This window comes from Lepidothrix coronata, unplaced genomic scaffold (assembly GCF_001604755.1).
Source record: "Lepidothrix coronata isolate B3197 unplaced genomic scaffold, Lepidothrix_coronata-1.0 Scaffold84, whole genome shotgun sequence".
In the NCBI taxonomy this organism is placed as follows: domain Eukaryota; kingdom Metazoa; phylum Chordata; class Aves; order Passeriformes; family Pipridae; genus Lepidothrix; species Lepidothrix coronata.
Window position 1 is genome coordinate 90,381 of NW_016690264.1, and position 69,907 is coordinate 160,287.

The 69,907-nt window shown below is 50.9% G+C and overlaps 2 protein-coding genes and 1 long non-coding RNA gene across 5 annotated transcripts; 1 reads left to right on the top strand and 2 right to left on the bottom strand.

Annotated features, from left to right (window-relative positions):
• Positions 1–3,299: 3,299 nt before the first annotated feature.
• RAB7A (RAB7A, member RAS oncogene family) lies at positions 3,300–23,858 on the bottom strand. Of its 2 annotated transcripts, none has more exons than XM_017820538.1 (6): positions 23,739–23,858; positions 7,662–7,722; positions 6,468–6,594; positions 5,481–5,699; positions 4,819–4,947; positions 3,300–4,651 (listed from the first exon to the last, which is right to left on the bottom strand). In XM_017820538.1, the coding sequence occupies exons 2-6, from the start codon at positions 7,712–7,714 to the stop codon at positions 4,556–4,558; spliced, it is 624 nt and encodes a 207-aa protein (XP_017676027.1). In that variant the 5' UTR covers positions 7,715–7,722; positions 23,739–23,858; the 3' UTR covers positions 3,300–4,555. The 2 variants fall into 2 exon arrangements, with proteins under 2 accessions (XP_017676027.1, XP_017676028.1); XM_017820539.1 differs by lacking the exon at positions 23,739–23,858 and adding an exon at positions 23,082–23,157.
• A 997-nt stretch (positions 23,859–24,855) lies between these two features.
• Positions 24,856–35,880, bottom strand: LOC108500057. Its single transcript, XR_001875750.1, has 8 exons — positions 34,602–35,880; positions 32,953–33,155; positions 32,072–32,198; positions 31,867–31,961; positions 29,429–29,503; positions 28,391–28,895; positions 25,539–25,618; positions 24,856–25,178 (listed from the first exon to the last, which is right to left on the bottom strand). It is a non-coding gene; the product is annotated as an uncharacterized LOC108500057 (long non-coding RNA).
• Positions 35,881–35,947: 67 nt separating this feature from the next.
• Positions 35,948–44,213, top strand: RPN1 (ribophorin I). 2 transcript variants are annotated; one of them, XM_017820536.1, is made up of 11 exons: positions 35,948–36,190; positions 37,010–37,074; positions 38,580–38,886; positions 39,396–39,605; positions 40,583–40,775; positions 41,102–41,201; positions 41,471–41,609; positions 41,775–41,894; positions 42,353–42,598; positions 43,621–43,834; positions 43,940–44,213. In XM_017820536.1, exons 1-10 carry the CDS (start codon positions 35,963–35,965, stop codon positions 43,801–43,803), a joined length of 1,791 nt encoding a protein of 596 aa, XP_017676025.1. In that variant the 5' UTR covers positions 35,948–35,962; the 3' UTR covers positions 43,804–43,834; positions 43,940–44,213. The 2 variants fall into 2 exon arrangements, with proteins under 2 accessions (XP_017676025.1, XP_017676024.1); XM_017820535.1 differs by having other exon boundaries at positions 43,621–44,213.
• The last annotated feature ends 25,694 nt before the right edge of the window (positions 44,214–69,907 follow it).

Below are 69,907 nucleotides of genomic sequence, written 5' to 3' on the forward strand. Positions count from 1 at the left end.
TTACAGAAAGAATAATCAGCCATTGGAATGGGCTGCCCAGGGAATTGGCGGATTCTCCGTCCCTGGAGATTTTTAAGATGAGACTGGATGTGGCATCAGTGCCATGGTCTAGTAACCACAGCAGTGTTGGATCAAGGGTTGGACTTGATGATCTCGGAGGTCTTTTCCAACCCGGCTGATTCTATGATTATATGTGTGTGTGTTCATGTATTGATCTTGACATATATTCTGACTACCTGTATGTGTGTATATGGAAAGCAAGCACAAGGGAGCCAGTCATTCCCCTCTCCCAACTCACACACAAGTACCCCCATATCCACCTCTACATCCAATTTATTTAAATATTTATTTATGAGTCTGCATTTTCTTTTATTTTCTGTCCCCACCTCCCTCCCCCTCCTCTTTCTCAAAGAACTACAAAAATAGCTAAACTACACCTGCATGTAAACGACCCTTTTCTATATAAACCAGACAGAAATATAGAAATAATACATAACTATATTAAAAAATCTAAATATATATAAAACACACACACATAAGCATGTGGAAGAAAAATGTGTGTAGACAAAGAGAAAAAGCACACATGCATAGACACAAAGCATATAAAATAATTTAAAATGTGTCTGTGTATGATCATCTCTGTCTCTCCATATAGGGGGTGATAGAAAATACATATTGCATATGTGTATATCTATATAATTAATATTTAAATGCTTTTATATAAAAATATAAATAAAATAGATATGAGGATAGCCATATGTCTGTGTGAGATAATTTTTTCTCGTTCTCTGAATATATAGGTATATGAAGAAAGAAATACTTTATGCTGCTGTGTGTACATGGGTAAGGCTGCAACCACGTGTGTCTCATAAATGGAAAACTGTAACCAAGCTCACTTGTGCTCTGTCTCTGAGCCTTGGGAAACGTGTCTGTGTAATACAGCAATACACACACACACACAACTCTCTCTGTGCTGTCTTGTTTGCACTTCCTTGCTGTTTTGCTCTCCAGCTCGCAGAAGACGTGTCCTGATAAATAAATACACACACATATTCCTGCCTGTGTGTGTTCTGAGAATGCAAACCTCGTACGTGCCAGTGTTTAGCTAAAAACATTTTGTGTACCCATAGAATCCTGAACGTGTTTTTGTGTTTATACCACACGCTTCCCTCCGAGCACCCCGGGGTGTGTGCCAGGCGGGGGTCCCTGCACACCTGGGTGTTGGGGCAGGGCAGGCTGGTGTGGTGTCAGCTGTTTGGGGCTCCAGGTGTGTGGGGATGGGGCTGGCACCTTGCCTGCCCGCAGTGGCTGCGGCAGGAGGGCTCCTGCTGTAGGGTCAGGGCAGGCTGCAGCATAGGACATGTCCAGCCCCAAAGCCCAGCCTGGTGGCACTGCCAAGGCACGCACTGAGCTCTCCCACCCTAGGCCTCGCAGGTCGGCGTCTCCGTGCTGCTTCCCACGTGCCAGCGACGGCAGTTGGCCTTTAATTCCTTTGACGCTGCTCCCCCCACGCAGCCCCTGCAGCACAGATGTGGTTGTGTGATTCCCCAACTTTCATATTTGCACCAGCATCTCACAAAACACAGCTGTCTCCCCAACGGCTCCAGCCCCTTGGCAGAGCAGCCGCAGCCGCCAGACTCGGCACCTGCCCTGCCGTGACCTCGCATGGCTTCCCCCACCCTGCAAACTCAGGGCTGGGTGTAGCTTTGCCTGTTGCACTTGGTGTGGACTGGGGATACAACCCTCACCCAGCCAAGCTCCTTCTTTTGGTCTCTCCCTCCTGCCCTCGAGCTGAGCTGCTTCCATGAACCAGTGAACAGCTCAGCCTCTTCCAGGGCCAGGTTTCTTCTGGGATTCACCCAGCAGCAAGTCACCCTTGCACACGTGGTCATTGCACCAGCAACTCCTCAGGCAAAAAGGTCAGCGGAGAAGTAAAAGCCACGAGGCCCCATTGATGCAGGGAGTGGTTTTAAGTGCATTGTTACCCTGCAGGGACACTGTCCAGCCAGCTTCTCCAGTCCCAGGATTCTCCAGACCACAGTGATGACGACCAATTCTTGCAGGAACATGAGTCCCCATCTGTGACACCATCAGCCCTGAGTGTAACAGCAGGGGAACAATTCCCACAGTGCTTGCCTCATGCACTGGTTTTTGTACACTTGTGTGTATTCCCATGTGGAAAAACATTGATCTGTAGGTGGCAAATGGAATCCTCCCCTCTCATTTAGAATCTGTAACATCCTGTGGCAAGGAGCTCCATAGCTGTCCTACCTCCTCTGGAGGACTCTCCCTTTGCCTTGGGTCAGTGCTAGTTTATTTGATTGGAAAGCCATTAAACACAGGGTCTCTTAGGGGTTCAGCCTCGGCTCCACCACCCAAGGCTAAAGCAGGCAGAGGTAGGTGAAGAGTTCAGACCATTCCCTTTGCCCAAAACTTCATGGTTATTGCTCCCCCTCCCCCAGCTTGGCCTTCTCCACATTAGAACTGTATCCAGAGAAAACAAAAGCAGAGCACTGCTTTAAATGGAGATGAGCAGAAGGTCCAAGTCTTTCAAAAGAAGCAGACAGAAGAGTCCCACTAGGCCATGTTGCAATCACAGAGTTATTCGAAATTGATGTGGACAGCAAAAGCCCAGTCAAGTGAGAAAAGTGTTATAGGACAAAGCCATAAAATAGGATATGGAGCACAAAGACTGTTAGAAGGCTCTTGAAATAACTGCCCTCATTTCTCTAAACTTTGTTTTCCATCTTCCTCTGGGTACAGGACTCAGCTCAGCATTCATGAGTGCAAGCAGAGGGTCATGCCCAGCCTTGAGAAATTAAAGGTTTAACCAAGGAAGGGCCTGGGAGGGTACACTCCAAGGTACCCCAGGACAGCCTTGGCTGCTGAGCTGGAAGGGCTTAGCCTGCTCTTCTCACTACCCCCCTCCCAGAGGAGGGCAGCAAGAGCTTTTACAGCACTGCCCTCCTTGCCCCCCTTCTACAGAGGCTTTCATGTCCTTGGGACAGGGCTGAAGGACTGTGCTCATGGAGGAGGGATCTTATCCAGCACCATTCCTGGCCCTGCAAGCAGCTTCCAGAGAAGCAGAGGGGTAACCCCTCCTAGTTCCCCAGCCAACCAAGCAAGCAGGGCCAGCTCACCCCACTCACAAAAACCAACCTGAAAGGTACAAACTTTATAGTAAGTAAGAAGCACAAATATCCTTCAATTAGCAGGCACTGGCTGGCTACAAATGGCAACTAGAGACAGAGGAAAGCAAGCATGTTAGTGAAGGAAAAAAAGAGAGTCAGAAACAGGAGTAAACAAGAAGGTTTGTTCTTGTTAAGTTTATTGGCATCATGTTTGTCTCTTTACATAAGAGCTCAGCCTACGTACTAGAATGTAGACCTCTGGAAAACAGGTAGAAGGGCTCCATTTAAGCAAGCTACGAACGCAAGAACAAATACCAGGAAGAAAGGAAGAGAGGAAAGGGACTAGATTGCCAAGTTTTTCCATACCAAAAATCCAGATTAGCAGTCAGTAAGAAGAAAGGGAAGATTCATAGTCCAGGTCATTCATCAAGAAACAGCTACCACACCCCAGGTAGGAGAGGAGCTCCTTCCACAGCACAAAGAGCCACAGGGACACCTCAGCTCTGGCTCCTCACGCTCGCTCCAGGATGTTAGGAGTTAAGCAGTAGGGGAGGTGAACAAATGAGGTCATTTCATAGCTGTATTTAATTTTAAATCCAATAATCCAGTGTGCATATCAATGCTGTTATGTGAATCTGAGAATTTAGATACAAGGAAGCCAGACAGATTTTTCCAGAAGATGAAGCCTTTTTGGCCTCAAAACAAGAAGGCTTACATAGTTCATCTCTACTGTACAGAATACTGCCTCTATCTGGACTCTGTGTTGCTAGCACACTGCAGGTCACAAGTGTCCTCCTCACTTTCTACACAACCTGTGTTTCAGTACTTGAACATGTAATTCAGGAATTTTACACTAATTTATACATTTTTAATTGGTTGCATATATTAACATGTACTATAAGATTTTTCCTAAAGAAGCATTACATAATACATGGATACTGTAAAAAGATCTGATTAGTTAAAAGTAACAAGCATTAACAGAGATACATACAAAACTCAACCTAGTCGGACTGAGTGCTGAGCTTGCAATGAACTATGGGTAATCAGCCTTTCCAGTTGCAGCCTTCACAGGGGAAAACACGAGACAGTTAAAAATGTATGTAACTTGTTACACAGATTACCTGTAAACAGTTTCTCTCCATTGGACACCCAGAATTAGATTCAGTTCCAAACATACATAAGAGTTTCCATTTTAAACTAAGAGAAAGGTCTGTTACCATGAAGTGTGATGTGGATGGTGTGGGAACGTGAGCTCTGAAGTGCAGGACTCAGACGCTCATGGGAGATGGGTGGATTTTGGCAGCTGGAGATGCAATTTTTTTTTTTTTAAATTTCATTTTAAACACAGAAGAGGGGCTGTGTGTTTGAAGGCCTAAGTGTGATATTCGTTTGTGAAGGACTGTGCTCAACCCCTCCCTCTCCCCTCAGCAGCTGCAGCTCTCCGCGGAAGCCTTTGCTCGGTCAGTCTTGTCTAGTTTGATGGGTTCGGGGAATTCATTGTAAAGCTCCACTTCGGTTTCCTGGTGGGAAAGAAGGAGGAGTCAGTGCCACAGCTCTGCAGGCAGCTCCGAGCATGCAAGGAGCCGTTCTTGGAAGGGAAAGGCTAAGGATGAGCCCCAGGCTGCCCACGGCAGGCGAGCTCTGCAGGCAGGACCAGCGCAGGGCCACCCACCGGCTCTCTCCCTACCTGTTTAAGTGCATTTCGTGCAATCGTCTGGAAAGCTTGTTCCACATTAATGGCCTCCTTGGCACTGGTTTCAAAGTAGGGGATGTTGTTTTTACTGTAGCACCAGGCTTGCGCCCGTTTTGTGGTGACCTGGGTGGACAGAGAGCAGCATCACCACCTTCTGCTGCACAGGAAGGGGTTTTATTTCCAGGACAAGGGCACAGACCCCTCATATCCAACCTGAGCAGCTCTGACCTCAAAGCCACAGCCCTGATACAGAACACAGGAGACCAGTGCCCACCACCAGACACACCCAGCCCCAGGGCAAGGAGCACTGTGGCTGAGGGAGATGAGACCACAGGGCACAGCCTGATCCAGCACCCACAGAGCACTGGCTTTCTCCTATAAGAGCTTCTCAGCACATCTGGGGGAGGAGAAGCAGCTCCTCTCCTTGCATCTCCCCAGGAAGCTGCTGCAATCCTTCCACCAGTGGGCAGGAGCATGCTGTGCCCAGGGGTCTGACCTCTCCAGGCAGGAGAAACCCTTCTCCAGTAGCAGACAACATCTGAGCCACAATCAGGCACCTCCCACTCCTGCTTCCCAGAGAGCCCTCCCACGTTCCCACAAGGTCTCCCACTTCAGCGATTTCTTAAGAGGAGGTTAGTTAAAGTCCCAGTACTCACTTGTCTGTTTTCTAGGTCAATCTTGTTTCCCAGCACAACAAAAGGAAAGTTCTCAGGATCCCTTGGACTGGCCTGAATGAGGAATTCGTCCCTCCAGCTGTCTAGGGTTTTGAATGTGTTGGGGGCTGTGACATCAAACACCAGCACACAGCAGTCTGCTCCCCTGTAGAAGGCAACTCCCAGAGACTGAAACCGCTCTTGGCCTGCTGTATCCCATATCTGGAGCAAAAGAGAGGGCAGATAAGCCAGCTCTACTCTGACAGTCAGTCCACAATTAGGACATTAATTCCAAAACTCCCCACCAGGCACATACTGTCCCCAGCCAGCAGCAACTTAAGGCTTGGGAATTTCTGTAGGCACTAACCATTAAGAGCCTGAAACACCTTCTAAAGATAGTTGACCCTTTTAGTGTTCAGCCTCAGCCAGGGATATATCCTTGTTCTGGGCAAGCAGGACTTGGGTATTAGGGTGAGCAGGTGACCTGCCTGCACTGCTTGGGGGCACCTGGGCTCCAACAGGGCTTTTGCTGCCTTGCAGTCTCACCATGGAGAGATGAAAGCTTCACCTAACCAGAGACATAAGCAGGCTGGCAGGTTAACACTACACCCACAGGACTTGGGGCAACACAAACAGTTGACTTGACTTAGGAGTCCTTTCCCAGCCTTTCCAGTTCTTAAACATCAGGGAAGTAAATCTTTCTAGCAAGATCTAGATTACAGTATCAAACCCTGCTTTTTAAACTGGGCCTGGCAAAGCTGATCTTAGCTGAGCCCAAACTAATCTTTGCCCTCTCTTGTTCAGCCCATGCACAAATTATTAGAGAAGCCCAGAAGCACCTATGGCCAAGGAAAGTTCAGTGCAAACGAGGTCCACACACAGTACACTGAGTCCTACACAGACTGGACTACACCAGAGCAGATGCTTCCACACAAGTGGGGTCTAGGTAGCCAGGCACCCCTTGCAGCAGGGAGCAGGGTCCCTCCTTACCTGCATTGTCACTAGCCTGTCATCCACCATCACCTCTTTTGTCAGGAAGTCTGCGCCTATCGTAGCCTTGTACTGGTTACTGAATTTCTTGTTCACATACTGGTTCATGAGTGATGTCTTTCCCACCCTGTACAGAAACACACACACACAAAAAAAAAAAGACTTGGTGGGCTGTTTCTACAACAACGTTTGAATTAACCACCCTCAACAGAACATCCCAGTGCCCAGTGCTTTCCACAGCCTCCTGGCCTTTCAACCAGGGAAAACACACCCACTGCTGCAAGAAGGGTTCACACCAATAGATGCTGGGCCACCATGCTGAGTAAGAGCATTAGCTACCAAAGGATACAAAGGATTACATCTTGAGAAACCTCGTTTCCCCGCCACTAATCTGATCCCTTGGCAAGGAGCAGGCATCACATTATGACCATGAAGGCAATTTTGGAAGACTGTGCCTCTGAGAAACCCATCAGAAACAGTATCTTCAGCTCTGCAGAAGGAGGTGGAGGAACAATCTCAGATCTCACACACACATCTGCTAGACACCCAGAGGTGGAGATCCTCCCCAGAGAGCCATCTTAGAGGCTCACATGCCCTCTCTGTGGCTGAGAAACACTCCCTGAACAACAGCTTGCTGGGCACAGTGGTATAAATAAGCCTTATGTCATAGGAATCAAGTTACAGCCTGCACAGCAAGTAACCTGTGACAGCAGAGCAGGCTCCTTGCTGACAGCACAGAGCAAAGCCTCTCACTCCAAGGGGCAGACTCCAGCCAGACCAGGGAAGCAAAGCAGATGGCTCAGTATAGGCTGTGTCTCTGACAGAGGCAGAATTTTAAGAAGCCACCTAAGATTGCTTACTAGTGATATTTTTTTTTCAGTTAAGTGAAATACTCATTCCAACAGCACATGTTCCTGCAGAAAGGCTATTAAGCTCTGCTACTGGAGTGGTTGGTCCATCACATTTCCCCCATTTAATATTGTGCCAGGACTTCAAGATATTAAACTGCAGGGACACATTCAGGACAGAGGACAGTAAAGAGTTCTTAAACCTGTAAGGTAACACAGCTATCTGAGGCTGTAAAATCTCTCCTCCCTGCACTGCTGGTTTCTTACAGTGCATCCAGGCTGCCACTAGTCAAGAGCACTGCTCTAGCCAGATACAGATTAGCAGCTTAAAGGCTCCTCCACTTACCCAGAGTCTCCAAGGATGATGACTTTCAGTAACACTTTCTTCCTAGAAGTCATCTTTCACACTAGAAAGGAAGAACAATTCCATCAGAAACCATTAGCATGATATTCCTCAAGGAAGAAAGCAGCGAGTTTGAAGTCTGAGAAACCTGACTCCCAGCAAGGAGCCAGCGACAGGCAGGGCCCAGCACTCCTGAAACCAGACTCCAATTCAAGGCTACACTAACCAGGTGTCTGCCCAGTTCACAGGTAGGGCCATGTCAGACCAGTAGGGGCAATTTAATACCAAGAGGTACATGAGCCAAGCACTTGTCCTTTACAGTACCAAGATCTTCCTGGATCCTATTTCCAGGCCATTTGGTGGATAAACTAGCCCAGGTCATCTCCCTTGCCTTGCAGGAGGCAGTGCAATAAATCATACCAGCTCCTTACACAGGCTAATTCTTACACAGGCCAGGAAGTGAGATGTAAGCAGACATGTCTAATGCCACACTCAAGCTTTTTTACGTTGTTGAGTAGTTTCCCAGCAAAAAATAAGAAAAAAGTATGACAGCTCTGTCTAGCAGCTGTGCTTTGTGAAAGTACTGAATCCCAATGACATGCTGTGGTTAAGCAGTTGCAACAGCCACACATGCCAGTTGAACAGGTGAATTACAAAGCAAACTGCCACCAGACTCCGTGGCTTTGCTGTGGGCACACAAAGCTGACTGCTGCCACCCCACCTTCCATGGAAGGACAAGGTTACAGTGACAAGCCTCAACATTCTGCCTACCGCTCAGTGAGATGAGTTGTTTGTTCAGTTGTACCCTGCCATGATTCCAGTCCACTTTACAGGCAGGTGGCTCCAAACAGGTCACTAATGGTCTGTCCAATTAGCAAGAGAACTGAGCTCCAGAGTTCCACACTTACTTGCTCCCAGGTCTCCTTCAGGGCACTGAAGCAGCTACAAGTACATCAGCTGCAGCAGGCCTGAATACACTTCTGAGTATGCTTTAGCACAGTGAGAGCAAGTTCCAGGTCTTGCCATTAGTGGCTGAGCACACCTTTCCTACTCCACACCTCTAGGAAGAGGGTGGGACAAACCACTCTTAGGTGCTCAGGCTTGATCAGATCACAGACCCTGGTTTGGTGGTGACTTGGTCCACAACACAAGGACTCCTTGGCTTTCCCAGAGGAGCCAGAAGATGCTGATAGATGTGCTATTTGACTTCAAAGACCCTTGACAACAGGCTTCAGGTGTTGAGCCCTTATGCGGGGACTTGGTTACCCTAAAATTTCCATCCTGCTACACCACATTCACTGCACCACACAACTCCTCCACATAACTCTTCGGGAGCTATTCCTGACTTTCACAGCTAAGGAAGCCTTCACTTCTACAACAAGGAATTTGTGTCTTCTAAGCAGCTGGGTCCTATGTGCTTCCTGGGATACACAACAGCCTAATCTGCTGAGGAACTGCACCCACTTCGGCCCACTATTACAGGAGGTAACATGCTCCAAGCTGTAAAAGCCTCTTACTAGATGCAGTCCAGTTGAAAAAGATCTTAATAATCTCAAGCTTTGAGGGTTAAAAGACATGAACTGTTTTAGCTTCTGCTATCCATGAAAGTTGCAGAAGGAGCACTCCTGCAGCCACTGTAGTAGCGGTGCACTTACAACTACACCTTGTTGGACTGCACTCACCTCACAGTCACAGAATCATTTAGGTTGGAAAAGACCTCTAAGAGCATTAACCCCAACCATTAACCCAGCACTGTCAAGCCACCACTAACCCATGTCCCTCAGTGCCACATCTACAGAGCTTTTAAGCACCCCCAGGAACAGTAATTCCACCACTGCCCTGGACAGCCTGTTTCAGTGCTTGACAGTGCTTTTGGTGAAGAAATTTTCCCTCATGTCCAATCTAAATCTCCCCTGCAGCAACATGAGGCCATTTCCTCTTGTCCCGTCACTTGTTAACTGGAAGAAGAGATCGACTCCCACCCGGCTACAATCTCTTTTCAAGGAGTTGTAGAGCCATAAGGTCCCCCCTGAGCCTCCTTTTCTCTAGACTAAACAACCTCAATTCCCTCAGGTGCTCCTTGTCAAATCTGTGCTCCAGCCCCTTCCCCAGCTCTGTTGCCCTCCTCTGGACAGCCCCCAGCACCTCAATGCATGATTTGCAGTGAGTGGCCCAAAACTGATCCCAAGATTCAAGATGTCCAAGACATACAGCAGGCTTTTCCTCACCCTTTGTCACTGTTGCTCTCCACATCTAGTAAAGTATGGGGATTCCCCTTAGCTGTCCTTTTGTTGCTAATGTACAGAAACACTTTTTATTGTCTTGTACAGTAGTAGCCAGATTAAGTTCTAGTTGGGTTTTTGCACTTTTGGCTTTCTCCCTGCATAACCTCATGACATCCTTGTAGCACTCATGCATCTGGTAATATATCTAGATGGGAAACACTGCTCAGGACATAACAGCCGGGGCTGTTGAGGGAGTAGGAGTGACAGGTCACCCACAGGGCTCATGCTACCCTTAGATGGGTGTTAACAGATACCAGAGAGTCTGTACAGGATAGTTTCTCCAAGTGTAAACACCTCTCTTTTCCAAGGGACTGCATTGCTCACTGATCCAACTGGCAGCCCAGCAATACAAGCCAAGACAGAATCAGCTGAAAGTTGTCAACAACACCAACATTTAGTCCTCCTTCTGCTCTTGCCAAGATCCACTCTCTGTGTCTTGTCTCCCCTACAGCCAGGGGGAGAACAGACCACAGAAGCTCCTTCAAGCAGCCTGCGCCTCCTGCGTCTGCAAAGCACATAACACAAGTGACATTTGCGCCAGCCAAGCCAGAGACTTCTGCAGCACAATCAGCCCAGGTGGAGCAAGGAGTGAGCAGAGCTTTGAAGCAGCCTAAAGACAGCTGTGTACACTGAACTGTCACGAAAAACATCTGTATAGGTTCAGGTCCAGTGCGAGTCACCTGATTTCCTCAGGACAGAGGAAAACAACTCATCCTGAAGTGCCTGTGCCAGAACCCAGCATGCTCCTGGGCACTGCTTCTAATTTTCCTCGGAGTGTTTTCAGTATCACTTGCCACTGGCTGCTGCAGCTCACTGCCTCCTGGTAGTCAAAGCAGCTTTGGACCAGCTAGCATTAGTTCTCTTGCTTAGGGAGAGATTTGCAGAGCCCTAAATTGCAACACTAAATCTCACTGGATGCTTATCACCCAAGTTCAACACAGCCTGAAGTCCCACTAAGAAGGGAGGGAAAACTGCTCTGTCAAGACTCATTACCTTGGAAGCAACTCAGCTGAGCAGCCACCTGCAGACATAGGAAGTCGGTCTGAGTCAGAGCTGACTCTGCCTCCCTGTCATAGCTGATGGGCTGCCCAGCAGTGAAGGGCTGTCACTGCCTCACCAGCACCGGTCAGGTGAGACACAGCTTCCATCCAGGTGATGCAACGGATGTGAGCCAGAGCACAGAAGGAGCTGCCTCAGCTTGGTATTTGGTTTGGGCCATATGACGGTGAGGAATTCCAGCCCCATCAGGGGCCAGCAGTGAACATTGCCCAGTTTTACACCCCTGTTCTACTAGGCTTGACTGATGCTGCCTTGAAACTCAGCCAGTTGATGGGCCAAGCCCTCTTATTAATCTTCTCATTGAAGGTATAAAAAGACCTAATACAAGAAGAGAACACATCTCCAGGTCCTGGAGAAAGTACCAGTGTTTGAGCTCCTGGAGCCTTCCTATAGAAGGAAACCCCTCTAAGCAGTATTGAGTGCTCTTTACAGCAGCATCTCTGCTAGTTCCCTCATCCTCACCATGCTCTGTGTAGCTGAGCAGGTCTCCAACAGCAGATTCAAAGCAGCTGTTTGTCTGTTTGTGCTGAACAGACGTCTGACTGGTCCTAGTGAGGTCCTCAGTTTAGATGGATTGAAGACATCCTCCTTACCTTAACAAGGGTTTCTTACGAAGCAACCTAAAAGGTCAAACCACTCCAAGGACAGGATATGTCTCCTCCAATGTTTGCTTACAGACACAAGTGTTTTTAACAAACTGAGGTACTCTAAGTGTAAGACACCAGTGCTCTCTGAAAGTCCTGTAATTGAAGTCTTACTACAGTCTTAACATGATGCAAAAGACTTAGATGACTTCAGCTCATACTAAGTCAACAGCAAACACATCTTTGTGGCAGAGAACGTTTCCACACATTACAGTTTAAGTAAGCTCAGAAATACCTCAGTCAATCCTGGTTACAGTTGCTGTGTCAATAGAATAAGGTGCAACCAACAAACCTTGAGCCAGGTTCAGTACTCAGATTTGCTCACATGAAGTCAGAGGCAATTTATGATATTCTCTTGTTAACACAGGCTGTTTCTCACATTACATGGCATTAGTCACTACTGCCTGTGTCCCAGAAATGGAGCCCACATACATGCTCTAAGCTACACAGATCTCATTTCTGATGAACCTTGCTAGTACAAAATCAGCTATGGAAGACCAAGAAGAAGCAGGTTTGAATACCTGAAGGAGCAGTTAGTTCAGATGAGGAGTTTCTCCAGTCATACCTGCAAGAAACACTAAATTACTGAGGTAATTTACTGAGGTAAGCTGAGATGTTGGCTGTGCAGGGTTTCCCCCATGCTCCTACAAAGAAGGAGCTTGGCTTGAGTTGAGCTGGGATCCCACTGACTCAGCACTAAGACTATTTTGCACTATATAATGCAGCTTGTCTGTCTTTATGGTATTTGATATAATTATTCTGGAGCAGCACCCTGTCAGAGGCACACACGCCCTTCAGAGGGCAGTGTGTGAGCTCACACGGGACTCTCATCCAGTCCCAGGAGCATTTCTGAACAAACACTTCCTTTTTCAGAGGTACCATGAAGAAAAACCTGTTTGTTAAGATTGATCCAAGACATCAGTTGTGTTTTACACTGTGTGAAGTCTCCTGCAACGAGATCACCTGCATGACTGCTCAGACCACAGCCTGCCAGCAGCACACCCAGCTAGCTCTGCTCAGGAGCCACCAGACACTTCACATCAGCCAGGAGACCAGTCAGCATCATTCCTCCTCCTGGCCTAACTGGTGTCAAAGGAATGACACAGCTGTCTCCAGTACAGGAGAGGAGTCCTTCCACTTGACTTTTGATGCCGATCCTCTAAGCAAACAAGCCATTAATAATATGCTGACCCTCATGAAATTAAGCTGGTACAGCACACTCTCTTCTGCAGTTCTGTTATAACCTTTGTAAGGCTCACCTGCAGGAGCAGCAAGGGAGAACCTATAACACCTGACCTGCAAGTGTCACTGTCTTACCTGATCCGAAAGGAAGAGCCAAAAAAACTGTCCTATGAAGCTTCATAGTGCTACAGCATCACAGATACAAGAGCAATAAAACCTATGCCAAGTCTAATTAGGTTTCCCTTGTTTCTTCAGAGTACATTGCAACTGTCCTTTTACTTGCTATATTAAGACAGCTGCTTTAACTCAAAGCAGAAATGGATGGTTAAGGATTCCTTGGAGATTTTTACACGTGTCAAGTCACAATGCAGGCATTTTAATATTAATCAGGCTGGTACAAGCAAAGAACAGTAGGAGCTTGCATTGACCAGACCTTAGATTAGCTACCCTTTAACAGAAGTAGGCCTTGCAGGAGGAACACTGTAGGTTGCTCATGCACAGTTTTAGAAATCATCCAGCCCTGGGGGGAATCTTACCTCCATGGAGCTTCCTAAGCAGCAGCATACACTTATCAGTTCAAGTCACAATCCTAACAAGAGATTGGAAGAACTGGGATGTTTGACCAGGAATTCTCTGGTCCTACATCTATCAGGTTGCCATCTGCACCTTCCACTAGAAGCCAGCTGAATGCTGAAGCGAGGCTGTTGGACTGCACCTCTTGCCTTGTGTCCTCTGCCAGGAATATTCAACACTGTGCCAAGAAGGCACAAAGCAGTGGGCAAGCAAGGATTGAGCAGAGCTAAACAGTGAGGCACCTACTGCTGCTCCCCTGACCCAGTAGACAGCACAAGAGTAAGCAGGTGTTCCACAAAAAGGCCTATTTGAAGCTGCTGAAGCACTGCAGGCCAGTTCTGGGTGCTGTGGCTGATAAGCAGAGCATTCACTTCTCCACTGTATCACAGGACCTTCAGCTAAAACACCCACCATGGACAAGGTGATCTGGATGGATCAGGTCTCCATTAGGGCACACATGACGGTGGGCTCACCACAGTGACCAGACTGAGCAGAAGACAGGCAAACCTGAATACTGGAAGAACCTTCTGCCCTGAAAAGCAGAAAAAGTGCCCTAAAATGCAGCTAAGTGCACTTTTGACACAGAAACAGCACCTCTACTCACTGTTCTCTTGCATGGGGGAGGCTGCAGAGCAGTATGTCTCTGTACTACACCAGAGAACTATTTTTAATCCCTCCCTCCCCCCCCCCGCAAGGGTTCTGCATTTCTTCAAGGAAACCGAAGCTGGAAAAATTATTCAGGACCAGCTCAGTCAGACTGAACCAGTTCCCTCTCAGAAGCAGCAAGTTCCCTAGCATGTTTGGGACCTCAAGGGGTTATTTCTGCTTAGATCTTCAGCCACTGAAATAAGATGGTCACTGAATGCTTATCCTGTTCTTAGATGATCAAGCACACCAACAGCCTGGCACACAACACTTGCCCTATGGTCACACTGTACCCTGCCATGGTTTAGTTAAGGCTTTGAGTAGACACAGGAATTTGCTCCAATTCAGCTACTCTGAAAATGCAAGGCCTCATCCTGAGGAAAGGCAGATAGTCTGTGATTGCCATTAGTTGACCAGGATCACAGTTCCTGGTTATAGTGTCCAAGTGGTCCAGACATCCTTTGAACTGAAGCCTCAGTCTGGAACTGGAGCAGGAGCCCAAGGTGGGGCTGAACAGCTTTACCAATTACAGTTTAACAACATCATCTTGTTTCCTACTAGCTGGTCACAAAGACATTGTGTCTACTACAAGTAACACAAGTACACAAAGCTACAAGTAACAGCATGAGCAGTTCAACACAAATACTTGAGACCATTAGATTATGAACCTTCAACATCTGACTTGCACTCTCCCGAGAGTGACACAACAGCCCAGGAGCAGGGCAGAAGTCCTGTCTTTTCAGCTGGGCAGAAGCTCAGCATTAGCCAGAGGTCAATCAGCAGGGCCTATTATCTCATATCAACATGGCTTAAGAGGTGTCAAGCTGCCTTCAAGGAAGAAACTAGAAATAAGGCTGCCTTTGGACTATTTTTTTTGACTGCTACAGAGCCTGCATATTTTCCTTACCACACTCAAGTGCTCTATAAGTGGAGCACATGCCCAGCATCCTCACACCAAGGACTACTACGGAAGCACAGAATTTATAACAGCAGGTTGAATCTTGCATTGACAGGGGCAGCAAAAGCAGGACAGTACTCTCTTCCACTTCCATGACAGGTCTACAAGTAGCTCAGCTTCCCCAGCTCACTGGAAGAATCCATTGAGGAAAGCCTCACACTTAGTGGGGACACATGCTGGCTAAAAAGGAAATTAAGAACATCTTATCATTCAGGTTGACAACTTGCAAGAACTGCTCTCTGTAAATGGGTTGTTTTTTAGGGCAATGGGCTCCTACAGTCCATACACTCAGGTGCTTCAGAGGTGCCCCCAGGCCTTGCTGATGTACCACAGAGCAGCAGTCAGCTCCAGTGAAGCCCACACCAAAAGCAGCCGGCAAGATATTCCTGTGACAGCTTCACCAAAGGGTACACTCTAGCTGCTGCTGTATCAGTAGCATCTCAAAACTTCCACCTCCTTCCTCCCCACACATTTATGATGCTGTTCTAACCAACATATTCCGTCCTGCTGGTACCCAGCCAAGAGCTCAAGCACAGCTCATCGTTCCCTGCTCAGGAGGAGCAGCTCAGCTGCCTGCTCCTTACTGCAGCTCCACCAAGAGCAGGCTTCTGTCCAGTTGGTACCTTTCCCAGCCAGCCCTGTGAGGCAGAAATTACCTCTGTTCAGGGAGCTGGGAGCATCAGCTACAAATTAATTTTTGATACCTTGTGTAAAACATTATATTGCAAGCTGTCAGGTGCAGGTATGCTGTCCAGTATATCCCACTCCCATCTGAGAGTCCTAAGCCAAAAGCTTCACTTGCTTGAAGAACAGCCTAGAGCTTTAGATGCCTGCTAACACACTAGCTCAGATCAAAATAGAATCTTAAAACATGTTTCACTGTCCCAGAGGAATTGGCTTTTTAGACTACAGCTGTCTGCAGTAAGTTTCCAACTCATTTTGAGGGTGGAGTTACAGCCTCCAGTGCTGGAGAAGCTGCTCTAGAACCAAACAAAGCTCAGGAACCAGCAGCAGCAGCAGTCACCAGCTGTAGCTCAGCCACACGGCTTCAAGTTCTGCTCATTGTCTGCTTCAAAATGAGCACCAAACTGGCGTGACACAGTGCTAAAAGCCAACTGACGTGGTCTGTGAGGCAGCTCCCAGGTGGAGATGACACGAGGCCTACTCACTCTGCTGCTGTTCATGGATAACATGCTTTTAAACCAGCTCAGTGTTAAAGAGAGAGAATGATGGGGCAACATGCATCTTGGGGAAATACGCAGGAAATCCAGCTGGGAAGCAGAAACTTTGGAACAGTTTTGAGCAGAATAGCCTCTTGGTGCAACCAAGGAAGCTCCAGAGCCAGTGCTGGGTAAGACACTCCTTTCAGTGGCAGTAAGGTTTTAGCTTGCCCCAAACATACCCTCAACACCCAGCTGAAGGCTCTATCATACATCCCTGATGTGGACAAGGACTTGGAGCTCACTGGAAGAGGACATGCCAATGGCCAGCTTGCCAAGGAGTCCAGGTGACACAGGGAAGGCAGAAGCAATGCCACCAGTAGGAGCCATGTCTGCACTGGAATCACAGGACTTGCACATGAGAAGGGGTCTGCTCTGCCTGAGGTCTCAGCTCAGCTATGGCTCCCTCAGGGCTGAGATTTGGAGAGCACTGCATTCCTCAGAGGCACTGATGCGTATGATCAGTCAGGCTCAAAGCCCAAGTTCTCGAAGCCAAGCTCTTCAGTCCAAGCCTCACTGATTCACAACCCTGTTACACCTCCTGGCATTTCTCCAGATCAGAGTTGTTTTATGCCTGCACAATATTTAAATGTTAGCTGTGGAACTAAACAAGTTTCTTGCTGCCATAATGAATTGTGACTCTACCCTAGAAAAGTCCAAACTATGTAGGACTAGCCCCAGTCCCTGGTGCCAAAAGCTGATCTCTACTGGTTTAGGTATCACAACAGCCATGTTCTCTTGAGGAGGTATCACGTTGATCTGGCTATGTGGTTTGAAAGTAGGAGCAAAACAAGTATGAAGATGCATTTCCTTACAGAACCATGGCAGATGTTTCTCTGTGTTCAATCAAACCACCAGTGCACTTAGGAGCACTGGGAAGGTCTGGAGGTAATTTCTTGCTGTCTACAGGAACACTACTTCACCCAGACTCTGCTTAGCCTAAAATCACAGGAGCACATGTAGGATCTCCCAGGTGATAAATGCCCTGAGTCAAAGGGAGGGAGGGAAGGGAATGCAGAAAATGTCCCCAGGGATGTAGCCAGCTATGCTGAGCAGTCACTCTAGGTGGAACACTTTGCTCCTCAGGAACCTGAAGATGATCACCATCTCCACAGGTGTAGCAGGTATTGGGAGACTGCAGCTGCGGCAGGACAGGAGTGCAGGAAGTTCCTCTTGGAGTCAATGCCACACAGTAAGAAGATCAGGACTCCCAGAGAGAAAGCCAGACCTGCTGAAGCAGCAGCCTTCAGCTTACAGGAAGACAGCTCTGTGAGAAAGCCACATCCACAAGCTTCACTGAAAGATGGATGTTTCCAGTCACGAAGTTTTAGTCCACCAGTTCCTCCAGCACCTAAAGGACCCTTACTCCACAGGATATCTTCCTCCCAGGAATGGGCAGACGTACAGAGCCCAGACTGATAGCAAGCATCTCAAGATCTTCAGCTACCCTTCTCCTGGAGGCTCAAAGTCATGTCATTCAAGGATCAATATTGCTGTGCCCCTATCTTCCCAGAGGAAGCAGTTCCCCTGTAAATCCTGCAGGCTTTCAGGTAGTTCCCAGCAGATTTTCCCCAAGGATGAAGCTGTTACAAGAACAGGCATGCTTGCTTTAACACCCCTCCCCCTTTATCAGAGCAAGCTCAACTTCCCCTATTCTGCCCTGGGGGAGACAATCTCAGGATGTGGGAGGAGAGTAGAGCACATTGCTGGCTGCTGGGAGACACTAGGCAACAAGCCATGTGTCTTGACTAAGGGCCTTGCCTACGCAAAGCACTGCACTACACCAGCACAGCTTCCATGTTGCTTTGCCTCTACCAGATCAGCCTCCTTGGTGGACAGCTTTCCCATCAGCAGGACAAATCTTAAACTGGAGCAGAGCTACAGTGCTCATACAGCCCAGTTTATACAGTCCTGTCTGTCAGCCTTTTGGCACAGAGCCACCCAACAGTTTCAGTAACCCCGACACGAATACCAAGGGCCCAGCACGGTTCTCACCTCCCCACTGACAATTCCCCCATTGCTTTCTGTAAACCAAGCACAGTGCCGGGGCAGCTGGCTTTTAATCTTCATTTCCAGAAGATAAGACTATCGAATTCACAATATTGCAAGTCAGCCACGCCACTCAGAAACAGTTGAGTTGTTAGATCTTTACCGTATCTGACAGTATTTTTCAAGTGCTCAGATTAATTTCTAGTTTTGACTACAGCCTCCTAAGTTTTCACACATTCTTGTCATGCTTTCGGTTTCAGAAACATAAATAGGAGGTGTTAGATAACTTTTGCAGTGGTAAGCAAAGCACAGGTCTTGGACCTTGGCAGTGGTAAACAATCCCTGGTTATCCACTCCTGGCTGTTAGCTGCCACAGTTCCTAGAGGCCTGGAAGGAAACAAGTGACTGGAAGGAGACTTTGACCAAGTCAAACAACGGCCCTCGGGAGGCCTGCCAGACCCTGTAACTTACACCTGACATTCAGATCCAAGAGTGAATATTGTCTCTCTTGCAGCATGAGAAGCTTAATAGAAAGGACAAATACTGATGGGAGATCCTACTGCCAGACAAGCAGATGTAGGGAAGTACAAGATCAACACTAATGGCAAAAACCTTACTCCTCCTTCCAGAAGGTCCTGTTCTCAGTAATGAATCTTCTAGAGAGGAAGCTTCCTCTAGGGACAGGTTGTAATCTAAGAACTACACCTTGATCTGCAAGCAGAACTCTTGATCCTACACACACTCAATACCTCTTACTATGCTAATACAGTCTGCAGAGCAGGATGGACAAGTATTTCAGTACCAGTCCCAGGATGAGAGTCTTAACAGGTAGTTTGCCATGACAGCTGAGTCAGTGCCTAACAAGGAATTCCTACTATGGATACTCAGTTTCACACTCATGCTTCATACCCTCATACCTCCTGCACAGATCCTGCATGAATGCTTTATCACTTCAGCTATTCTCTTGATGAAGCCCCACAAAGGGCCAATAAAAACCTCACTTGCATGGCAAGATTAAGACAGCTCTGATGGCAAATGGCATCTTCTTGTTAGACGGAGGGAGAGGTCAGGCCTAGGCATGTCTCAGAACCATCTCACTGCTCATGCCTGAGACACTGGCACCACTGTGTCAGTTTGGACTCCAGATATCATTATCCATGTCTGGGAGCTGAGTGACTCAGCCCACTTGAGGGAGACAAGCACTAAGCAGGTTACTTTCAAGAGGATTCTGCTTCCAGCTGGAAAGAGATCAAGGCCTCAGCACAGATTTGTTAGATAAACTGGTAGCCCCAGAAACCAAGGTCCAGGTACTCCAGGCAGGTTGGCTCCACAGGCAGCTCCAGCTGCTGGCCTTCACTTCTGTCCACCAAACTTCACTGGTCCAGCCTGTCTGTCAATTGACCAAAGTTACAGTATGAAGTGGCATAGAACAGACTCCAAAAAATACAAGGGTTTTTTAATTGACATTAAAAGGATCTACTCGATTTCATTTAGCAATTCCTGCTCCTGCAAGTACAGTTACACACAATTAGTCACCTTAAGTTGGCATTTTAAATGGCTGTGGAGAGGCATGAGCAAATCACTCACTACATCAGCACCTTTAAATTATACAAATAGGAATCTGTGCCACAAGCTTACGCTTCAATCCCATCTCAAAGGCAGTGCACCCCTCCTGAAGTTTCACTGCCCTGTGAAGACAGCCATGGCCTCAATAACAGGTTTCCCAGCAGAAGTCAAGGCTGTTCGAGATCAGCTGCAAATCAACACACTCCAGTGGCCTTGATGAGCTTGCTTCCCTCACCAGGGTCACTGACCATGAGATAGCAACAGCAGTGTTGACAAAGCTTCCCCCATGGACGGAGCGCTGGTTGCTGGCACCGGAGAGGAGGAGCAGCCTCGCAGGAACAGCGCTCACAGCAACAATGACATCACCACGGCAGATCTCCACCGAGCAGAAAATGCAGCAGCACGCTGGGCTCGGGAGCTGCATCCCCAGGAACAGAGAGCAAAAGCAACAAGCACGCTGGAAGGCAGAGACCAGCCATGTGACAGAGGGGTATCCCTTCACCACCTGCTATTTCTGAGCAGCACATGTGCAGTCACTGACCTTGGGCATTCATTCGCAAGTTTTATTCAAGGTGCATTTAAAGAGAAATAGGATCTTCAACACAGCCAGTAACTGCAGAACAGAACATGGTATATTAACTATTGTCATTCGATTAATTATCCACACCTAATTCAGTTCTGAGATGCACAGCTCCCGTTTGGACTGTTGCTGCAGAGTGTGACCCTTTTATCCTCACAATCTCCTCTCACAACTACTTCTGAAGGCAGACTGTTATACAGCAACTACAAAGGATCGTTTTAGGAAGCTGCAGGGGGAAGCCAACTCAACTCTAACTCATCAGGCAATTAAACTGCAATTATCAAGACAATGCTGTGCAAGTATGAAGCACTTTAGTATCTGAAGGACGCAAGATTGCTGTCAGACAAGCAGCACCCAGGCAGCTTGTGCCCAGCCAAGTTCAGCATCTAGGCGAAGTCTTATCTGGACTACCTTCTGTTGAGGCAACAAGCTTTAAACTACACTACAGCTCTGCAAGAAATTCGTAGGTCCATCAGGCCCTAGTAACAAGGGCTTAAGAGTAGGTCAGGTCACAGCTGAGAAGTCCAGAAGACATAATGGAACATTGCAGCGCACAAGGTGAGGGTTCTGTAGTTGTTTATCAAACGCCCAATTTACTTCAGTTACTGAAGAAATTGCTGTATTATAACAACAGGGACAGGAACCAGTAAGTACCTGTGAGCCCATATCAGCCACCAGTTTTAGAGAATGCAAACATCCAAGCATCCTATTTCATAGCTCTTATTCTCAAGCTAGGGTTTACCAGGCAGTCTCACGATGCAGCATTTAAAAAACACACCCTAATCAAGTATAGGCAATTTTGTTTACAGCCAAATGTTAAGTTCTGCATAAACTAGTCTCATTTTCACATAGAAGTCAGACCAAAATCTCATACATGTTAGAGACAGAGTTATTTATAGTTTTGCACAGATGGATTGATTGTAACTGTCATGTTTCCTCAAGGACAAGCTTTGCCAGAGATTTGCTCCAACAGGTAATTCACACGACCTTCCAACACAAGAGTCTTACAACAGGAGCTTTAAGAAGGTGCTGCAGAAATTGAATCTGAGAACCCTCCTGCCCTCAAGCACTCATTTTGGGTAGTAAACCAAACAAAGCAGTATATTCCCAAGTCACTTGAGAGCAGAGCTTGTACATTTTCCACTTTCAGTTAAGGATTCAGTGTCGTAACATGTCCGTGCTACTCAAAGAGTTTGATTCCCTGGCTTTAGCAGGAGGGTCAGGATGGCTGTAGTGCAGTGTCTGCTACACAGTTATTAAAATTCTTAGCTTGGCACCTTCAAGGTACAACTCCTGGGGTGCCACGTTCTCCATCTCTTCTCCCTGGTGACCAGTGACAGAACCCGAGGGAAGAGCATGAAGCTGTATCAGGGGGGCTTAGGTTGGATACTGGGAAAAGGTTCTTCACCCAGAGGGTGACTGGGCACTGGAACACGCTCCTCAGGAAAATGGTCACAGCACCAAGGCTACCAGAGCTCAAGAAGTGTTTGGACAACACTCTCAGGCACGTGGTGGGATTGCTAGGGTTGTCCTGTACAGGACTAAGAACTGGACTTGATGATCCTTGTGAGACTCTTCTAACTCAGGACATTCTGTGATTCTGTGCTGAACTATCATTAGGGTATTTGAGGACAGGGACCACTGCATGATATCACAGGGAAGAAGAAAGTTAAACATAGCTACTGCTGTGCATCTTATCAGTTATACTTCTCACTGCAGCCTGGGAGAGCAAGAAACCGCTACTGGATTTTAAAAGTTTTCCTTATTGAGGGGTCAGATTAACCCCATCTCACAGCTTTTCTACACCAGAAGTAAAGTATTAACAGCAACACAAAGGAAAAAAAAATAAGGCAGTGATTGAAAGTAACAGTATTAGAGCTGCTCTAATTCTGAGGACTCCAGCCAGGCATGGTGGGTCCACTCATTAGTGCATGGAGGGCCAGTCATGTGTTCAGTCAGCTGTTGGGAGTCACAAGGGGGAGGGGGAGAGACAAGTATACTTGTTCTTCCTGAGCAAGAGAGCCCTGATTATTTAACAGGGAATATTCAAATGACTCCACCCACTTTAACCTCAAATTCAGCTCCTGAGAGAGCAGAGTATGTTGACTCCAGCAGCCTGGCTCTACTGGAAGCACAGCCAGGATACAGCTCCCATCACACAATACTGGTACCACCACAGCCTTCAAGTCATAGCCAGCCAAATACCATGGCATAGCTGGTTATGTACCACTCCCCTAAAAAGAGAACTCTCCACTTCCCCAAGCCACAGTTCCCACACGGATATACAAAGTGTTAGGCACAGGCCAAAGCTAGCCAGCCAGTGGCAAGTGCTGAAAGCTTTAAGGCTTCCATATTGGCAAGTGTCAAACAAAGAACAGCTTGCTTACAGTTGGGAGGACTTTGTTCCGTCATGTGTTCTCAGTTTACATACAAAAACCTCATACACGCGTATCACAACAGCTCTGTCTATCAGCAAATATTTTTAGTTTTCAGGGAGAATTCCAGCTTCGACTCAAAAGGTTTGGAGACACTAGGCAAGACGTACTCATTTGGATGCTGAGGTTACCTCTCTTCGGATTAAGACAGCCCTTTCACTACTAAAATAATCCCTTTATTTACAGGGAGGGTAGTGCAGTTGTCCTCAGCACAACCATTAGGCATTTCCATAATTATTTGTCTATATATACCTGGAGACTAATAACGCAACTACCACTTAATTTACCTTCTTATACACTCACAGCCAAAAGCACTTCCAACATCCACTCCAATACTTCTCCGGACTGACTCAGGTTTACACGCACCAACAGCCACTTTCGCAATAACTGCCAGTCCCCTCGGCCGCCTGCTCGGTCACATTAATCGCTCCCAGGACCACCGGCTCATCCTAAAAGCGACACCCACCGACCCCCAGAGCAGCGTTTCACCGCCCCGGCCCAGCGCCCCCCCAAAGCCTCCCCAGGCTCCGCGAGGAGATACGGCAGCACCGCACGGCTCAGACAATGCGCTCCCTCCCCGGGAGGCACCGCTCGGGCCGCCGCGAGCCCATCAGGCAGAGGAGGCTCCACAAAGCGCTGGTGAAACGCGCATCCCGGGAGAGGCCCGCGGGGAGGGGCCGCTTCCCGGGGAGACCCCCCTGCATTGTCCCGGGGGCGCGCCAGGCCCAGCCCCGGGGAGTTCGGTGGTGGGGGGAGGCAAACGGGCCGGGCCGTGGTGCGGAGCCCGCCGGGAGCACCGAGACAGCGCCGAGACCGCGCCACCGCCCCGCCGGGGCCGGGCCGCCAGCGGCGCCCCCCGCCCGGGGCGGAGCCGCCCCTGCCCCCCCGTCGCCGGCGTAGCCGTGCAGGGCCCCCCCCGTGCCGCCCGGTCCCCGCGGGCTCACCTGGTGCTGCCGCCGCGGCCCGGCCCGATCGCTGCCCCCCGCCCGCCTCGTCCGCTTTAATGGGCCCCGCCGCCCCCCGCGCCCGCTTCCGCCTCCCCGCCGGCTTCCGATCACGGGGCCGCGCCGTCACCGCCGCCCGCCACACGTGACCGCGCGGCCCGCCCGCCATCTCGCGCCCTGTGCGGGGCGCGGGCCCCGCCGGAGCCCGTCGCTGTGCTTACTGCGAAATAAATGTTTATAGTGCTGTCCAGAGGGGGTGGGCGGGAAGGGACCTGCCTCCTCCGCGGCCTCCGATCGCACGAGGGCAGCGAACACCACGCCCCGGGCGGAGGGGAGCAGGAAGGGGCTGGGGAAACCTTCACGTTTTCCGAAATAAAAGATGGGGACACAAGGGCGCGAATCTGTCCTTTGGTCTTCTCTGGAAGGTGTTGAAGAAATAGCAGGCAACTGCCTGCCTCTGCGGTTAAATTAGTATGTGGGGGGAAAAGCGTCCTCAGTGAGGGCTATTAGAAATAAAGAGGTTATATTTTAGAATATATATATATATATTTAATCTCAGCTGCGGTCTGGAGTGGGATAGTAGCAACAGTATTTGTCAGGAAAGAAGATGAAAGTAAAAAGATGTCAATTGAAGACACATTGAGGTTGCTTATTCAGATCAATAGTGCAAGCAAGTAAAATGGGACTGTGTAAACTCTCCGGATCTTAGTCCATGGGGTAACAACAATCCTGGTGGTACAAGGTTAAATCCATATTTTCTACTCTGTTGACAGTGAGTTTGTTATTCACCAAATACTTGAATATTTTCATGCATTCATCCAGCTTGTGACTGTTGTGGGTTTAGGTAACCCATGAACTCAGGAGAGCAACCAAGGAAAAAGAAGCATTTTTAAAGCTAATGAAAGAGATAAAAGGACCAAAGCTACTTATAGCAACACTAAAAAGAAAATCACAGAATCATTAGGGTTGTAAGTGACCTCTGGAGATCATCCAGTCCAACCCCCTTGCTAAGGCAGGGTCACCTGGAGCAGGTGACACAGGAACATGTCCAGGTGGGCTTAGAACATCTCCAGAGAGGGAGACTCCATGACCTCCCTGGGCAGCTGTTCCAGTGCTCTGCCACCCTCAATGTACAGAAGTCCTTCCTCATGTTGAGGTGTAACTTCTTGTGTTGTAGTTTATGGCCATTGCTCATCATCCTGTTGCTGGGCACGACCAAAAAGAGTCCGGCACCATCCTCTTCGTACTCACTTTTGAGATATTTATATGCATTAATGAGATCCCCTCTCAGTCTTCTCTTCTCCAGACTAAACAGGCCCAGCTCCCATAGCCTCTCCTCATCAGAGAGATGCTCCAGACCCCAGAGAAGGGAACTTGAAACATCTAGTTTGTTAGTGCTTTTAAAGGTGTCCCATTAGATGCAAAATGCTGTAGAAGAACCTGGTACCAGTTAAAACATGGAGTGGACAAAAGAGGAAAAGCTTTGATTAGTGAAATGATGGAGAAAACCCTCCCAAACACACATGGTTTCTTTGGATGGGGAGGAGGGTACCCTCTCAGTTCAGCCCCAGGACTGGGCCCTGGGCACATCAGCAGCTGAGATTGTCCCAGTCCCTTGCGTTTAACAGGAGAACCACATGCTGGGTTGTTAAAAGCAGTAATTAATAGCAAATTACAGGGTGTTCCTCAGCTCTTTCCCTTTTTTCCTTTCTTTTTTACACAATATGAGAAGCAAACAAAAGCTGTGACTGAAATTTCCTGCTCTACCGCACAGCTATCCTGGCACCACCTATTACAGACCTTTGTTATGCAGAAGATAATTCACACCAAGTTCCTGTGCCCCTTGCTCTTGACGTCACCAACAGCTGTTTTCTGATCCCCTGTTGAAATGCACCATTTTCTTAAGCTGATGAGGCAATATCTTACCTGCCTTGAAGAACACATGAATCCTGGCTCTCGGGAGGATCAATGTCAACCCTGCTATCCAGGCTGGGTACTCATGTCTTGGCACGGATAAGCGTGACATTCACAGTGGCAGAGTGAAAGTAGAAAAACAGTGGTAACAGTGGCAAATGGAAGTATTGAGCTGTGGCTCCTGCAGGGACAGACACACACACACACCTCCCCACCTGCATAAACAGGTGGCCTTGCGGACACCAGAGCTTGGTGCCACCCAGCACACTGATTTTCACTATCCTTCAAAGGAAACTGTGTTTCCTCATCTAACCACTTATTTGAAAATATCAAAACTCAAATGAAAACCCATAAAAATGGATCAATTTGAATCCCTGTGCCAGTCGTTCCATATCACTAACACTGCTCTGAAGAAATCCATTCTCTATCCTTGAAGGACCTTCACACAGGTGAATGGATCTATAGTGACAGGTCTTTAGACATTTACCAGTGCAGAAACCTCAACCTATTTCATGGACTCGTTCCTCTAAACCAGGAAGTAAGAATGTCTCCTGCTTTTTCTTCCCTTTGTGTCATCTAATCTCTATTTACTAATCTTCCTGGTCCAATTAGAGGCAATAAAACATTATATGTCTTACACCACCTCTTTGCTTTTGTCCTTGGACCAAAAGGGCCCCTCCTTTTCCCTTCTCAGTCCATGAGATGACAGAGTGAACAGCAGTACAAAAACACCTGCTAGTTGCTGATTTTGGAAGGGCCTGCAGAGAGGCCTAGGGCAGCACATCACATCACTTTAGCTGTAGCATCTACAAATCCTTGACATGAGCTGTGAACGTCTGACATTCCCTATGGTGCTTAATGCATTCGCCCTCTTCTACAGACACAGTTACCTCACCTCTGGCCATCTCTGACATTAAAAGCTTTGGGAGCTATCATTCCCCTGATACTTCTCCAGCATGTTTCAGCTCTTCAGATGCAGTCCCTCCTCCCCATTGCTGGGCACAACCCTGGGACCCTTCTTTGTCTCTGTGCCCAGAAAGGTATGGCACCAGCCCACAGTCAGAAAACTGAATGTCCAGAGATCCCTGAGTGTAGCTGTCCTCTCTCAGTTGGATGTGCAATGCTTTCCCTCATCACCTTTGGCCTTCCATATCAGCTTCCTCAAATTATTATAATGATTTAGCTTGCTAAAATTATAAAAGGGAACTAAAATGCAGTAAACACGCAAGATCTTGCTTTGGTACACCAAGCTTTGTCATCCTTTATCTTGTCTAAAGCAGATGCCTGCTTCTGCTGGCATTCTGTTCATTACAAATCTGCTATTGCCATGACCATGTATGCATTTCCACCAGCAAGAATACAGCCATAGTCTTTTGCCTGCTCTGTTCCCTAATCCCTGCCTATAGTACAAATACTGCTCTGGTAATCTATGAATGCTTTCACCTTTGCAATCCTCAGGTGATTTCCAGGCAGCAACACATGAAAGCAAAAAGGTAGCTCTGGACAAGACTTGGCCACCAGATACCAACTATGGAAAGCAACTGCAATCACGTTATCTCATGGCAGATCTCCAGTCTGAGGTGGACATTGCACATAGTGCAAGGGATTAACAGCATCTGTGCTCACTGATAAAATGCATCTGTTGGAGGATGAACATCTTAAAGACAAAGCACTGATAAGGGGTCTAAATGCAGCCATTGAAGCCTGAGCCCCACAGAGAGGGTGGGGGCCAACCTGCAGTGCTGCAAAGCCTGATTGTGCCATGTTCCCTCACATCAGACACAGGAGACATGAGCACATAAAGAAAATGGCTTTGGACTCTTTTGACAGCTTCCCCCTGTTCAATAGCAAGAGCCACAAGATCACTGCAGAGTTGTGATCACTTTGATCCAGGGAGGTGGCAATGCCAGCACCTTCCCTCAGCTGACAGCTCTCTCCCTGAGACGTGAAGGTCCAAACCTCTGCTCTGCCTTTGAGTCAGCCTCCTAGAGACTGTGGACAACATGCTGAGCACAAGGGACATCCTTAGACAAGTGTACATGCTGGCCCTGGCAAGACAGGCAGGGAGAAACAACTCCATGGTCATGGTGTAAGATGAGCACCACATAGCTTACCCATTTGGCACCACCATAGTTATCTGGAACCTTGACTGGTGGAAACCAAAGACCCTGGAAAGGTCAAGTGTCACAGGGAAAAGGATGGCCCACAGGTTTTAATGGCCAACACTTGGGCTCAGGCAAAAAGTCGCCCACATCCTCTTTATAACCATAATCCCATGAGGCTGTCACAAAAATAGTGACAATCACCTGAATCCCCTGCAGGTCTCCCAGCTGTCCAGCCTCCTCAGCTACAGAGGTTCCCCAACATCAACACCTTCCCACTTTTACAGATGGTTCTAAATACCAGCTAATTATTTTTTTACAGCCACATTGGAGGTATGCCGGGTAATTTCATATGATTGTTCTCCTACTCAAATGGAGAAGATGATCCAGGGAGTGAAGTAACTTCCCTGAGGCTGGAGTGAGTCAGTTACTTTGTCAGATCTGTGTCCCTCTAAACACAGACATTTCTGAAAGGCTTTTTAAACCATAGGAATGGTATAAAAATAGGTACAGAAAGAGGTGAACAGCCAGCACAGAATTTCATAGGCCTTTGCAGAACTGGCCTTCCTTCAGGGATCAAGGTTTTGTTAAAGCAGTGTGTTACCAAAGCAGCAAGCTCTGCAAGCTGTTACTTACCAAGCACTGAAGCCTTCACAGTGAAGGTCTGGTGAGCCTGAGACCTCTCAGCTTATGACACAAATGACTTTGAAGCCATGGGGACAGGCAGGACAGGCTGATGGCTGGCAGTACCTGGGACACTGCAGAACCCACAGCTGGTGCCACTGCTCCTTCTGCATGGGGTGTTGTGCGATGGGGTGGACCAGCCACGTCAGCTCTGCATCCAGGTGTTCTGCAGCAAAGGTGGCCATGCCATGCTGTTGCTGTACCCAGAATGTGTCATGGGACAGGAGCCTGGTGCCACGTGACCACTGTGAGTGGGACACTTTGTGGAACAGGTGACTTGTGTGTCACTTCTTCCTTGGCAGTTAGTCAGTGCCAAAAGGTGTCCCAAAGACAGCACTCCGTGGGTAGGAACCAAACTGGCTGCACTGCAGCACACTCTCCAGGACCTGCAAGTCCATCCTGGATTTGAAGGGACAGGGGTTGTCTGCAGAGGCCCAGGGAGCTCCTCTGGGACCCTCTGTGGGAAGGACATGGACATGTCTTACAGTGCAATTCCCTCCTCAAATGCCAGCCACCTCTGCAAGCACAGGGTGCTGCATATTAGCTTCAGATCTATTTGCCTCAGCTCTTTCAAGTGACAGATTTTCGCAATCCCCTCTTGTCTGCTCTAAAAGGAGAAGTAAATCCCGTATCAATGGCAACCACAAGAAGCTGGTATAATTTTGAGTGCATGTTTTCAAAGACGGTGACAAAGATACTCAGCCTTGAAGGATAAGGGTGTGTGGGCAGTTAGGTTTGCTTTGCTTTTATCTTGGACAACACTTTTCAATGCCTGGTGCCTCAGCAGCTGCATTTCTGACCCCGGGGAGTTATGACTCACTGTTTGCAAATCCCTGAGCCACCAAATTGAAGGTATGCCTCACAAAGCACGATCCTAAACTGAAATGCTTGTAGGTGGGTGTTACAGCTTCAGTTACTCTGTTCCAGCACTCAGGGCTGGCTCCATATAGGTGCCCAAATTTCTGGCAAATAGAAATCAGCATCTCTTACCTTGTTTAGATAAGCAGGATCTCTTTGGGCTTCTCTCCTTCAGTGAAGTTCTCAGCCAGTCTGTGAGCAGTCAGGCTACAAAAGAGGCATTATCCCATCTACACCAGCACAATGCCAGCCTAAGGGACATCTGCTCTACCTAACCTGCACTTCTGCCAAATTGCTTCAGACACCAGGGCCATCCCAACATCAGAGCTGGGGCTGGCCTGCTGGAGAATAAGGCTGTCTTTTTTAGCTGCTTTCTGGGTGACCTGTGTGGGGTTAAGTGAGGCACTGGCTGCCATCCTTTCTGTTGGAGTGGATCGGTTCTGCTGGCTCAGCAAAAACCAATGCAAACATCTTATCAAGTATTTCTTAGCAGGAAGGCAGGAAAGCTATTTGTGAGAAGCCCGAGGCCTTCAGAGAAAGGAACAATAACAAATGATCAAAAGATCCTCACATTTCTTTTTTGCTTGATCATTGGTGTTTTTCTTATCAGGAAAGTGATTGCATTCACTGCTGCAGACCAGCGATGTTCACAGAGGGTTAATGCTCCCTTTCTTTGGGTCACACTTCAAAAGACCTGTGATGGGAAGGAATCACCAACAGCTGTCTGGCAGGGCATGATGAGATTGTCTCTGGGGAAGGGGCCACTGCTGACCACCACACACATGCACGCTGAGGTCCATGAAAAGCCAGGCTTGGGTCAGAGGTTTTGATTCAGCCTGGCAGGGACTCAAGGGCTGCCTTTGCAAGAGAAATGTATATCCCAGCTGGCACTTCACAGAGCATCACCCAGGGCAGCCTCTGCCAGCAGGTTACAAAATTTAGTAACCTGGTGAGAAATCTGCATTATCTCACAGCAAGCACTGCTTGAACACAGGGCTCCTGGAGGGAGCAGAAGAGCTGTCAATCTGCAAATGACCCCCTCTTGCTGCTGTCAGTGGGATCCTCAACTTCCTGCTGGCTGTGGCAGATCCTGCAAAACTAAGGCTTTAAAATCCACGTTTAAACTCTACAAGACCAACAGGCTTCTAAGTAAGTACACCAGCAAGTGCTTTCCTTTCCAAAAAGAAGCTGAGAAAGAGGAGTTGCTTCATGCAAAGATGGAAACTCAGTTATTGTACCTTGTGGCCAGTGACAATTCCTCGCCAGGCTTCACTACCACTAAGGACAGGATCATGGCCCAGGGACTGTGCTGTGCTTAGGTGGGTCCTGGCACCACAGGACCTTAAAAGGGTCAGAAGGAAAAATGCAATAGCACTTACAGAGAGATGGGCACTAAGTCCCCCTGCAGTCCCGTGGCACCTGGGCACTGCACCACTGCACACCCTCTCCCTCACCTCTCGTTCTTCACCCCGGGGACAAACCACCTCCTGAAGTGACCCCAGGAGAGGCACTGCACGCCCGAGAGCCTGGCAGGCTGGGGGATGGCGATGACAGCGGGATGACACAGTGAAACCCGCAGATCCCTGCAGCGCGAGGTGCCCGTTACCCACGCAGGGCCGGGCGGCTGTTGCCCATCACAAGCGGCCCGGGGGTGCCGCCTCACCGGGGGCTTCTGCCAGGATCCTGTGGGAGGGAGCGGGACCCTGCCCGGCGTTAATTGATTAATCGTTGTCACCAAGGTGCCCCGCCCCCAGCCCCGCCCCCGCCGGCCCCGCCCCCGCGGCGCCCCCCCCCCCCCCCCCCCGGCGCCCCCTGGCGGCGGCGTGGGGCCATGGCGGGGAGGGGACAGGGCCGGGGAGACGTGGCCGGGGGACAAGGGTGAGGCTTTTTGTCAGCCCTCAGAGCTGCAACCGGCTCCATCGCCCGCTCAGAAGTGGCACCGCTGCCTGCAACTGCCCGCCAGGAGCCTGGCACAGCCAGTCCAGGTCAGGGAGCTCAGCACCAGCCACTCAGGTGCTCCCGCCTTGATTCCAGTGCGGGCTCCTTCATTGCATTTGTCCCGATGTTTTTCTGCCATCGCCACCGACCCTGGGGAAGACGAGCAAATGGAGAGGTGTGGTTCTGTGCCAGGATGCAATTCAGCTGCTGCCCCAAGAGCCACCATGTCCTCGCTCTGCCCATGGCTGGGACCCCCGGCCGCCTCCTCTGGAGCCTGGAAGGACAGCCAGCAGCTTCTCTGCACCCCTGGTTATCCATGAAGGGCAGCATTTGTCTTTTCAAACCAGGACGTGCAGCCCGTCCTGCTCTCTCCTCCTCTTTGACAGTCCACTGAAGGCATTTTCAAGCTGCGGGGCGATGTGAACAGGCCAATCCGGGGTTGATTTGAAGGGGGTGTTGCACTCAGGTCCTGTGTGCACCAGGAAATACTTGAGTGGCAGCCCTGATTACACCCTCATTTTTTAATATAGTTAAACCAGCACTCTTCCCTCTATCCAAAAAGAGCCCTGATCCTGTGACAAAATCCAGACCCACCCCAGCCCAAAGCGAGTCCCCTCGAGTGGACCACGTACCTTGCTCAGGCTCTGCGTTTCAGCTGCACATGTGTAGCAGATTTTTTCCATTTGCAGCCAGTCACTTCCAGCCTATGGCTATTTCAGCTACATTTCTAGGAAGTTTTAAAAACAAAGTTAAAAGTAATTTTTAAAGTGATGAAGTCTCCTTTTTGCTTGAATTTTTTCTTCCTTATTGCAACAACACATCACACAGTGGTCTCACCTCCTTACAAAACTCAGACACTGTGCCATTTTCTTCCAGCAGGTTTTCTCTGTGTGCTTCCCAATGCTTTGTACAATTGCTGTGCACAGAGAGAGTTTTCTTCACTACTTTTTCTGAGTCTTGTCATCTAACATGGAGAGGAAAACAGATTTTTTTAAAAGTAATAAGACATTATTTTAAAGAAAGGTGAGCACTGTAAGGGTGAGGATGTTAACTGCAGATACCTAAAATAACTTGGAAAAAAAAGCCCCTGAGCAGAGTGTGCCCCATCACCACTGTCTCTGTGAAAGCAGGACACATTTCCAGTGCAGCCGACCAAAACACAGGAGTCAAACCCCAGCCAGCCCCCTCCAGGCCCACCACTCCCATGGAAATCACAGGCAAACCCCAAACAAGAATAACTGTGTTTTGCTTGGCAGAGGCTCAGTGTGAGTTATGCTGACTAGCTAAAAAATTAGGTTGTAAAAATAATGAAACTGGAAGACTGTTTTTTCTCTCTTTCCCCAGCTGCTTTTCAAGTGCCTTAGCAAGGCTAAGCAAACTGTGCCATGTTCTCTCTGTGCTCTCATGGCTGGCAACTGCAACACCTCGCTTGGGATTGAATACAGAGAAGTGCCCTCTGCTTCCCACTGGCAGCCAGAAGGCTGTTTGATTTCGCACGGACAGGGTTAAACAGTGAAACACCAACAGAATCTGAAACAGGCAGGTTTTTTCTCAGTCATTAAGACTGAGAGCCACGTGCTTGTGTGTTTTCCAGGATCACTGAGAGATCTGTGTTAAAATCTGCAAGATGTTGCCAGGATGACTTCTGCTACACATCCACAGGCCTGTTTAATATCTCCTGCCCCTGACCTGGGGTTCTCTGAGAGCAACACAATTACCTCATGGTCCCTGCATATTCCTGATGCAAACTTCCTGCTGGTGTGAGGATCACACCAGGATAAATCCTGTTCCCTGCTGCTACAGGCTTCAGTGTGCTCCTGTGGCCACAACCAACCCGCTTCTGCTGGAAAACAACTTCTCCTTCCCTCCTTGAGAACAAATTGCTCTGACAGATGACACAGCTCTGAGTTTGGCATCAGACCTGTAAAAACAGAGGAGCGTAGGGTTTTTCCTGGGGTGCAGTTCTGTCCGTGGCTGATCCTGACAGAGGCATTTGTTAGACCACTCTTGTGCCTCAGCCCTGGCAGACAGCTGGGCTGGCACTGGCTTCACTGTGGCTGTTCCCCTCCCTCTGCTCAGTGGCCCTGAGGGTGACACGCTCTCTCCACAGCACACCAGGAGCTGGGGAATTACACTGGATGGCAGCAGGGTCTGGTAACCTCTCTCATGCTGCTTCCCGACCCACAGCTCTCTGGGACAGTACTGCTGGGGGGGACATTCCTCACAATGAGGGAATTAAAAAAAAAACCCAACACATAAAGAGAGAAAAATAAGCATCTCTGGGCTCCTGGCTCTTGCTGTTGCTTGGCAGCAGGCCTGGGTAGCCAGATCTGCACACAGACGCTGTAGCCTGGGACAATTAGGAAGCAGAGGGTCCCACAGTGCTCCTCACCTGCAGGGAAGCAGCCCATCCCTGCTCAAACACACCCTGCAAGGTGTCCCCAAGCTGTCCCAGCCACCACCACCAGCACACCCAGCCAGGGGCCACAGGCAGCTGTGAATGAACCCATGCATGAACAGCCTGGCACCGCTCACAAGGCAGCGGCGAGAGGGGCCTGCAGAGCCAAGCTCAGCCTTGAACAAGCCCAAAGGCAGCAGCTTTTCAACCTAAAGATAATTTTAGCCTATGTGGTAGGGCTGAAGTCTTGAAGCAGATGCTGTGCAGGCTCAGCATGACTCAATTATCACAATAAGAAATGGATCCAAACACAGGGTTAGCATACAACAGCCTGGTTCAGAGCTCGCTGGGGTCTGAGATGGGTCAGATGCTGAAACTTGCATTTGCCAGCAGGCTCAAATCCAGCCTCTGGGATGAACCCATAAGAGAGCAACCTCTGGCCCAGGATGTGATAAATGAAGCCAAATTATCTCCAGACACAAGGGACATGTGCATTTATTTCTTTCCCTCCTTTTGCCAGGAGAAATTGCCCTGAGGGAAAGAGAGAAATAAAAGCTTGAGCTGCATGTGTTATTAAAGAGGCCAACTGGAGTTCATTTATTCCCTGTGACACACAGAAGGAAGGACAGTGACAGCTGTTCCTAGCAGAGGAACTTTCCACAGAAAACCCAAGCTGGACAACTGGAGGGAGTCCCCAGATGCTGCACCACTGGCCAGCCTTAAATTAGAGGTGGCTGTTTCACTCAGCCCCTCATGTTTCCCACTTGTTTCCCACTGAACATGCCTACTCAGTTCTGGGGCCCCAAAGCCTTGGAGAAGAGGGCCAAGATAAACAGGCTTTTCCTGGAGAGCAGAGGGACCTGGAACACTTCCCTAGCTGAGGAGGTGGACACCCACCCGTGCATCCATGTCCTGCTGTGCTGCTGGAAGATAGCACTGCTGTCACCCAAAACACAGTGACAAAACTACCTGCTTGTACCAGGCCAGCTGCCAAATTCACAGGGCTGGTGCCTAAATAAATCAAAAGGAAATGGAAGTCATTTGCCAAGAAAATTTCCATGATAGGAACGGGAACGGGGGGGGGGAGGGTGTTGAGGGGAGAAAGGGAAGGCCAGTTAAGAAATTACACTGTTTTGAACATATCACACCAGGAGACACTCCATTTTACTTAGCCTTTGCCAAGGGGCTATTTGACTCCAGATCCAAGCACATAATTTAGGAAATCCCCTTCCGATACTTGGCAATCTCAGGCCAAATCAGAGAATTTGCTCTGTGACTCATATTAGGATCTCAAAGAAAGGTCAACTCCTGGATCACATTATGCAAACATGAAAGGTCTGTTGTCCCACAGGGCTCAGAGGCAAAAGCCCTGCTCCGGCAATCATGGCAGACGACATCCGTTCCTCGCTTTTATCTGCTTTAGATGTTTGGGAATAAAGTGTCAATCACCTCTTCCCTGGTCATGTGTTAAACCACTAACATTTTCCTTTCTCCAGCTGTTCTTTAAGTCAGTTCAGGGCTGGTTACCATGCCTTTTGTTGCCTGCAGCACTTCTACTCTGGCATCATCTAGCTGTCAATTATCAGTACTTTTTAGCAGAGGATTTGGGCTCAGCTTAAAATCTACTTGTGTTAAACCTCACCAGCCAGAGCAGTAGCAACCCATGTGCCAAGCCAGAGAGACAAACTATCCCAGTTTGAGGCTCAGGGTAATAAAAGCATCAAACCCCATCCCAGTGCCACCCATCCTGACAGTCCCTCTGTGCCATCCCATGCCGAGCGCTTCTACCAGGATTTACACCTTTGACCCCTTGAAGATGCTGCTGCAGGAGCCCTGTCAGGAACTGGCTGCTGCCAAAGATGGGGAGACAACTGAGTTGCTTCGGGCCGTGGCTGGAGAGGTGGCTGAGGAGCACGTGGAAGTCCTGAGCATCTCAGATTATTTGTTATCGTTGGTTTTTTTGCTCCTTTTCAGGCAAAAAGGTGGGAAACCACAGCAGGGCCCAGCAAGTCCTTGACCAGCCCCGAGGCCTGCGGGCTCATTAGGGGTACGGGCCCAGCGTACCGCGGGAACCGCTGAGCTCGCCGCCGGAGCCTGGGTGCCGGGAAGCTCCGGGACTGTGAAAAGCCAGAGCCATCCCCGGGGCTCTGCAGGAGCGCGCCCAGCTCTTCTCCTTAGGCACCGCAGAAGGCGGGGAGGGGGGACGGGCCTCAAGCGCCCCTGGGCGCCGCCATCGCGAGCCTCCTCCTCCCACTGGGCGCCGCCATCTTGTGCCCTGCCCGTACAGCGCGGGCGCCGCCATCTTGTGCCCTCCCCGCGGTGTGCCGGCCATGGCGGGGCTGCTGTGCCGCCTCCTGCTCCTCTGCCTGGCGGCCGCCGGGACCGGCGCCGAGCTGCTGCTGGAGGAGGCGCGGCGCTCGCTGGACCTCAGCACGCACCTGGCCAAGGTCTCGGCCGAGCTCAGCCTCGCCAACGCGGCGGGCGGCGCGGCCGCCTCCTCCTTCCTGCTGGCGCTGGAGCCCGGGCTGGAGCCCCGCCTGGCCCACCTGGGCGTGCAGGTGAGCGCGGCGAGCGGGGGCCGAGCGCCGCTCCCGGGGGGCCGCGGTGGGGCCGCGGGCGCTGCCCGGCCCCGCGCCCGCAGGGACACGTCGGCACTGCCGGGCCCCGCAGCGCCGCTCCCGGATCCGACAGCGCCGCTCCCGGATCCCGCACACCGCGGGGGGAAGGCGAGGGTGTCTGTGGCAGGGGGCGGCGGAGGCGGCACGGCCTGGGGGGCGATGGGGAGGGCGATCAGAGCCGTCACGGCGGTGCGAGGGTCGCGCCAGCACGGCACGAGCAGGGCCGGCATCTCCAGGGGGGCCCAGTGCTTACCCACGAGCAGCAGGGCTCTCCTAATCCCACAAGTACTGTCAGTGTGTATATCTCTGTATACCATATAGAGGTATATACAGTGATCTGCAGTATATACACTATATCTCTATACAGAGGTCTGTAGTATAACTCTACTGGTCAAGCCGCATTCCCGTGCCCTGCTCGTTCCCCAGACACAAGAGAAATCACAACAGCATTTGACCAGTATTCTCGTTTGCCCAAGTTACTGTGACTGTGCAGGCTTGGGAACCAGGCTGAGAGGAATAAGAATTACCAGAAACCTCTAGTATCTGTTTTTGCTCACTGACCACACTGCAGTTTGTATTCATGAAACCGCTGTGAAAGGGCTTTTTGTTAAATTGTCTTAATAAATTAGTTATATATTCAGCTTATACTTTCTGGAGGGCATCACCCCTAAAAACTCCACAGAGGGACTGTATGGAGTTTGCCCTGGACATATTAAACCTTTTAAACAGCAGCACACTGATCAGTCTGTTTTGGAGCAGGTAAAGGGTGAGGAAGAGGAGGAGAACACCTTGGAAGTGAGAGAGACTAAAGTTAAGGGCAAAAGGTGAGTATCACCTTTAAAGGTCAGTATTTAGATTGTGCACGAGGGTTTCATGATTGTCCCCGTGGTGAAGCAGAAATACCACCCCTGTTCCACATACCTAGAGATCGTAGAGTCTTTTCTTCCTGAAAAGGTCCATTCTGTGCTCAGGCTGCATCCTGGGGTGTTACAGAGGCGGGGAGCATGGTTCACACAAGCAGCCAAACCCAATTCCTGCAGCTCAGGAGGCCCCAGTAGAAGTCACTCCCCTCCTGCTGGTGCTCTTTCCTTGGGAGATAACACATGAGGTTTTAGAGATTTTAGATCTCTGCACTGAGCCCAGCACAGTCATACACGGCTGCTAGTCAGGGGAGCACCCTATGAGGAAGTGAATCTCTCTCAAATGCAACTCAGCTGCCTTTGTGGGGGCTCAGCTGTGCTTAGTCTCTCGTACTCAGTGCCTTGAGTAATGCCCTGGCCCTTTATTAAGGGACACCAGGTGAGAGAAACATTATAGCTGTGGTCATGCTCCTACCCTTTGGTCCCTTTTGAGCTCTCAGAGGGTTGGCAGTGGTGATTACAGGGAGTTTAAGTGCTCTGTGGCTGTGTGCCCAGAGCACCGCTCAGTCTGCCCTGTGGGGAGCATCGCAGTGTGCTGGGTCCTACGGCCCAGCACAGGCTGTTGCCCGCTGCAGGGAGAGAGGATGCTACTGTTGGTATGAGGATCTGCACTGCCAAGCTTGGAATATTGTGCAGATGCTGCAAGACTGGGCAGCGAGGTGGTTTCTGAGCTGTGAGAGCTGAGAGGTAAAGACTGCCTGTAAAGTGGCTCAAAAGCACAGTGCAGCTGGGTTTCAAGAGGGCAGTAGCTGTGGAGTTAAGTTGCCAAGGTGGACCATAGTTTCTGATGTGCCTGGATGCCTCATGTGATCCCGCTCTTGGGCTGCCAGGATTGACATGAAGTCTGATCCTTATGGATTTGGTGAAGTCTAAATCCATTCTGTAGAACCTCAGTCTAAAACCTTGCTAATTTTCTGGCCATTCCTTAATTTTAGATCCTGTGGGCAAAAAACTGAGAATGAACAGACTTTGTGGAAACAGGTGCTGAAGATGTTTGTGAATTGTCTTCTGGACACATACACATGCTTCCTTTGATTCAGATAATTCCTGTCATCTGGAGAAGAACAAAAAAATAAAAGCATGCTTTATAAATGAAGCATGCTTTATAAATGCAGGATCAGGGAGGGAGTGTGTCACCATTCATTCTGCTTCCAAAATGGGAGCCAGGTGCTTTTGTGAAGCAAAGACTGTCTGTGTGCCTGGACACAGTTCACCCTGTGCTGCCTCCCCAGTCCAGAGTAATCACATGTGCTGGGACAAGACATCTGTACATCTTGGAGGAGCAAGTAAAATACTGGCCCAAATCACACATGATACACGTGATACATGGGCTCCCTTCCACAGGGGATTGATCTGAATGCTCTCTCAGGGGAGATCTCACATGACTTACCTGTTCTTCTCCCTTCCAGTGGAAAATTCTTTTCTGTGAAGCTGCCATCTCCTTTGGCACCGGGAGCCAAGATCCGTGTCTCTGTTGAAATGGTTTTCACACACGTCCTGCAGCCCTACCCCACCCACATCACCCAAAGTGAGAAGCAGTTTGTGGTCTTTGAAGGAAATCACTATTTCTACTCACCCTACTTCACCAAGACCCAAACGACTCGGGTCAAACTGGCCTCTAGGAACGTGGAGAGTTACACCAAGCTGGGAAACCCTTCCCGCACTGAGGACATGATTGAGTATGGCCCCTTCAAGGACATTCCTCCATACAGCCAGGTAAATGTCTGTGCAAAGGGATTGTGGCTCTGTGTAGAGCATCTTCCAGATGTGGGAGACATGTCTGAGAGGCTGGAGAGAGGGAAGCAGAGGCCTTTGTGTAAGAATTGCAGGTGAAGCCTGAGTTAGACCACAGGTAGGCCAGGAACACGTGCTCCAGCAAGGTGCTCCTATACAGATGGGATTGCTGACTGCTGCCTGGTGTCCACAGAACAAACTAAGCTGGTATCTAAGTGGCTCTGGCAGGGGTGTGTCAGCAGTGGGGAACACTGCATCTCTGGCCCCCCTCACCTTTATAACACAGCCAAATGTGCAGGTTGTAACCTCTGAGTACCCCCACGTACTCAGTGTGAACTGGGCTGGGTGTCTCAGACCTTCCTGTGCAGTCAGAGTCATCTCTGCAGCATCTGCCATGGAGGGTTCTCTGTGGCACATGGAGTGGATAATTGTGAGGGGACCTTGCTTCTTCCTTCAGGTCTAATAGTTTATCTTGTTTTTTCCCTTGTTAGGACACTCTGAAGGTGCACTACGAAAATAACAGTCCCTTCCTGACCATCACCAGCATGACACGAGTCATCGAGGTGTCCCACTGGGGCAACATTGCGGTTGAAGAGACGGTTGATTTAAAGCACACAGGAGCAGTGCTGAAAGGGCCTTTCTCCAGATACGACTACCAGAGACAGCCAGACAGTGGGATCTCTTCTGTCAAGTCTTTTAAGGTTGACATTTTCAACCTGGTTTGTTTTTTTTTAACTGTGGCTTCCCCCTTTTTACATCCCCAGAAGAAAAAAAAAATAGTTGTCCTTTGCCTTTTCTTTGGTAGCCATACCCCAGTCATAAGGGAATATTAAAGCTCTGATCTGTATTCAGAGAAGGCTCATGCTAGATAGGAATAGCTTTTGGAGGCAGCATTAGGAGGTTATATATTTTATTGCATCTGTTGGCCACACAGACTGCACGTGCCAGGGCATGTAGTGTTTCTCCACGCTTCCACCCCTCCAATCTCAGGGACCCTCTAAACTCCTTATCCTTGTACTGACAGCTCTGCTTTTGGTTTCCTGCTGTGTAAGGGCCATTCATTCTATCCCCACCCTCTTATTTTCAGCGTTACCTTCTCTGCCATATCCTCATCACGTTGAACAGTATTAATTGGAAACTCAGCCATTCATTCCTTGCTCACAAAGCTCTCAACAAGAGTTAAAGCTGTGGCTCTGCTAGCCAGATGTGAAAAGTATTGTGTTTTCATCTGAGCCAAAACCTTTCTCTCTGCTTGAACCCTCCAGGATTGATTGTTGTAATTCTCTAAGGTGGTGCAGCCAAACAGAAATCTCATTTTGCTGAGTGTAAAGCCAGCAAGTCCGGTGAGCTAGGGCAGCAGGCTGGAGTGAAAAGGGAATTGCTGTCCTGGTGGGCATGATGAGATCCCTTGCTGTCTGAGATGTTTGAAACTGGGCTGGAGAGAGCACATTCATTTGGGAGGCCAAGTGATTTTAGTGCTGGGAGCCACTTCTGTGATTGCTTATAATAGCACAGTTTTACCACTCAGTGCAACTGAATGGCCATTTTGTCACGTCTCACGAAGGAGCACAGTTTCTCAAGGCTTAACAGCCAATACTGGTTTTGCTGGAAATTTACTGGTTATTTCACTGGAAATAACTCCTGTCCGATGCACTGACTGTTGCTTCTCTCTGTACAGACCATTCTCCCAGCTGCTGCTCAGGATGTCTATTACAGAGATGAAATTGGGAACATCTCCACCAGCCACCTCCTTGTTCTGGATGACTCTGTGGAGATGGAGATCCGTCCCCGATTCCCGCTTTTTGGGGGCTGGAAAACCCATTACATCATTGGCTATAACCTGCCAAGCTACGAATACCTCTACAATCTTGGTGAGTGGCAAGGGGCAGGGAATAGGAAACCTTCTGCTCTGTGTTTAAAGGTGGTTTCTGTACAATAAAGAATTGAAAGCTGCGGTATGCTGCACCTTAGCAACAGCAGTTGCTAGCTATTATTTCTAGAATATGCAAATCCAGCTTTTTTGTGCTTCCTTCAGGTTTTTGTAGACATCTGGTTAAAGTATACCTGGGTGAGCTAGTGCCCCCTGCTGCACAATTCATCCATCTGAATTCTGCTCCCACCTCTGTTGGGAGCTGAGCTTCAGGGCTGTCCCTTGTTCTCTGAGGATCTGTAACTACCCTCTGGTCTGCACTCTTAGGTGATCAGTATGCCCTGAAGATGAGGTTTGTTGACCATGTGTTTGATGAGCAAGTTACAGACTCTCTGACTGTCAAGATTGTCCTGCCAGAAGGCGCCAAGTAAGTGTCATTACTCCTGGGTTGTTACTGCAGACAGTGCTGTGTTGGTGGCAATTTTCCAGCCCACTCTAATGGCCTGAGGACAGTGAATCAAAACCATGACTGTGCATGTGGAGGAGACCTTGGAACACAGCTTTGCTTCCTTTTAGAGCATTGCTGAAACTGCCTACTTGAACTTGTGCTAGAGGCCACAGCTGGCCAGACAAGTCCTAGATTGCATCATCTCAAACAGTGTAGAGTCATATGGGACTGTCTGGTTTTGTCCACAGGAATATCCATGTGGACAGCCCCTACGAAATCAATCGTGCTTCGGACGAGCTGCACTACACATACCTGGATACTTTTGGACGTCCTGTTATTGTGGCACACAAGAGCAACCTGGTGGAGCAGCACATCCAGGACATTGTGGTGAGTGTTGTTCCTTCTAAAAATTCAGCGGCATGGACAAAACACTTAGATTCCCAAAATAAGCACTTGCTGGACTGGACGTCTGGTTCTGCTGCTCCCTGAGGAGAGGAGTTACGTCCTGTAATAACTTCGGTCACTGCTCAGTGCTTGGAACTTCTCTCGTAGGTCCACTACACCTTCAACAAAATCCTGATGCTGCAGGAGCCTCTCTTGGTGGTTGGAGCCTTTTACATCTTGTTCTTCACTGTGATTGTCTACGTGAGACTGGATTTCTCCATCACTAAGGTCTGTATGATGAAGAGCCCTGTGGGAGCATTAGTAGCTTCCTCAGCTGGTGGGGTGGAGGTCTTCCATACCATTAATTCTCACTGAATGTTCCCACCAGTCAGATGTTTTATTAGATGCTTAAATGGAGTCCTGTTTTTATGGAACCTGAACATTAGTACTCCAGCAGGGTTTGAACTGATGTCCTAAGGCTGATCACTGTTTTGCCTTCTGGATGAAAAGGAATCTCCCTGAGAAGCAGGATGTCTGCAGTTCTCCTTCTGCAGTGTTTTCATTATTTGTTAAGCTATTTGTTGGGCTGGGCTGAGTGCTGAATTCGTACCATTCACTTAATTACTGTCAATTGACTTAATTGCAAAGGGAACAGTTTCTGTAATAGTCCTGTGGCAGATTGCAGGCATGGCTTGATGCAGGTCAGAGATATGACTGCTTTGATCTTCCCTCCTGTCCTCTTGCAGGATCCAGCTGCTGAAGCTCGGATGAAGGTTGCCTGCATCACAGAGCAGGTGCTTACTCTGGTGAACAAGAGGCTTGGGCTGTACCGTCACTTTGATGAAGCAGTGAATAAATACAAGCAATCAAGGGACATCTCCACCCTGAACAGTGGCAAAAAGTCTTTGGAGATGGAGCACAAGGCCCTGACAAATGAAATAGCCTCTCTGCAGTCTAAACTGAAGACAGAAGGCTCTGACTTATGTGATAAAGTAAGAAATTCAAATTTATTTTGTCAGCTCTCCTATTCTTGGCTCTGTTGAGTATTTTACATGAGTTTTAATTTGGGGTTTAGTTTCTGCAGCCAGTCTGGGTTTTTTTTAATCTGAAAATGGCTTGATCCCGGCCACTGAAACACACTGAAAAGTGTTACTTTTGCAGTAATCTCAGTTATGCAGGCCTGTAAGTGTTGCTGGTAAACAGCTGCTTGTGCTGTTTCTTAAGTAGGCCATGAACCAGCTGCATGACTACACATTAATGCTTTTGTAACAATCCTGATGCTTCTCACTGAGCTCATGGCAGTGACACAGGCAAAAATGGAAACTATCAACACAGTATCAGTTCTGACTTCACTACTGACACCAGTCAAACCAAAATCTTCTCCCTCATCTCTTATTTTCTTGCACGTTTGAATTTGGTGCTGACACAATTTTGGTAACATGATGCTCCTTGGAGTATTTCACTGTACCATGTTAAAAGCCATGGCACAGTGAGTACACACCCACTATCCTTTCTGTCCTCCACTGTATTTCAGCCCTTACCTGGAACAGCCACTTAACCCCAAGTGAAGGACACTTTAGTCTCTAAGGTCCATTTAATCAGCAGCCACCTCAATTAATCTGTTATTAACTCAAAGAGTAGCTCTGTCATGGCAGACTCACACACCACGAACATTAACTGTAGGGACATCTTCCAGCTGTCAGAGTTGCGATTTAGTTTGAAGCCTTTAAAATCTGACATTAAATACTCTTTTTTAACAGTCTCCTGCCAATATAGCTCCCGGGTCCTCTGAGCACCTTTTTCTCCACTGCTTAGCTACGCATTAATGATTCCTCGTAACGTGGTGCCAGGGAGAGGTGATGGCTCGGGAGGCAATATTCAGGGATCAGAGATGTTTCCACTTAGCACTGACTTCATCTTTTGCTCCATGTTTTACCACCTCTTCTATTCCAGATTCACTGTAGGGATGGTTTTTTGTCTCCTCTAATACTGCCCTTGTTTCTCACCCTGTCAGGTGAGTGAGATTCAGAAGCTCGATGGCCAGGTGAAGGAGCTCGTCCTGAAGTCATCGGTGGAGGCCGAGCGGCTGGTGGCGGGCAAGCTCAAGAAGGACACGTACATCGAGAACGAGAAGATGCATTCCAACAAGCGCCAGGACCTGGTCACCAAAATCGACAACATCCTCGACGCGCTGTAGCTCTGCTTTAGTGACCATGTGGAGGGGAGAGGTATGGAGGGAGAGGAGAGTGCGTACACTTTGAGCCAAAACTCCTTCCCAGCAGAATTAAGGGAAAAGTTGATGTGGAATGTCTGAAAGTATGTTTTGTTTTTAGATTTTTCTATAGAGCCTGTTTGCTCAGCAACACGTGCTGTGCAAGGGACCACGCCATCATGCTGTTTGGCTGGGTAACAGGGTTTCTTTACCAGAGGTGAGACTCAGCCAGGTTATGAAACAGTCTCCTGCTTTTGGTTTTCCCTGTATAGATGTGCTCTGGATAAATGCACACAACCAGCCAGTCTGAGCACAGACACGCTCATGGCAAACCTGAATGTCAAATCTCTGGAAAGAATAAAAGATACCTTTGTTCTACTTTGAAATAAAACCGCCACTGCCTCGCTTGTACGTGTTGTGCTGGGTTGGGGGGGCAGAGGGGCTGAGTGGCCCTGTCCTTCCTGTGGCCAGGCAGTTCCCTGCAGAGCAGAGTTCAGCCCTGAGCACTCCTGCCTCCTGTCAGCTCTGTGCCTCGAGGTCAGAGCTCTGCCACCTCACAAGGCCCTGGCCCAGGCAGGAGAGAAAGCCAAGCCCTTGTTTCCTAGGGATTTACATGCACCTGCACCCTTACAAGGAGAAAACCACAAAAGAACCTCTCCTGCCAGCCTCTCACAGTGTGCCACATGCTTTCCTGCTGCATGTGACAACAATCTCTGCATCCCTTGTGCTGCCCAAGTAGGCCCTTGCTCACACCTGGATACGTTCAGGGATGCATGCAATTCGCTGCTAATGTCATTCTTACAAGACATTTTTTTCCTGTGCCTCTCTGTCTCAGTGCACTGCCAAACATCCCAGAGCTGGCTGCAGGGACAGCAATGTGGATTTTCCCTACTGCCTTTGCTTGGCTTAGTTGTTTACCAAAATAGATAGAGAACCTCCTACAGGAGGAGGGGCTGTGTGTCCCTCTGCCTGTCCTGAGCTGTGGGTAGAGGCAGCTGCCCATGGGTGGGTGTGCAGGGCAGGATGGTAAGTGGTGTGCAGCTCTCTCCGCTGGGCACCTGCAGCCTCCTCTGGGAAGCACACTCAGCAGAAGGGCTGGAGGCTGCCTACAAACAGGGCAAGCACAGGGCTGCCCCACAGAGCAGTGGCTCGGGAGGATGCTACTGCCAAGAGTGGCAATGCTGGGGAGAGGAGGTGTGCACTGGCACTGTGTTGGGCTTGGGGCAAACATAGCTTGGGGCAAACATAGCCCCCTGTGGCCCAGTGCTGCCTGCAAGCCCTGAGCCTGGATGTGCACAAGCAGCTGGACGTTTTCCAGCCTTTTGCCAGGCCATTTGCACTGCCTGTCCCTCTGTCCTGGACCCACGTGGCCCAGGTCTGTCATAGACCAACTGTGTCTGCCCCTTACTAGCCCCTGTTGGATAAAAGTTGTCTTATCCTCTCCTGGGATGCTTTCCTCCTTGTACAGAGGACACAGTTGGTAGGAGAGCCCTCTGCCCCAGGCCGCAGAGCTTCCAAAGTGGTTAGTAAGGAGTATTTTGCAGCAGGCCAGAGCCCAGGTGCCCATCACATTGTCACCAGGTGCCAGCTCCCTCCCATGCCCAGGAACCTCACCCTGCAGCAGAATGAGCAAGCCTGAATCCTTGGCTCTCTGCTCCCTGTGCAGGTGCTGCTGGGAGCCCTGAAACCAGAGTCCTGCCTGACCAGGGTGTGGACGACCAACAGCTAAAAATCAACTAAATCATTGCTAACCCATTGAGCCAGAACACACACAGTACTTGAGGGGTACCAAGAGCATCCAAAGCCAGACAGGGGCTGCCTGTTGTACCCAGGCAAAACAGGCAGGTCCAGGAGAGGAGAAGAAGGATCAAACTGGTGATCCCAAAGACACCCTTAACTTTCCATTCCCCCTGGCAGAGGAAAGGCAGTGCCACCCTTTCTTCCCCACATCCCACTTCTGTCTTGGCTGCATGGGCAGCTCAGACCCCTGAGGATACTAGTGGAGCTTGTAGTGCCCATTACAAAGCCCTGTGGGGTTGATGGTGTGTCCGTGTCTTTCCCTTCCTACCCCAGGGGGATCTGATCGGTCACCACACATCTTGGCCCTCAGCTGCTGGGCAGCTTCAGATCCTGCTTGTTAATGGAAACCACATCTGCAAATCTGCAAAGACAGCAGCTATAAATAGGCAGGATGAATGTAGGCAGCCCCAGCTAAAAAGGCCTCTGGTCCCCAAGGAGAGCTGCCCCAATTCCGTCAGCTGGGAATAAAACAGTTGCCTCAGAGTGACACTCCTCTCCACACAGCTCCCTTCTGCCACCCTCCCAAGGGAGACAGCCTCCCACACTGCACACTCTGAGCCTATTCTGCCCCCAGTGCTGCTCCTTCAGGGCTAGCTCATGCACAGGGAAAGGACAATTTGAGGTGGGTGGCCCGAGGATGTCCCTGCTCTGGGGCTCAGTACAGGTCCTTAGGCTGGGCGAGAGACCCCTGCAGAGGCAGGCTCTGGCTCTTACAGCCTTTTCAAGTGGATTATGAAGTATCATGGAGACACATGTGCTGTGACATTCCTCAGGGTGAGTTTTATCCCCCAAAGTGGTGCCCAGCTTCTTTACCTGCTCCCCTGTGCCAGCAACCCCTAGAGCTATTGGGGAGTTGCAGCGAGGAGGCACCTCACACCCCAAAGCACACAACCTCCCTGCAGAACTCCTGTGAAGGGGCAGCCTGTGACAACAGCCCACAGCAACATATACATCAGGGAACTTTTCAAAAATTTCTGAATTCCTGCAAATTTACACCTGAGAATAAACGACAAAAGAAGGAGGAAAAATCACAACACCTACCAGGAGCTCAGCGTCTGCAGGAGCAGGGGGAAGAGGCAGAGCAACAACACCTGGTAGCAGCAGATAGATCAGTTAGGGCTGTGGCTGTTCGTCTCTGCCAAATTTAAAGGGTGCAGCCTCCTTTTGGGGAGGGGGAAATACAATGGGGCCATTGGGCCAGTCAGCTGTACATCTCCTGCTGTCCTTACCCTCAGTTCTGAGGGATTGAGGGGATCTGACTTTAAAATCTTTCTTATGGTGGGTTTTACAAACTCTAAGTGCACCTAAGGAGGTTTCCAAATGATGTCCCTGCTCAGATGCTATGATATGCCCAGAAGCTGCCCCTTGGCAGATATGAGTCCCAAGGTGTCTGCTGAGGATAGATTTTCTAGGAAGGAGCTGCTGTACAACAGCCTGAGTCCCATCAGCACAGCCATCAACGAGCTGAGTCTCTCATACACTTGGCTCAGGCTGTGCTTGCTTAATTCCTGCAGCCACTGCATCCTCTAGTCAGTGTCACCACGCTGGCTTCTGCCACCAGAGCCAGTCCAGCAGGTCTCTGGCCAGGGCTAGCCTTGCTGGCATAATTTTTGGCTGGCTTCGGGATCTCCCTGAACTCCAGCTGCTGCTTCATGAGGATATCCCTTATTTCTTCCAGGCTTGGCAGCTCATCAAGTGTGAGGAAGCAGAGCCAGCAGGTTCCCAAAGCATCACAGCAACATTGGGCGGGATGTAGTCACTGCTGCCAAGAATCCAGGCATGAGCGCTCCTCTTCCTTTCAGCCACCCTCATGGCCAGTCTCACCTGAGACCTGTAGGCAGAGGGAATCCCAAGCTGATGGAGAGGACCACCTCCGTCTTCCTGCTGCCTGCAAAAATAGCCAGGCCTTCAATAGAGAGATGGGAGCTGAGCTCTTCACAGAAGTTTTTCCAGGCTAGAAAGTTCACTTGTGATCTTGCTCAGAAAAAATAGCCTGGGGAGACTATAAGGAGTTGGGAGGCACTTGAGACCCTCCAGCAGATTAACATCTCACGGGTAATTAAAGCTGAGCCCTGCTGGGAATTTGTGATTAGTTTTATTCCTGTGCAGAGTTTGGAACCAAAAGGTTGGAAGGGCTGAAATTTGCCTCCACGGCAGAAGGAACAAAATGAAGTGAGAAGGAAAAAAAGTGTACACAGAAGACGGAAAAGGAAACCACACAAATGCAAGATTTGCCAGTGAAAGCGAGCAGCCATGATTTTGGGTACCCAGCTCAGTGCAGCCACCTGCCTTGCACTGGGTGGCACCTGCTCCCCTCTGCCTCCCCACACCTCCCCTCCTCACCAGGGTGCTACCCACACCCAAAACGTCTCCTGTGGGTCCCAGGCAAAGATTAAACAATTTCTCCCTCTTCAGCTTCTCACTTACAGTCCTCCAAGGGAAATTACAGAACTGAAGGTCAGCCCAGAAGGTCCAACACATCCTCCAGCGGGTGCTTGAACTCAGGGGTTGGAAAGAAAATCGGGTTTTATATTAGGTGCATGGTAATTCCCACCCACACCCTCCAGCCCTAGCCAGCCCCTCATCCATCCTCTATGGGTGGAGACAGCCCAGCACTACTTCTGTGCCATCAACCCTGTCTCCCCTCCCCATGCTGACACCTCCCCTCTGCTCCAGAGGGACCAACCACCTTTTTATTTAATTTCTTTTTCATCCAACAAAAGAAAATCACCAGGCTTAACTCAGACCAAATTCTGCATGTCTAGTAGGTTTTGGAGGTCCCACATCTCTGTACATACCAAGGAAGGACATCCAAAAGCATGACTGCTTTAGCAACGTCTCTTCCAGCTGACCCGACCCTGCCACTGTATCAGGAAGCAGAGATGGAGCACATGCTGAGTGCCATGCAGGCAGCTGTGCTTCAATGGTTCCTGATGCATTACAGACTCAGGGAGCACACACCTGCATGCTCACCTGTGCACACCCCACACCAGCACAGGGGCTTTTGGCAAGCTTCATCTGTCCCCTTCACCTGTCCATAGACCATCCCTGCAGTGGGACATATCACCCTGGGTACCCCAGCCCCATGGCAGGCCTGGCGGACATTCCCCACGTGCTCTTTCACCATGTCCCTCCCTCCATCCCCAGCAGTGCTGCCCAGATCCCAGTCTACCCAGTCTGGTCGCTGCTCAGCACCATCTCGTGGCTGTGGACCAGTGGCCTGGGGAGCACTCAGCTGGTCTGGGGTCACCCTGAGCTGTTGCTGGCTGAGGGGTGAGGGGTATCTCATACCCCCTCTCGCAGCACCCACTCCCTCACCTGTGCAGGGTGGGCTGTGTCTCAGAGGAGGACCATATCCCACCAGGCAGCAGCAATGGGATGAGGACTATGTCCCAGTGGGCAGCAGTGCCTGGAGGGGTGGAAGAAAGTCCCTATGGTGCTGGTGGGGCCCATGGTGCCACCATGGCACCTCATGGCCTCCACCGCCACTAGAGGCCGACAGTGCCGGGGAGGTGGCACTGCCAATGCCGGACACCTCCGCCTGCCCTGGCCCCAGCCTGCCACCGGCCATGCCACTTGGGGGACCCATTGCCACGCCAGTGCATGGGCCAGCCCTGGCCAAGGATGGCGGCGAGCATCATTCTTTCTTTCTTTTTTTTTTTTTTCTGGCTTAAATTTATTATTTCTTCTTTCTCCCCCTCTCGCTCCTCCTTGTCCAATTTGTCTTCGAAGCTGACATGAGAGAAAACCCCAAATGACAGCGCCTGCCCGGCACAGTTTTACCACAGTATCCTGAAAAAGGCATCTGGTGAGCTGATAGTGCAGGGGGGCTCCGGGTGGGAGCCCCTGCCGGAAGCGGAGCAGTGGCGGCAGTTGAAGGGCCGATGCTTCAGCACGGGCAGCAAACAGGAAACGTCCCCTGGGCATGGGGAGCTCCTCTGGGGCTGCTCCAGGGCCCTGAGGCACAGCCAAGGCAGCCCACCCCACTGGAGCCACGGTGGGCTCGCTGGGACGCCCATCCTCCCTGCCCAGCCCCACCGCCATCTTGTGCAGGGCCCCATGTTGCACTGTTGAGCTGCCTCCTCCTCCCGAGGTCAGCAGCCACACACACTGAGGCTGGAGGAGCACCGCAGGCTTGGTGCGGGCCTTGCCTGCCACGGCAGACCCAGTTTTGGTGGCTCTGGTGTCAGGGGTACCTGACACCTCCATTGGTGCCACCTGCATGGCTCTGTGCGGTGCCCAGACTGTGTGGTGCACAGCCACTGCTGTGGCAGGGGCTTCAAAGGCAGTGGGGAGCATTCTCCTTCCATGGGGACATGACGGCTTTGCATGGCAGTGGCCCACATGGCGCATCTGCGAGGTGCAGAGCATCACTTGGCCAGCAGGGATGCAGCTGCCTCAACCTGACAACACAGGCTGGAGAAAGCCAACCTGAGCCAAGAGTGATCCGAGAGTATCCCAGGACTCTGAGTTTGGCATGGTGTGGGACACTCAAAAGAGAGAAGCCCCCTCCCAACACCTCGGGGAGCATGGGAGTAGGGAGCAGAGAAGTGATGAGCTCAGAGCTAAAGCAGCCACACCACACATCACTTTGGGTCCCTCCTCCCCAAGAGGAGATCTTGGCCCAGGCATGTGGGCTCTGCCATCTGCCTCCATGTCATTGTGCCTCTGACCATCCCACCCTGCCACATCCATCCACTGAGGAACCTGCTGCTCTCTCCCCATCCTTCCCAGTTCCTGACTTTACAAGGCTACTGGGCAGCTGTACAAGGCTTGTCATTAGGACAAGCTTTTGCTCTCAGCCAGGTACATAAGCAAAAAGACCACGTGCACTTCTTGCCCTCTGATTCTTGAACTGGTCCAAACTGGACTGGTCCAGGGCTTGCTGGGCTTTAACCAAAGACCAGAGATGCTGGCTTACCAAATATCCTCCCATGGTGAAATTTTCAAGCTCATCACAGACGGAGCAGCATCACAGTGTCAATGGTACAGAACAGGGATGGGGAAGGCAATGACGATGCTTGTCACCTCTTCTCTAAACCTGCTGTGCAAAGAGAAAAAGGGACTGGTGAAGGAAATTGCAGTGAAGAGTTCAGGGCCAGCCCCTGGGGGTGCTACCTCTAAAAGGCATGATGTTGTCCTCAGCCAGATCCAGCTGCTCCGGGTTCCAGGCAGCCAAAAACCGCTCTTCCCTGCTGCTCAGTGTACTTATGTTTATGGCAACACACTTTTATTGTAACCTTTGGTACCTGGGGAGATGGTACAAGCTGGAGGAATTCAGAGAGGGGTGAGGAAAAGGATTTGGAGGAGGTGGTGGTGAAAGAGCACATCCACATGGTGTGGGTTAGCAGGGACAATGTGTGAGGTCAGGAATGGAGGATCAAGTGAGCTGCAGATCTCCAGCAGGTGGGTGGATGCAAAAACTTCTTGGCTTTATCTCAGCCAGCAGCCCAAGAGCACCCTGTGAACAGCATCACCTCCCTGGGTGGTGAGAGCAAAGTGTGGGCAGCAGCCACCGCATCCCACAGGATCCAAGAACAGAGAAGGAGAACGTACGTTCCACAGGCAGCAAGCTGGGCTTGCACCCTGCCTGCCCTCCCTCCTCACCCCATCACTGCTGGTTCCTGCACCCGCAGTGCCCCCTGCCTTCACTGGCACAGCCCATGCAGGGTCCCAGACCAGCTCTGCCCACAAAAATTGGTATGTCCCACACTGGGACATTCTTGTGGCAGAAAATTAGAACAGGCAGGAGCTTTTGCTACCTTTGGGACATCAGGTACTGTGCCACAGGGTGCCTCCTCATGGCAGCTTTATGAACAGGCAACTATTCTGCTGGAGGGTAGCACCAAAATTTGTCATCCTTGCTCTTTGCTGTTGACTTGCAAGTGGACTTTGATTTCCATCACGGGTATTCAGCCCCTCTGGACGTCCAACAACAGGTGGTGAGGGGATAAGGCAGCTCAGACACGGGCACTGCACAACCTTGCCTCTCAGCTCCTTGCTCCTGCAGGATTTACCTTTCATTGTTCACAGAGGAGGGGCTGACATAGAAAATGCCTCTCCCTGACTCTTCACCCAGCCCAGGGGAGGGAAAAGTCCTTGGTTCCCCTTCTCCTCCTTACGGCAGAAAAGCAGCAGGAGCTGCGGCCGCTCGGGGGATGCTGTATGTAGAAGCAGCCTCCGTGCCCCAGCCAGACCCCAGGATTCCAGCGTGGCGGTTCCCTGCCAGAGCTCCCAGGCGGCAGGCACTGTCCTGCTCCCAGGGATGCAGTCCTGCCCCCGAGGGTCCCCCGGCTCCCGGCCGCCACCAGGGGTCCCTGCAGGCCCGCGCTTCGCCGGCGCGGGGACGCGGCGGCAGCCGGAGGCACCTCCTGGGGTGGAACCTGGTTCCCCCGCCTCGGCCCATTCTGGGCTGGGGTTTTGAGGGGTTTTGCTGGCTCAGCCGGATCTGCACAGAACCGAGCCCCAGGTTCGGCATGCAGAGAGAAGCAGGGCAGAAATGGGAGGGATGCAAGAGGGATATGGGGCGAAGGTGTGAACAGCGTGGACATGGCCCTACTGGACTCCAGCTCCTGTAGCTGTTTATTTAAGCTCTGTTTTGTGGCTCTTTTTTCTTTGATTTAACACGGTGAGATTTTGTTTGGGATGATGCCACCCACAGGCAGGTTTTAGGGTCTTGGATACTCCCTTGGGAGACACAAACAAAGAGCCCAGGGCACAGCAGGAAAAAAGGAGAGGGGTGAGGCAGTGGAGGCTGGGTAGGGACATGGATTGCCTAGTCCAGGTGAGAAAGAGCATGCGACTCATCAGACATGAATGTTGTCTGACAGAGCATCAAAACCACCTCTGGGGTCATCAAAGGTGATGGAGCAAAGGAGGCCCCAAAAAGGCTCTTGTACCTGCACAGCCGAAAGATGTGGGGTCCTGGAGAAACCGTGGTGATACCAGGGGACCAGGTGGTATGGGAGACACTGAACAACCAGGCTTCTCTGGCAATGTGGGCAAGGTCAGAGCAGCTGATATCAATGATGAGAGGAGCTTTGTTCCTTGAGCAGCCACGGAGAAGGACCTTCTTGCAGCCAAGAGCACTCCCATCATAGCCAAAACTTTGCTGGTGGGAAGGAGCAGCAGCAAACCCAGCCCAGGCAGGGACCCACAAGAAATGTGCAGCAATGTCTCAGGCAGCGAGTGCTGCTGATGTTGGTGTTCAGGCTGATACAGAGGGGCAGGGGCCCCACCTGCAGAGGTGGGAGGATTTGCAGGACAGTGTTGACAAGGGTGATGCCCACACTTTGGGCAAACCCTTCGTCCCTTCCTCTCTCCTCAAAGGCTGTAGGGGGGAATGCAGATCTGCAGATGCAGCAATGCTGGGAAAAGCAGCATCTACCCCTTTGCCCCCCCAGAGTGCTCCAGTATCTGAGTGCTGTCTGCCTTAGTTTCCTCCCCTCTGACAATCTGACATTAATCTCCCCCGTGCTGCTGTCCTGGTCACGTTCATTTTTATCACAGTTCCGTTGGTGCCAGGCTGAGCTTTCCGGGTGCTGATGGGGCCCTGTGTGTGGTCCTTATGCCGGTGCTGCCAAGCTCCCACAGTCCTGCTGCCACCAGTCACCCCAGTGGGGCTGCCCCCACCCTCACCAGTCGGAGCTGCTCACCACATCAGGATACAGAGCAGCACACCAATTCCGGCCGGGCTTATTTCAGCGCTCTGGTCAACCGCAAGCACGGCGGGTTTCACAAACACGGCATGCCAGCCCCATGCAGCCTAACGGATGCTCCAGCTGCTCCATGAGACCATGTTGACAGCAAGATCCCTCACAGCTACCCCAAAGTGAGCCCAACCCGAGTCTGGTGACTCTGCTCCAGGCCAGCCATTCTAAGGCCAGGTGGGTAGGAAGTCTGAGGTGTGTTGAGCCTCTTCAGTTCTCAGTCTGGTTTGCAGTGCCTCAGCATATGGCAAGCCGTGAGCAAGGCAGGGGCTCTGTGGTGGCTGTCTGACTTCTCCTGGCAGCTTGGGTTCATTCATGGTACCTGCCTCTGCCAGGCACAGGCTGCTGCAGAGCAGGATGGTGCCAAGTCCATGTGTGACCCACGCTGGCAGAGCTGGGCCAGGCAGGTGATGGCACATGCTCAAGTTCCCCACCACTTAATGAGTTATCAGAGCTAATAAGTTATCACAGACAAACAAAAGCTGATGTTTTGTGCTGCCAGGCAAAGCTGTGGTTTCAGCAAGGAGCCCAGGCAATCACTGCAGCTCACTTATGGAACAGCTCCTTACACTGCAATAAATGCCTCTGGCACTGGTTTGCCAACCTCCATAGCTCTGCTCGGGTACATGTTTCTACTCAGTTAAACTTGGTTCCTGGTGACAGAGACTACAGCAAAAATCTCGTAAGAAGGAACCTGCCTGCGCAGCCACAAAAGAGCCTGCACAGAGCAGAAGAGCAGTCCAGGGAAATCCCATGTAAAGGCACAGGCTCCCCTCTTCCCAGTGCCTGCTAAGGGCATCCACTGGCACTCTGGGAAAGCAACACCCTGCAGGTGATACTCTCCCCACAGCCCTGCTCCTGGAGCTTCATCCAGTCCAGCTACTCCCCCTGGAGAGGCCTGGCCCCTCACCTCTGCCCACAGAGGACCCATTTTCAGGCAGGAGGTGCCACCCAACACCGGCTGCCTGCATGGGCTGCCAGTCCCCTTGTGACCCTTCTTTCTGCAACTGCACCAAGCACAGAGCAGTGCTGCTGTGGGTCTCTGGGCGGGGAAGCCCTGGGGAACAGCAACCCAGGAAGGTGCGGGTTTTGTTGCTTTCCAGGTTTTGCTTTCTAATTGCTCCCAATTGCAAATTATTAAAAAAGAGAAAAGAAAGAAAAAAAAAATCTATGCATGCATTATCTCTTTACCTGCATGTCCCACCTTTTCCTGGGTTCTCCTGGTGCATCCACACGTCCCATCATCCCAGAGGTATCCAGAGTTCCCAGATGGCAGTGATGACCTTGTGTAGCACAGAGAGTTGCTCTAGGGAAAAGCTGCCATAGGGAATACTCTGTGCCTTGGTGGGTTCCCCTTGCCCCAAGGTACTGTCAGAGCCTCCCAGTCCAACAGTGGATTTAGTTCCTAGAGCCAAATATAATTTATAAAATCAAAAATTAGAGAAGCAAACATCTGGCCCAAAATACAGGCATGTTCATACCTCATGAACAGACTTCACCTGGGGCAAAGGGCTCACCCCCTGTCTGCAGTGAGGGATGGGCAGCACAGGCCCCCAGGGACCTGCAGGGGTCATTGGGACTTTCAGCAGCAGAGAGGCACCGAGGTCACCACCCCAGCACCTCTCCTCTCTCCCCCTGGCACAGAAAGCCCTGTGCCTCATTTGCCTGCCCACAGGACTGGTGGTGCTGGGGGGTCCTGGGGCACACGGGAAGGGTGTCCTGGCAGAGACAGAGCCACAAAGCAGCAGCACCTGCTCCAAGTGCCTCCCGCCTGCGTCAGGAGGCACAGGCTGCTGAGAGATGCTCCTCTTGCCTGTCATCAGTGCAGCTTCTTCTCTTCAAGGTCCTATTGTGCCCCTTTGAGCACATTGGGGAGCTTTGCCAGACTAATCCTGCCTGGCATCCACCCCCTCTGAAACTGGGAAAACAATGCCAGCCCTTAACTTTGTAATCCCAGCAGGCCGGGGAGCACAAACGTTTTGCTTTGAAGGCAGCCCTGTCTCAGCCCATCTGCAGGGCAGGGCTGGGAGCCTATGTCCTCTGTTGTCATCCTGTGACAGCTCCAGGAGCCATCTCTCACCGCTGGCCTGGTGTAAGCGTGTGGGTGAGCCAGCACAGCCTGCTGGAGGGGGCTCTGGGAGCCCATTGCCTCCCCTTTCCTCTACTGCAGCAAATCCAGTTGGAAGGGAAAGGCTTCTGCAAGCCTCCATTGCGATGTGCCTTCCCCAGAGACCCAAGGCTCGGGGAGCCTTACAAAGGGCTCTAGGGCTACCCAGCCCAAATATTCCTCCATCCCCCTCCTGTAGGAGGTCTAGGGGACGTCACTGGTGCCAGCAGGAGGGGAGCAGGGTCAGCACTGCCCTTGCCCCCACCCTGCGAGGGACAAGCTGCTGGGGAGCAGCAGGGTGTAACACAAACAGGAAAGCTGTCAGGGACCCAGCCCTTCCCAGCTGGGACAGGAAAGAAATGCTTTGGGTCTCGCTCAGGGCCCAAGTTGGGTGTGCTGGCAGCCACAATGGGGACACCCAAGCATTGTACAGAGCCCACCCCAGGGTGCCCATCCTGCCCGGCTCTTCTCAGGGTCAACCCATCTCTTTATGCCCCCTTCACTGCCTACCTAGGACCAGATGGCTCCCAGATCTTCTAAAGACAAGGGTCTATTGCCATCCCTTGAGTGGAAGCCAGCCAGGCTCGGGGTCCGGGGGAGTATCCAGGGGCTGGGACTGCAGAGACCCCATGGCTGCTCTCCAGGGAGAAGGCTGCATGAACAGCACAGGAGCAGCTCAATGCCTGCTCAGCATCTCAGCTCTCCCCGGGCTGAGGGACAGGGAGGGGAGTTCAGCAACGGGAAGCCAGGGAAAAGCAGAGGCCAAAGTAGGGAAAGCATCTCTATAAACAAACAATAAGAACAGAAGAGACATTCCAATTCCCCGGCCCAGAGGCTGGGGGGTCCAGGGTGGCTGTGCTCCGGGCTGGCGGCGAGCCCGGCCCTGGGGCCGCCGGAGGGCACCATCCACCCGCTTTTCCCGGCTGTCTGGAGCTCCCGAGGCTCAGCCCCAGCCCGTCTGTCCCCAGAGCAGCCAGGATGACAAGCTGTGCAAAGGCACATGAAAGCGGCTTACATCTACAACCTGCTTTCTAACGCACGGACCCTCCTCCTCCAGCACCCCGATCCCTGCTCACCCACCATGCGCAAGGGAATGTGTGAGAAGTGGGCACAGCACAGGTGTCCCCACACTGGTGACAATGGGCAGGAGGAAGCAGGACCCAAGAGAGATGCTACCCCAGCATCCCAAAAAGAGAAGGCGATTCCACAGCAGGAGGTCTCCCATCTCCTGAGGTCTCCAGCTTCTACTGGGGAGCAAGACAAGTCTCACAGCCTTGGGCCACATAGGTACTTTGGGGTTAGAAGTGGTGCAGTTTGGTGCACACTGTAAATAAAGGGCTGGGAAGCCTGGGCTCATCACCCCGTGGTGATGGGTGCCCACCACAGCCCCATGTCCCACCAAAGCGTGGTAGGGACAAAACATTGCTGAATGCCCACCTGAATTCTCCACACTGGTTCCCGCAGGACCCCAGCCCCACCCACAGTCCTGGGATGTGGCCTGGATATGACACAGAAAGCCAAGGGCACAGCATGGCTGTGGATTCAAACGTTACTAGTAGATGTAGCAGAAAAGCCACAGTGGTTCCTGATTTAGGACTTCAAAAAACTCTTGGAAAGGTCTGATGAATGGGCTGGGGTCTAGTGTATATTTTCAAGATATATAGCCTTGGGGGGAGCATTTTCTGAGAGCCTCTTCCAGCCTTTGCCCGAGCCCTGGCTTCAACCCTTCCTCACACAGGCCACCTATTTCTTCCACAGTGGTAGAAAACAGCCTGGCCAACACACATTCCAGCACACACCAAATTGCTGTCCAGGCTTTTGCAGAGACAGAGGACGAGAGGCACCTGCCCGACCTCCACCTGTCCCTGTCCCCAGCCCCTGCCCACGGCAGCTGCCTTCCCCCGTGCATGTCTCTTGTCACCGCGCCGCTTGCCTTTACTTGAAGCGCCTCTCCACTGCCAGCCAACGACGTGCCTCTGTCAGTGGCGCTATTCCCCCTGTCAGCGCCCGGCCGCCGCACAGGTGTGAAGACAGGACGGTCCTTTGTGTGTGAGCCTCCCCCAGCTGTCCCCACCCCCATCACTGGGCTCCCTCCAGCCTTGGCAGGTCTCTCCCTAGCTTTTCATCGCCTCCCCTCTTGCCCGCCACAAAGGGCAGCCCTGTCCTGTGTGGGAATGGGAGCTGCAGTGGGATGGGGCAGGCAGCACATTGCCTGGATGTTGGTCTCCCTGGGGCTGGGCTCCCCCATGGAGCGAGGCAAGCCAGGATGGAGCACAGGATACAACCCTGAAAAGTGGCTCACAGGGACTCCTGCACATCTCTACACATCCCGCCTGCAGCCATGCAGCCAGGAGAATAGGGATTTTGGGTGTGCACTGCTCCATCAGCTGCACAGGGAGCAGCCATGCCCCTTGGCTACAGCCCTCCATGGTGCTTCTCAGGGCAGGGAGAAACCTTGCTTCTCACAGAGCAGTTTGCTCTTCACTGAGCTTCATGGTGCCAAGTTCTTGCCATCATGAAGGAGCAAGTCTAACCTCCTCCTCTCCTCCAGCTCCTTCTCTTTGCAGTTTCTAACTCATTCCATTGAGTAATTTCACCAGGGAAGATGGTGAGGCAGTTGTCATTATACCCAGAGGGCTGTTTGCCTGCAGGCGAGTGGGGGTGGTTTGCAAAACAGAGAGAGAAAACAGGTTATGTCTGAAATATTTACAGCTCTTCCTGTAACAGCAAAAATTCTGCTCGCAGCCTCTGACCTGGCACACGTCACAGCCTGTGTGTTTGTTTGGTGGCCTTGAGATTTACACCTGGCCAGAAGGGACAGGCAGGGAGACCTTCAGTCCCAGCAAAGGGCTACCAGTGACTGTGCTGCCCTGGCTGCCTGTCCCACTCTTGGCCAGGGATTTCTGTAGGCTCGGGATATCCTGCCTCTTCTGCCCCAGGATAGCAGGTGCTGCCCAATCTCGGCAAATCCCTCACTCCTGCCTGTGGGTCCAGCTCTGGCACAAGTGGCCATGCATGTCCCCCAGCTGGGACAGCTCCTCTGTGCTGTGGGCTGGTGACCTTGGATGCTTTGAAAAGCTGTTTTTCCCCTGCCCAACTCCAGATCTGCAGTGCTCTGAGACATCATTAAATAAAGTGATTTAAAAGTGATTTGTTTTGCAGATCATCTGTCCCACATTGAGCAGGACCGAGCCTAAATCCCACAGGCAGCAGAGGCAGCTTGCAGGTGAGTTTCCCACACATGGAGTGGAGAATGGCTGGGGCTGCCTCTGTGTACCAGGAGTCCCCAGGACTCACTGTGCTGCTGATACTCCTCAACAAAGCCCCTCCATGCCCATCCACAGCAGCTTTGCCCCAGCTGGATCTGTCAGTACAAAAGGGAGATGTGAAATATAGATGCTGCTCAGTCCTACACCCACACAAAGCACTGGGGACATGCTCAGCCCTTCCAATTTCTCTGGGGAGCGTTGTCATGGCCTGTTTCATTGCCCCACACTGTGCTGCACTGCACAGCCCTGCTCTGATCTGGGGTCACAGGCACAGCAGCAGCCAGGCAAGGGAAGGCAAAGCTGGCACACACTGGCCAAGGCAGCAGGACAAGGGCTGCAGGGTAGGCAGTGAAAGGATTTCTCCATCATGCCTTTCCCCTCTCTGAAAACAAACTAGGTAGCTCACTGTGCTCAGTTCCCTACTGCACTCTCCACTTTCCAAAGCCCTTGCCAGACATCCTCCTGTGCCTCCCCTCCTCTGCAGGGCTCATGCTGCAATCGCTGGCCCTTCCTGTCCTCTGTCCTGCAGATCATTAACTAGCTCTGCTCTCTCTCTTTTTATTTTTTTCTTCTTCCCTTTTGAACATATCAGCCTCATGGAATCAAAGAGGCATTTCAGTGACTCAGGCGTTTCCCATTGCCCTATTCCAGCATCCTCTACTCTTAACGCTGAGAGCTTTTCACGTCCTATTTGGAACTGATAGGAAGCCCTTTCATTGTTTCACTACATGGATATTAACACTGATGAAGGAAATGCTCCATCTGATAACAGAACCGTTGAAAAGAGCACCATTTCCAAATGAGCAGACTCGGAGACAGTGCATTCCTGCAGCTCTCACCAGCTCAGCACACTCGCCTCAGGCAGCCCCAGCACACTGGGACCAGCTCCCCACTACTCACATCCCTGCAGGCTGGGATCTCACGTCAGGATCTCCAGAAAACGCGCTCTTCCCTTGTCACAGCGCATGACATTGCACAGGTTTATTCTTGAGATCAAGTTGGCGTCTTCCAGGCTGTAAGGAAAAGCTACAATTGCTCTGAGATGCTCTGACTTGAGTAGCCCAGTGGCCAACAGTGATGTCAGTCCCTGGCTGGAGGGAGCATATGTCTCTCAAGAAGTGAAGGAAAAAAAGCATCCTGCCTAGGAGGATGTCAACTGGCATTTAAGGTGTTCTCTGAGCTGGCATCAGTTCTACTTATCAGCTTTTAATTAAGTAATCCTGAGAGCCCCTCCTGGGGACAAAGTCTCTAACTGGAGCTCAGAAGAGATAGAAAGTCCCTTGGGGGATGGCTACAAGGAGAGCCAAAATCTCCATCTCATGCCCCAGCACAGACTACAGCCACCGGCATCTCCATGGGACTTCCCAGACCAACAACAGCTCTGTCCTACTGTGGAGTCCCCATAAACAGCACAGGAAGGTGTGCAATTTCTCTTCAGGCTGTACCACAAGTCAGGCACCATTGCAGAGAAATGCCTCTTTCCAAAGTGTTTTGATTGTTTCAGGACTTTCTGCTCTCCGAGACCTCTCCAAAGCTGGCTGGGCATTGCAGTTTTCTGTCACTCTCGAAAGTCATTTCCTTCTGCTGTGACTGCCCTAATCAATTAGTGACCTATAAATAGCCTCCCTGATTGCACGGTGACATCCGGAGCACATCATCACTGTCAGCTTCCTCCTCTACCTGGGGAGCAGGCTTTTTCCAGAGCACGGAGGGTGGGTGGGGACCACCCCTCTGCCCAGCCCTCTTTAGTGCTTCCCACCACCGGGTGACTTTCCGCTCTCTGCCCATCTCCTCCCACTCCTGTGCAATGGGGCCAATTCAGTTTTCAGCAGTTGGATGTTCTGGTAATACATGGACCACACCCTTTGGAGTGGTGGTCACTCCTACACAGTCTCCCTGAAAAGCCCATCCCATTTACTCCTGAGGCCATTAGGGTTGGTGCAACCATCCCAGAGGATGCTCCAGCTTCCAGAAATGATGCTCAACACAGTCTCTGCTCAATAGCAAACCTCTCAATTCACTAGATAGGTCAAAAAGAGTCAGGAAGCTTTGGAGGGTCACCCAGTACAGGGAACATGGGTGAGTCTGTAGCCAAGATGCAGCCTGGCAGCACCTACCTGGGACGAGCTTCTTCCCACAATGGTGGCACTCCCAATGCCTCAGGCAGGATGACGATGTGGGGCAACCACTGCATGCTTATAGCTGTCACCAGCTGTTTTTTCTTCTGCTGACCAAGTGAAAATAATTAAATCATAAAGTCACACAGTATGCTGAGCTGGAGGGGACCCACAAAGACCATTGAGTCCAACTCCTGGCTCTGTGCAGGACAAACCCAAGAACCCCACCATGTGTCTGAGTACATTGTCTTATGTTAACAAGCAAAATATTCATCAAAAGAAACATGGGATCAGAGGGAATGGGGGGATTGTGGGTGTCTGGCAAGTGCCCCCACTTTTGGCATCATTTCCCTCTCTCAACTGATGTGCAAACCTAATGGGTCTGTTGGGCATTTGCTTTGCACTTTTTTCGTAGATGAGAGATTGAAGGTTTTTGCTTTTGGGTTACTGCTGCACCTAAGCTTACTCACAAGCCCAGAAATGTAGGAATTTACATTTTCTTAAATGTGTGTGTATAAGCAGAAATACAAGGTCATCTATCACACACTTTTTAAAAAAAAAAAAACTTCCCTCACTGGGCTCTTGCCTGGACCATGCAGCAGAGCTGTCCCACAGAAGCCGCTATTCTGAGAAGTTAAGACACTTAGTAGTTAAAAGATTTCTTCTTTGCTTGTATCTTGCCTCCAAAGGGCTGCCTCTGGCACCACTGGAGGAAGTCACCCAGTGTTTTGTTCTCGTAAAGTGCCCCTTTGATCAGCTGCGATTTTAGCGGATCAAACAGCTCTGAGGACGTAACCACAAATCCCAGGACATTCTATGACGGGCAGGGAAGTGGTGTCTCCAGCATGAGTTGGCAAAGCCTTGGCCATCATAGCCGGGAAAAAGCCTCCCACCCTGACCCAGCCCAAAACCCCCAGTGGGCATCTCCAAATTGTCACAATGGCTACAGCCGAGATTTGGCTGGAGCAAAACTCCTGGGACACGACTCAATAGCGAAGCACTCCTGCCCTGCCAGTGTGCTGGACCACAGCACCGGGGCCGTGCTGCTGAACCCTGGGCATGCAGGAGTTTCCTCACCACCCGAGTCAGCTGACTGTTCCACGGCTGCTTCCTTCTGCCCAGCTCCTTCCTCATGTTTGGGAACTCACACGACCCTCATACCTGATGTCTGGAGCAATCCCCATCCCTGAGCAGTGGAGCCTGCAGAGGTACCCGACACCAACCTGGATGGGGACACCGGAGGAAAGCCAGCCATGAGCCTCAGCACAGTGTCCATGCTTGTCCTCCTGGGCACACAGAGAAGGGCTTGGGTGGAAAACGAGATCCTCAAAGATCAGGCCGTACTGTAACATTGCATGTTTGACCTATTTTTACATGTATAAAAAGCAAGAGACAGAAGCTAACACACAGTTCCTCAGGAGGGATCCCAGTGGTCCCTACATCTGATCTCCCAATACAGTACTTGGATATACACCAAACACCATGGTCCTTACATCCTAGAAGTGCATTGGGCTGGGAGCAGCTGCCCTACAATGCAGGTTTTCCAACCATTTAGTACCACAAAAGTGCAGCCCTATGTAGAGTCTCTGCTGGCTAACAAAGGGTTGGGTGCATGCCATGTTCTTTCCCTCTGTGGTAGCACTAACAGGCCCCTTTCTCTACCAGGTCAGCTCTTTGCACACACATTTTCTAGGCTTGGAAAGACCAGAAAAACTGTGGGATTGGCACGACCTGAGCTTTCATAATTGATGTGCACAGAAAAGCATGCATGAGGCAGTCAGGGCTGTTGAGCCCCCCAGAAAGGGAGCCCATCTGCTGCTGGACTGGATGAGACCAGCCACCATGAGGGACAGAACACAGTCCCCCTCCAATCAGCCACCATCCCCTCCATCAAAGGGACACCAGCCTTCATGGTTTGCTTGGGCCACAAGTCTCATCTCAGTTACTTTTTGCCAGCTCACATGGCTGCCAGCTCATGGCTAGTGAGCTCATCTGGCTGGGTTTGGTGTTTTTCTTAAATCTCAGCTGCTGGAGTTGGGGAAACTTTGGTTTGGTTGCGATTTATATTTTTTACCTAAAAACAAGTGCAATTTTAGCCCTTGGAATCAGAGGGGAAAAAATACCTCGCTGTCTCCAAAAAACCAGAAGGCAGGTGAAAACAACACCCAAAATGTTATTTTTTTTTTTTCAAATTTCTTGATTCTGGTCATTCACAACAATAACGTGGAGCAGAGAGAGGCTGAACTCCCACTAGCAGATGCTTGGGTTAGGCAAGGAGACAGGACACTAACCTTGGATAAAACCCTTGACAAGGTAAAGGCAAAGTACGAACAAGGGATGATACAGGACCAGGCTGGGCGGGAGCCAGAGGATGAGATCTCTCCATCAGAGGCCCTACCATGGAGAAGGGTGGCTGCAGATGCTGGGCAGGGAGGTGGCATGTCCCGGGTCGGCCTGCTGCCACAGGACAGGGACCAGCCCTAGCAGGCCCTTTGCATGGACCAGCCTTAAGCATATTTCCACACAGCTGGAGGGAAACCCCAGCTGCAGTCCTGAAAAATAACAAATAATAAAAGCGGCTGTGAGCAGCAGCAGGGCTGGCAGGAAACATTCCCAGTAGCAGCTGCTTCCTGAGTGCGACATTTATTTGATCCCCTGGCACCATCTGGGCCATGCCCTACTCTTTGTTTTCATTAAGAGTTTAGAAAAACAACTCAGCTTTGACTAATTGCTCTTTAAGGTCCCAGGCTCACCCTTTCTCCTCCCCCCACATTTCCTCTCCCAACCCCTCACCCTCCATCCCTGCCCTCGATCCCCTCCAGCCAGCCCTGGGCTCTCCCCTTCCATCCATGCCATATAACTCCCATTGCTCCTGTGTTCCCAGACATACCTGGTGTCCCCAAGTACCAGGCAAGACACATCTTCACGTGCTGCACCCCACCAGCATCCTCCTTTGCCTGCATAGGCAGCTCTGGCACAATCACAGCAACACATGCCACGATGTGCCAGGCGAACCCCAAAATGTCCTGCTGTGGTGATGTGCTGGGTTAGAGCCGTGCATCCCTTGGCAAGAAAGATGAAGCAGATCACCAACAGATCAGCAGCACCATCCAGGACCACCATGCTGTGAGTGGACACCTCCCAAATCCTGTGGCCTGGGAGCTGTCGGTGCCCTGCTCAGACCTCTCACAGTCCTCTTTCCACCTCCAACGTGAGCGTGTTGTCCTGGGGGAAACAGCCCTGCGACCCAGCCCAGAGAGGGAGCCTGTTTTGTTGAGTGTGTATTTTCCACCCTGGAATAATCAGAGAGTAAAATGTCAGACCTTGATTTGAAATCCTTGCCATTCCAGGATGGGGGTTGTTATTGCACAGGACTTGCATGTTCCCCCCTTACCCTGTGTCCTCACCTGATGGCTTTAGCAGGATTCACAGAGAGGACAAGGAACTGGAGGAATTCCGGCCCCCTAATTACACTTGCTGGGAGGAATTTGCTTTTGCAATATCCCTGCTGAGTTAACCTAACAAGCATGGAGACGAGCCTTTCTCATTTAATTAGCAGCTCCACCGTGAAGTCCCCTTCGAAGCACGAACACACTGGCTGCCCCCTCCTCGAGAGCCCTGCCGGTGTTTGTTCCCTCTCCCCTTACCCTTTGCCCTTTGCAACCCTCTGCGAAAGCTCAAAGCATTTTTATGCCTTCCTACTCCCACTTTCCGGTCCTAAAAAGTGTGCTTGGGTTGAGGCAGCGGCTCTGTTTCCTTGCTCCTTCCTAACAAGTGCTTCCTGCTCCTTGCTGCCTGTGATTATGTGGAGCTCACGAAGCGCTGGGATTTCCTTCCCTGGAAACCCTGCTGGCTCCACCGTGCTCCCTTCTCCTCTCCTTGGAGGGCTGGGTAACTCATTACTCCAGCCCTGCAATCTCAGCTGGGAAAGCAGCCGCGTGGGAAACCACAGCCGCCAGCCGCGCTCCCGCTTCCTACAGCGGCAGGTTGGCAGAGGGCTGATCCCTCCACAGGGGGTGATTGGCCAAGGGAAAGCTGGTGGTGGGGTTTTGGGGGGGGGGTTCTTATCAAGGGGGGGTTGCTGCTGGATGGAGGAGGCAGGGACACAGAGACCATGCTCACTTTGGCTTGCTGTGAGACACTTGGAAGCCGCCAAAGCCCGCAGGCTGGGCTGCACTCAGGGGGCTTGGTGAAGGTCATAGGTGGAGCTTGGCTTCCCAGCACAGATCAGTCTGCTTCCAGGTGTGCTGTGAAAGGCAGCCAAGGTAGCAGAGATCACTGGTCAGCTGCCAGCACAAGGACTGCCAAGGAAAATGCACTGGGGGTTTGCAGGCTGAAGCACTGACCCTCTCCATGGCAGAGCTGTGCTGGAAAAACTCTGCAGTGAGGTGACTTGTCCGATACTCCAGGTCAAGTTAGACCTGTACTGGAATGAGAAAGAACAGAAAAATAATTTTTCTGGGCCTAGAGAATCATGGCACTGGCCTCAAAATGATGGTTGGGAATATTTTGTTTTCCCCTGCTGTGAACTGTGGAGCTTTAGTCGCTCCAGTTTGCACCGTTAAGCCATGTTGGCATGCATCAGCTTCAAACAGGTACAGCATAATCCTCTGTCTATCCAAAAGGTTGCCCAAAGGGACTTTTTCCATCACCTGTGCCCATCTGCTTTCCCACTTTGCCTGCTGGGCCAGCCCAGCTTCAAAGCAGGGGTTCCTGCAGCCACAGACAGCACTCAGCACCATCCAGAATGGATATCAACATGAGACAGAACTCTTACCTGCATGCTGAAAGTACGGGGCAACAGAACAGCAATATTGCAACCAGGGGCAGCAGTGGCTTTGCCTGACTACAGGATGCCAGGTGAAATGAACCAGGACATGGCCCCTGGATAGGCTTCCTGGAGCAAGTGTAAACTCAGACATTAGCATTCTGACAAAGACTGAACTCACCTGGTTGGCTGTCAGAGGACAACAAAGCTGGTACTCCCTTGGAGACATGCTGCTGTGGCAGCAGAGAGCCTAGGCTTGTTTAATTGGCACATGGATTAATGGAACTGTCTGTGGACATAAGCAAGGCGGAATCACAGAGATCTATAGGGAAAACAAAGAGAATCACAATAATTATTGATCAGTTGAGGTCTTTCTGGCTAAAACACAAGCACCTTAACATAGAAAATAACCCAAAGCATAGGTGCGGAAGAGGTTTTGGGAGGAACCCAAAGTCTCATCCCCCTGCCTGGATTGCATGCAGCAGGATAGCCAGGATGAAATGGGGAAAGCTGGAGGGATTATGGTAACAAGCCCTTCTCTTGGCCCCTTGCTGTGGGCCACATGTGAGTGAAGGAGAGGAAACAACACCATCCCTTAGGGATGGGTCTGCTGCCAACTGTCCTACCACACAGTGGATCAGTTTCTCCAGGGCCAAACCTCAGGAGGTGCAGAGCAGAAGTGCACACAGAAACAGGATCTCTTTGGGCAGCATGGGTGCACAGCATGGAGGACAAATGCTGTGATGTGTCTGAGGCGGGAGAGGAGCAACAGGGCACTGCCATGAGGGCACTGAACTCCATCTGGGACTCACTCCATGGGACACTGCTCGTTTCCACACTGAAGTAATCTAAAACATGCACGTGCTGTCTGCTGTGGCACTTAGCTGTCATCTCACCTCGGCACAACCATCTCCCTGTTGGGGCTCAGTCATCACTAGAGGTACCACAGCTTGGACCTGTGCCTGGAGCATCCCCGGGGGAGCTGCTGGGCTGCATCCCCACTGAGGGCTGAAGCCACTGAGCACCCCTTTGATCCCATTCCCGAGAGTAGGGTCCCTGAAGCCCCGGGGCTGCATCCAGCCCGGTGACAGAGGCTGCTTGGGGTGGAGGCACTCCCGGCACGCCGCAGGAAGCGTGACTCGGGTTTCCAGTGCGCAGGAATGCCGGGCGGCGCGGCAGCCAGCTTCCTGCTGCATGTTTCCTGCCCCCGTCCCTGCCCCCCGCCACGGCCACAGCCTTACTGGAAACCCTGAGTGCTGCTCGGTGTTCCCAGCCCAGTGACCAGCACTGCCCAGGTGGCCAAGGGCCGGTGCGATCCATGGCCTTGCTCTCCCCCTTCCTCTGTGCTTTGTGCTGTTGCTGGAGCAAAGTGCTTGTGTTCTTTCCATAGTGATATGGAAGAGAATGGGACAGTAGAAGCAGAGGGGAGGAATGGCACAAACCCTGGCTGTGGGAGATGACATCGGCACTGAAGGCATGGGGAGTGCCAGCCAACCAATCCTGCTTGGTGCCTGGGCTTGCGGGGCAGTCACTCTCCATGAAGAACATGCAGCAGGATCTCTCCCCATTCGTAGCAGCATCAGCCAAGCAGAGGGTTCATGCCTGCAGGGTCTGGGCTCGCAGAGCTGTGCTGAATGCCTGGTAGGAGCAGGCTCTACATTCGCCTTGCCTTCCAACATACTCTCCCCTCCCACCACCAAAGACCCACACCCAGGCTCACCTCCAGGGGACTGGCTCAGTCTCCTTCCTGCCCATTGTGGATCCCAGCCTGCACCAGCAGTTTCTTGCTCTTCAGCATCTACCTCCTCTTGTGCAGGTTCCTCTTCCATTCTCAGCTACTGTCCCTGGGGGATGCTGTAACTTTCTTGGGATCCACCTTAGTCCCAAAGCTGTTCAGAAACACCACAGGTCAAACATCACTGCTTCCAACCCATCTCTCCTCACTCCACCTGATCCCACCTTGATCCTGTTTCTGCAGCACATCCATCTCCCTGTCAGGTCTCTGCACAGCTCAAATCTCAGCTGTAGTATCAGTTCTTTCACCACAGGGCAGCCCTGAGCCTTCTTACCCTTTTCTCCTTTCACGCCATTCCAAGGATGGATAAACTCATCCCACCTGCCTCTGGGCACCCGCAGCCCTTCCTTGACAATATGAGCAGTAGTCAGCTCCATGCTTGCACCCACTGTGGGCATCAGCCAAGAGCTAAAGGCCTTCCCCAAACCAGACAGGCACCATAAAACACCAGGGATGCTGGTCCCCAGCCAGGCATCAAATCAGTGTCACCTAAAATGCACCTCAACCAGCTGGGCAGGAGCATCTCACTCTGTGCTAGGCAACCACCTAATCTCCCCAGAGACAGTCCTCCAAGGCTGTTCCTGTTAAGGTGCTGATAAAAATCTGACCAAGATGTTTTCAACAGTACACTGAGAGTGATTACAAAGCAACCGTCCCCTACCCTCCAGCTGGGAAAGCTCAGTCTGGAGTTTTCTTTAGAAACATGTGGAATTTTTTTTTTCCTAAATTTTAATCTCTGGTGCCAGCATGACTTGTTGCTGGGGGAGTCCCAAACCTGGCTCCCTGGGGCTGAGAGGAGAGAAAGGGAGGGATAGGCCTGAGAAGAGGAAGAGTTCCATTCTCCCCCCACTAGCTGAGCACCATAGTGGCACTCAGACAGCAGTGGGACAGGAGCAGGAACTGGACCTGGGCTCATCTCCAGCAAAGCCAGGCAACATTTTTGCCTTTGGGAAGGTCGCAGAGCTCTGCCCTTGCTAACCTGCAGCGAGCAGGGTGGTGAAAGAGGGGATGGCAAACCAAAATGAAGCAGGAGCTTCTGCCATGGGTTTTCACCTCCTGCTTCGTTTGGGTGCCTGCATAGCACAGGTCCACTTGCACTCACATCTCAGGCGATGAGCAAACCCAATGCAGAGATGTGTACAGGGCATCCCAGCAGTACCTGCAGCAGCTCTGCCATACAGAGGCTAGAGACTACATCTATCATGGCCCATCTTTCTCTGCCAGGCCCTCACATCAGTGGTGTTTGCCATCACCCCTGTGCAAAACATGGCTCTAAAGTTTACCTGCTCCTTCTTGCCGTTGGCAGGATAAGAGTGTGGTCGTGGGCTGGCTCCCCAGAGGGGTGAGGAGAACCATCCTTGGAGGTTTGCAGGACTTGGCTGAGCAAAGCCAGAGCTGAGCTGATCTAGCCCCAGCAACAGTCCTGCTCTCTCAGTCTGGAGCCCTGCAGGACCTGCTTCCAGCCAACATCTTCAAGACCGATCCCCCTCTCCTGTAGCCGTGCCAGCTGGAGCAATGCCTGCCCTGGAGCTGCAGGCAAAGCTACTTATGTGATGGATCCCAGACTCACACTGGCAAAACTCTCCAGGCTTGACAAGGACTTGCACTGCAATAAAATTAGTTAAACTACCCCAGGTAGACTCGTCCCCCTTGGCTGGGGAGGTATAACACAAACCCACCTGTAGAGACACGAGCCCTGCCATCAAGGCAGGCAGCACACAGCAGCAGCCATATGTCTGTGCTGGACACCACATGGTCTCCAACCCTCTCCCAGGGCTGTCATGAACCCATACAGCCCCAGCATCCCAATAACCATCACCCGGCACCACTTCTGCAGCTCATGGGATTTATGTATGCAGGTATCCATTAATTAAAAAAACACCACCAACAACAAAAAATATCCTATCACAGATAAAGCCTTTGGCATGAGGGTAGAGGAGACGGCAGTTTTGGCTGGAGGACTTAAATACCTTCCCTTTATACTGCTGCCAACCCACAGCACAAATATGCCAGTGCATGAAAACCATTCTGTGAAATTCAACAGGCTCATTAGTCAAAGGCATTAAGGGTGAAAATTGACCAAAACACCCTGGAAAGTAAATCGTGTCAAAAAAAAAAAAAAATCCTGGACAAACATGAGAGTGACAGCAAGATCCCAAAGAGAACAGAACTAGCTCAGCACTGGGACACAAAGTCCTCCCCAAGCAGCTCTGTCGCTGCCACTGTGAGTCTGGCTCAGCCCTGGGGCCGGACTCAGCGTCCACCACATCAGTGGCTGGGCTAAATAAAGGATTTAATTAGCACTCCAACTAGCAGAGAAAATATCACTAGCTGATCTTGGGGCGCAACAGGTATTTTTAAAAACAGCCTTTTTTAATCCCTGGAGCCATAGGGAAATTACAAACCAGTCATTTGATGATCAGAGGAAAATTAAAAGTTTAACTTCAGTGACAACAAAAATAACCCAAAGTCACGAAGTGCAATAAACTGCATGGGGACCAGCAGGCTCTTTAAACAGGGCCTT

What these genes read in the sequence shown, in the direction of transcription:
- RPN1 (XM_017820535.1), top strand. Translation starts at nt 35,963, where the DNA reads ATGGCGGGGCTGCTGTGCCGCCTCCTGCTCCTCTGCCTGGCGGCCGCC. An exon ending in TGGCCCACCTGGGCGTGCAG is followed by an intron (nt 36,191 to 37,009) that starts GTGAGCGCGGCG and finishes GTTTTGGAGCAG; the next exon opens with GTAAAGGGTGAGGAAGAGGA. An exon ending in CTTCTGTCAAGTCTTTTAAG is followed by an intron (nt 39,606 to 40,582) that starts GTTGACATTTTC and finishes CTCTCTGTACAG; the next exon opens with ACCATTCTCCCAGCTGCTGC.
- RAB7A (XM_017820538.1), bottom strand. Translation starts at nt 7,714, where the DNA reads ATGACTTCTAGGAAGAAAGTGTTACTGAAAGTCATCATCCTTGGAGAC. An exon ending in ACAGGCTAGTGACAATGCAG is followed by an intron (nt 5,700 to 6,467) that starts GTAAGGAGGGAC and finishes CTTTTGCTCCAG; the next exon opens with ATATGGGATACAGCAGGCCA. An exon ending in TTGACCTAGAAAACAGACAA is followed by an intron (nt 4,948 to 5,480) that starts GTGAGTACTGGG and finishes CTGTCCACCCAG; the next exon opens with GTCACCACAAAACGGGCGCA.